We start from the raw sequence: 72089 nt of genomic DNA, 5'->3' as shown, positions 1-72089 counted from the left end.
GGTACTAAGTCATAATTTGGATACATTAGGAGTTAAATAGAACCACAATGGTTAAAGAAATCATATAATTTCTTAGTGTTATATTTGAACTTTTCATCATTTTAAGGCCTCTAGATCATTGTTGATAACAGTAAAGGAATAGTTCTTTGAAAATTTGCTGAAAATGTACTCAACCTCAAGCCATCCAATATATAGATGTTTGTTTTTAGGTTTGGAGTAATTAAGCATTTCATCTCTTGCTCTCCAATGGATGCTCTGCAGTGAATGGGTGCCGTCAGAATGAGAGTCCAAACAGATGATAAAAACATCACAATGATCCGCACCACTCCAGTCCATCAGTTAACGTCTTGTGAAGTCAAACACTGTGTGTTTGTAAGAAAAAATTAAGACGTTTTTAACTTCACACCACTGCTTCTGGCCAAAATACTCGTCCTCTATCCAAATATATTTAAATTTGGTGAACTATTTAACTCTTTAACTATTAAATTGGGAGTCCAATTATATTTTATATTTTCCAATTATATACCTTAATCCTATGTTAAATAAAAAAAACAACATTTAATGAATTTTTTTACAGATATGGTAAGCGTTTGAATCCATATAAATCTTAGAAATTCCTTAGCAAGGTAAATATTATTTTAAAATGCATTACATTTAAGAGGAAGTTGAATTTATTGATATAGGCTTCTTTCACAAATATAATTTCAATTCATATAATTTTTTGGATGATTGAACCACACAATATTTTACAGTATAAACTATCTTTGCCTTGTCAGGAAGAAAAAAAAAATCTTTTAAGAGAGTTTTCTATTTTTATTTTTTAATAAATGACGCCAACACCTTTTGTATTTTTTCGCAAGTGCACAGCAACAGACACTTGGTGAAGAAGTTTCGCAGCCACCTACGGACAAAGATTGAATCAGGGGAGGGTACGCTGCCCGTGAAGTCCACGGGTCCCGTGCAGACGTGGGACGGAGTCCTTCAAGGAGAACGTCTCATCACCATGTCATGCACTGACAAGATTTCCAGGTCAGTGTTTCAAAGTATCACAGCTCAACATTCACTCTTGAACTCCTGTACAAAGAAAAGACCGTAATCAAACACGGGTCTCAGCTTTGTTTCTGGACGTTCCCGCTCTGAGAAGACAGTAAATGTACCATCTGATCCGAAGTGTTTTGAATTAAAGTCCACATTTATGCAAGTTCCTATTTTTACTGATATTTGGATCTGATTTTACCTTGTAGCAAACATGCAGCAAATGTATGTAACGAAGAAAACATTTAAATGCAGATTTTGCATTCATTATATAGTCAAAATTGAATGCAAAATCTGCATTTAAATGTTTTCTACGTTACATACATTTGCATATATATCTGATTTGTGTTTTTTGACCTTTTTTACCCCCTCTGAGAGTAGGTTGACCATCCCTAAAGCGTGATTTGTGAAGTGCTGGACAGTGTATTGATTTAAGGTTTACCTTTATTAGAGGATTAGTTTTTATGAGGAAGAAATAGCTTTGTTTAAATAGGCCGACTTTTATACGCTATTATAATGGCTGAGGGGAAGGTTGGTGTGATATTTGCCTTGAGGAAGGGACTTATCCAAACCGATGGTGTTTGGGACTGGAATGATCACCTTTATTGTTTTATGATGATTCCTGTGCTTTGATAATCCTTCAATAATTAGCTTCTGTATGGGACACGTCACACTGTTAATCTGTGTCCTCATGGGCGTTCTCTATTTTTATATGTACACTGCAGCTTTGTTTTCACTATATATACAGTATATAAATATATATGCTGGAAAATGTCACATTCAGACTAAAACTGGCAGGGATTATTCAACTTTAGAGTAGTTTAATTCTGTCTCTCTCCTGAGACGTTTAGTCATGTTTTAATGAAGTCTCACTCTACATGATTTTAAGGACCTCAGAGCTTTTCTGGACGTCAGAATGACACTGCGGTTAGTGTAACAGGTGATGTGAGCGGATGGATATTTCGCTTCGAGAGTACGATTACTGCAGTGATGCTTTCACACTTCTGTCTTGTTGACACTAAAAGTCCACACCTTCTATAAATTTGTGAATCGCACTGCCCAGAGATCACACACACACACTTACTCGTCTCCAAAACACACACAGCTGTGTTTGAGCTGGCTGCCATATGCTTGCTTTAATTACCACCATCAGTTGACTCGTGTTTGTTTATGTGAGCTTTGACAACCTGAGAAGCGTGATTGTGAACGTTTCTGATTACTAGTACTGTTACACACATTTAAACAGAAGTCAAGGCTGTGATCAGTTAATGTTATGGATTTAGGCTTAATACGGTGTTAATATTCCAAAAATGTAATTTGGACAATGATTAAAACAAGAAATTGGTTTGCATAAAGAAAGTTTTATTTATTTTTTACTTTGTTGCATTATTTGTATGACAATAAGCATTGTCCACTTAAATTTGAATTTATTTTGTAATTTAAGTGGCAATTAATCGTTAAAAAAATACTGTAAAAAAACTGATTTTAGATTTTTCTCCAAACAGCATAACTTAAAGGCAGTTCAACAAAAACATGCTGTCCAGTATCAATTGATTAGAATATAAATGATGCAGCAGTTTTTTTTTCCCGCTATTACAATGAGAATTGTTATAATTGTAAATCAATTTTTGCATTTAATTTATGCTGATTAAAGAAGACAACCACTTTCAGTAAATATATGCCATAAGATGTTAAGAGTAAGAAATATATTGTAAAAAAAAATTAAAAAAAATATATTTTTTAGAATAATAAAATAAGCAGCAAAAATGAGACGACTTGCTATAAATATTCATAAATGTTTGCATCTACGTTGACTAAGGTAGACAACCACCGGTGACATTTTTGGAAAATTGTCATTAAAAATTCACATCGCAAATAAATAAGATCTTCTTTAAAAATCCCTATTTTCTTCCCGCAAAATACAATTTCTTATTGTTTTACTTTGTGACCTGTGCATATTTTCGTGAGATTCACCATACTGAGAAGCGTGCATATAACCGTATCTGAGGGATGGGGCTTAGCAGATGTTCATTTCAATACCCAAAGAGACATTTTGTTTTTTATTTTTAGCAAGCTGTTCTTCATTTGCTTTCAATTGGGAGCCTTTTACACAATTACAACAGACACAATACTCAAATGTATACCAGTTGACAAATTCCTACCAGTATCTTTTAAACCCGTGAATCCCCCAGACCTGCATGTAATGGGTGTATGTTAGACTGGGCACAGGGACACAGAGTCACATTAAGGTGAAGCTCTATCCCCTGGGCCATTCATTTGACCAATCAGATTGCATCGGCCAGGAGCACAAGGGTCTATCTGGCTAGGTCATGGTGCAGGGTAAAAGTAATTACTTTTTTTCTAAACACACAGAATAAGACAAAATAGAGCATCCAGGTCTTTTTTTCAGAGTGCCACTCCTTTTCCATTTTCTATCCCGTTGAGTTATCCCACTCTTTTGTTGAGCCCACAACTCAGAGGGGCCGTTGATCAAGGTCACCATCAAGAGCAGGCTGGAAAAGAGGTTTAGAGTCCTTATAGTCCCTTATAGACCAACTCCATTCATCTCCACTGCCCTCAACCAGCTCACCCTCTTTTTCATCCTTAGTCGCACTCATTTTTTTCATCCCTTCATCATCTTCCCTGACCTCACATCATTATCCTCCATCTCACCCTCCTGCGCTCCTCCACTGCCTCCCCTCCGTTCGGCCACAGAAAAGCTATTATGTGATAATGAAACCCTACTGCAAAAAAAAAAATAATAATAATTTTTCTTAAAAAAATACAGCTGTTCATTGTTAGTTCGAATCCATTAAATAAAATTACCAGATACAGCTTTTGATTTTAATAATATGTTAGTAAATGTTGAAAATGATATTATGTAAGATTATAAATGTTGTAAAATATTATTTGGTAACACTTTATTTGGTAAAAGATTATTTGGTAACAACCAAAGTTAAAATGCATTACAATATTTGAATATTCTACAGGTGTAACAGTGACTAGATTAGTATTATAACTGTGGTTATAATTATTCTTAAGATCATTATAAGGTGCATTACAATGCATAATAAATGCATTAAAACTACTCTTATAATGCATTAGGCATAACGGCTTTAAGTAAAGTGTTACCGTTATTGTTAGTTCATGATAACTAATGTCGTTAATTGTTGTTATGGAACTTTATTATAAAGTATTGCCAATAAAAATAAAAACTCTTTAGCTTGGGAACTAATTCTCACTATGACATTTGCCTTAATAAAATCATAATTTGCTGCTTATTAATAGTTAAGTTTGTATTAGGTAGCATTAAGTGATCTAAAATATGTGGAATTAATATGCGCTGTATAAGTACTAATAAACAGCTAATATGCTAGTAATATGCATGCTAATAAGCAACTAGAATTGTTCCCTAAAGTCGTGTTACAATGGTGTTTCTATAAGATTAGGTGATTCCCCTGATTGATTTCTGAGCCTGGACTTGATACAGAAATCTTTTGCAGAGTTATGATAGGTGTTGTTATTGTTCAGAGGCAGTAAGGTATGCCGAGCTGATTGAGTGGAGTGGATGTTTAATTAAGTTGATGAGTGCTTTAATTGAAGGCATAAATGGCATGCCTGTGAATATGATCCGTCATATTCCATTTGAGTTTTATGCAGATGAACACATTACTCTAATGGCCTGCCGTTTTACAGCACTGGAGGGGGTGCTGTGAGAGAGCGGGACGGGGGGTGAGGGAGGTTAGGAGGAGGGTACGAGGGAGGCTCTCACCGTTACATTTCTACAGCAGCCAGATGGCTTTTCTTGCAAGAGAATTAAAAGATGTTTCTAATTCACAGCGTTGCCTCCTGGGTAAATTAATATTGCAAGGCCGAATCGTTTCTGTTTTGGTAGAATCCGAGACAGAAAGGGAGAGAATAAAAAATAATTTTGTCTGGATAAGCAGGAGATTCCACAAGCAGATTGTTGCTCAGGTAAACGGATCCATATTTGAGATGCTGGGCGGCAGCTCTTGAAGAGCGGCCCATGTTAATTGACTGCTTGGGAAAGCAAAAACTATAATGGCTTAATAGTCATGAACAGAGAGAGAGAGGAGCCTGCAATCATTACCGGCATGATAAAGAGGCATTAATTAAGCAAAAGAACAATGATGTAAAAATTAGCTGCTTAATATTTGTAAATGATTGCGCTTTTCATAAATACATTAGCTTACAGTCTGAGGTTAAAAACAAAATGTTTATTCTGTCTGGTGAGATTGTGCCTTCTGAATTTAGCCTGTTATCAAATGCAATAATATCTATCTTAACTTTTAATGCTGTGTAGATACTAAATTATTTAGTTATTTAAAATGTATTGTCCATTTTAAAACCATGCCATCTGGTGCATATTGCACACAAAACGGGTACAAACTGGCTGAAATCACAGGCTTCAATCTGACTGGCTGTCTTAACATAATTTCCACATTGGTTGGGTTAATACAAAGAGCACTTTTAAAGAATAGTCACAAGCAATCACAAATTTATTTAGGGAAACGTGGGTTACCGCTGTCGATCACAAGGCGTCTTCCTGGTTAAAGTTGCAGTTCACAAATATGTGTGGGCAAAAATTAGTCATTATCATAGCACCATCATTCTTGACACTGACCAACAGAAAGCTGTTTGGGTTGAAAGTGACTTCTGTGTGAGTTGTTCATCGTAACATGATTAAAAATAGGTAATGGAATTATCTTTGCCCACTAAATTTAGCTGAAATTTCGCTAAGGTGTCCGAATCTTAAAGTGCCTCTATTTTGCCATTTTTAAGGTTCCTAATATTGTTTTGGGAGTCTCATGTAATAGGTTTACATGCATGCGAGGCCACAAAATACTTTAGTTTTATCAAAATATGCATTTGATATCACCTAATTTTCCAATGATTCCCTCTCACTAAACCCATCCGTTCCGTGAGCCTACTCTGCTCTGATTGGTCAGATGGCTTAGTCTGCTGTGATTGGTCTACTGCGTAGAGCACGTGTCGGAAAGGATACGCCCATTGCCATATTTTGCCATCCGTATTTTGAATGCTCGATAGAAAATATAAACATCTATAATTTATAATACTTACAGGTTTTGATTCAGTGGAGCCAGCTGGTCCAAATAAACTGGGTACTGAGCCATCTTTCTGGAGCAAGTGTTTTGTGAATCCCACATTGAACTCCGCAAGATTAGAGAAGCAGTCTCACCAGTTGACAGGAGCACAAAAAAGATTGGGGTTGTACTGCTGTGGTACTGTGTAAAAAATGCATTTTAACCACTGGTTCTTTGCAGCCTCATCATTCAGAAGTGAAAATAAAAATTTACTTTCACATTGTAGGACAAAGCGTCTTCTTGACATGAGGTTATCCACATGAACAAGCTGCAGTGTTCAAGTTGTTTGCGGCTAGCCAATGTAGAACATAGGTGGGCATTATGCAAATGTGTTGCCCTGTGTCGTGTAGCCATCACGGAAGTGGGATTCAAATTACTGGTGACTCGTTTAGGCAGAGTTGATTCTTTCTTTTGGGAGACAATAACTTTATCATGCACTTTCGTCTTTACAAATTTTCAGAACGTTTACATTCATATACAGCTACATTACACACTGCATGAAAGGCAATATTCGAAATGGCATAATAGGGGCACTTTAAATGGGCGTTTCATGGTCAGAATCTTGCCATTAACACACATTCTGTGTGAGCTGTGCTTCATACATCGCCACACGACTGAAAAACAGACCATGGACATTTCCTTGTACGTGAAATTCTGCTGAAATATCTCTGTGACCGAACCTTAAATAGGCTGTTCATGGACAGAATATTGCCCATTTTCAAAAGTCTGGGACGAGACTACACCTTTCCTAACCCCTCTGCACTCTCTACAGGTGGAATGTGCTCGGCCTACAGGGGGCGCTACTTAGTCATTTTGTGGAGCCGATGTATCTGTACAGCCTGACGGTGGGCAGCCTGAGACACACAGGTCACTTCTCCAGGATGATGAACCACAGGTTGGAGAGAGTCGGTCCTCTGCCCACCTGCTACCACCGTAACCAGCCTCTACTGAGTGGTATGTCCTTTAAACCTTTTCCTTATTCGTCTTCTAAATGTTAGCTAGACTCTGAACAACAGAGTTAACAGCCGTGCTTTTTTTTTGGTCAGTTGGCATTATAAAGTTTGAAGGTCCCTGCTGAGCTGTAGATCCCTGTAGAGCAGGATACAAGCGTGGTCTCACTCGCACCTCTCCAAGCGGGATTCTAACCATCATCAATCGGCATGGGAAGCTAAAGATGGTGTGAGAGTATTAGAGGCCAAGTAGAAAGAGCTGTGCTTGTAAACCTCACTCCCCTAGCCTTAAGATGCTCACTAGCGAATTGTTGGCACACCATGCTAGTTGACTCCGGTTTGAATCCCACTCTGAGCTGTGCAAGTAAGACTAGTTACACTAACAAACTCAAGGTTGTGGGTTTAATTCCAAGGGAACATGCATATTAATAAAATGTATGGCTTGAATGCACTGTTAAACCTAAGAGCTTGCCAATGCTTTAGCAGATGTGACCTTATGCGCATGGAGGACACTCTGTCTCGCTCTATCACTTTATTAAACTGCTCTCCTGAGCCTCAGTATGGCAAACGGACTGCCTATTGGATCTACCCATCCTCCAAATCAATTTAATCAAACATCTTCTCACTGCCATTGAAGAGGAGAGCGATCCATTCACTCTTCCTCTCACACCCAGTGGGCCGCACGTCTCCGGCAAGGCCCCTTTCACCACCATTGATGAGCTTCTCTTTCTTTGTCTGGATTCTCTTGTTGGAGGAAACGGGCTGGTTATTTTAGGCAGCGCCATCATAAAGGGCGCAGAGTTCCCAAGAAGCAGTCGAGATCTCTTATCGTAAGAGAAGCAAATGACAGTCAGGAAGCTAAAGTGAGGCTGTCCTCAGTGGTCATACCTGCGCTTAACGCTCAAGATGCTTTAGCACAGCAGACATATTATCTTAAATACATCACATTTAGTGTTTTAGCAGCATTCTTGTGTAAAATACTCTGCATGATGTATAGACAACATCATTAGTGACAGTAAATGAAGACAGCTTGAGGGAAAATAAAAATGACTGCTGTTTCCTTCAATCTTTTCTCATTATTTGTATATTATTGACTCGTTATTTAGAGTCACTTATGCACAGGGGAGGTCATTAAATTGTGTTTTACTAAATGCAGGTTGCATTTTATAATGCAAATGTTAGATTAAAGCTCCAGACAAATAAGGTATATTTAATAAATGTGTGAATACGAAGGTTGAGAAATACCATTCAAATTATATACACAGTTCATGAGATGAAAACTATAACAAAAAATGTTATTCTACGTGATGGATGTTGCAATCTACTGGTCCAAACAGAATGAGTATGAGTGAAAAATAAAGTCTGGTGCAAGCTATGCTACAGCCAGCTTCAACAATGCATGTAAATACTTTTAGACTGAATCTATCAATGTATTGTTTATTTACAAGAAAGTAAAAGAATAAAACAAAAGACAAACTGCTTTGTGAAGCAGGAGAGGTTAGTAAACAAACTTAATACATCCAGGCCAGTAGGTGGCAGTAGATAGAGAACTACTCCGCTAGTAAAAGATTACTAAACAACGGAACTTATTGAGCACACCTTTAATTAGCTTAACCAAATTACATAACTATCTTAAGCAGTAAGACTTTAATTATCAACAAGCTTTTACTAGTATAATGCTTTCCTGTAGCTCAAATAGTAGAGCATGGCGCTAGCAACGCCAAAGTCATGGGTTTGATTCCCAGAGAAAGCAAGAGCTGATAAAACTGTAAAAACTGTAACTTGAATGCAATGTAAGTCGCTTTGGATAAAAGCGTCTGCTAAATGCATAAATGTAATCATGCTAGTCAATATGCTTCACCAGCTCAGTTGTGCTGGTTCACCTGCTTCTCCAGCAACAAAGAATTCACCAGTATAAACCAGACTTAACTAGCAATTGGACAAATGTTCCAGACTGGAGACTCATGCAAGTAAAAGTGACGTGTCAAGATGGTAAACGTTGTACTGCGAAACTCTTGCATGATTCTCTCGAACCTGCTCTTTGTTAGCAAACATGAGACTGTGTATGACTTTACGGAGGATGTCCTTTAAATACAGGTCACATACTTTAGCACATCACTTTTAGAAGATATGAAGTGGCACTTAAGAGTAGCCGTATGTCAAACACAGTGATCACATTTAGCAGCATTGTGTAAAATGATGGATAGTCGACAACATTGTGACTGACAGTAAATGATTAAGCCTGCTTGAGGTAAAATACAAATTAAATGCTCTATTACAGGCATGTAGGGATAAACCGAATGCAGAGAGAAAGCAGCTGCGTTACAGCATAAAAGGATATGGACATTATTATAGCAGACAATTTATTCCACCTGTTTAGATGCACTGAATAGAGAATCCGAGATTTGCTGGAGGGTTAAAGGAATAGTTCAACCAAAAATTAAAATGCTGTTACTTAATCAAATGTGTATGACTTTCTTTCTACTGTGGAAAACAAAAAGAGATGTATTACACAATGTCCAGGTTGCTCTTTTTCAGGATATGAACTCTAAACAATATTTCAATATTTATTATTGGGGGGGGGGGGGGGGGGGGGTCACATTCATCATTTTTGGGTAACCTATTCCTTTAAGGCTGCTTAAATGTGAGTCCTCTGCTAGCAAGTTTTGTTAAATTCATTTTGTGAATATTCATTAAGACTTTGCAGTAAACATTAGCAGAGTTGTCTTCCATATCAAATTTCTCTCCTATATCAACACTCTCTGCAGTTTAGCAAATGTGCTACCGCACTAAAACGCCTCTCACATATAGCATATGTGTCTCACATATAGCATTCATAAGTCAGCAGTACAGTACATGGGCATGCTATGATACTCTCCACTTTAAGAAAGAAAGAATGCCATTCTAATAGGTGTAGTGATGCGGCAATGATTGAGGAGCCCGAGAGATCCTTTGTGCCTGGAACCAGTGTTTACCTCAAAGATGGCACAGATGACACACAGACATGCTCGCCTGCTAATGAAACACTCCAGCAATCACATACTAAATAGAACCTCCCTCAAGTGCTCTTTCTTACCCGTCTTGCTTTATTTCGCTCCCTCTCTTTTCTCCTATACACAGGCCTGAGCAACAGCGACTGCAGGCAGCAGGGGAAGTCCGTGTGTTACAGTGTCAATTGGACGGCAGGTGACACCCAACTGGAGGTCCTCAACGCGTCTACTGGGAAGAGAAGAGACTCCGGGGCTCCGTCCAGACTTTGCAAACATGCACTTTTTGCACGTTGGATCAGACTCTATCGCAAGGTGAGCTCATCTTTGCATGCTGCATTACAATTCGAATACTTCCATACAATAAAGCAGGTGAAAAACAGTAAACAAAAATGTCCGAAATATATATATATATATATATATATATATACATAGTATTCAAAAACATATACCTGGATGACCTACCACTTCCGTGCTGAGATTCTGGAATGTGCAGTTGATATTGGACACTTTTCTATCCCATGAGACCAAGGGAATTTATTTATGAAAGGCAGTGAAGTGACACAGCTGACACTGGTACTGAAGGTCACATGACAGTAACGAAATGTGGATGTAGTGTGTCCGAATTTCATTCATGCAACCCATATTTGCACTATATAGAAAAGGGGTTCCCAAACTCGTTCCTGGAGCCTCCCCAACACTCCACATATTGCATGTCTCCTTTATCAATCACACCTGATTCAACTCATCAGCTCATTAGTAGAAACTCCAAGACCTGAAATGGGTGTCAGACAAAGGAGACATTTAAAATGTACAGTGTTGGGGAGGTTCCAGGAACGTGTTTTGGAACCCCTGATATAGAACATACTTTTAATGGTCAAAAAGTTCAAATTCAAATTTAGTAACTAACTATCCGGACAATAACCATTTTCGTACTCACAGATAGTGTTTACATCTTAAATTGTTAAATGACTTGACAGATACATTACACAAACTACATTTCGTGTGAAAATTCATAAAATAAAGTAGGCATTGCATTCTCAGTGTTGCATGCAGGGGCACTATAGCTAACATTAGTGTAAACTGAAGAAATAACCAGATTTATTTCCAAAGGGGCTTTCGCACCGCATAGTTCTAGGAACTAGCCAGGGGTGCATTTCCCAAAAGCATTGTTAGCTAACTATGGTCGTTAGTTCCATTGAACTCTATTTGTAACGACAGAACTTGCGACCATAGTTGCTTTTGGGAAACGCACCCCGGCATGGTGTTTCCTAGAAAACCAATTTCCCCCTCAGGCCGTTTTCCTGGTTGCATTCAAACCGGCAGCAGGAACTCTGAAGCGGCCGACAGAGACATCTTTATTTGTGGCATTTTCAAATGTCAACAACTGGTGAATGGACGCAGTGATCGGAGATGTTTTTGTTTTGTGTCATGGATTTCGTGATAAAGGAGATGGAATGTAAATGCACAAATTACGCGATTGAAAGAGCGTGAAAATCTGACTAAATCTCCGATGGCAACTTGGAGTGTTATAAATCATCAAGGCTGAGAAAAGAACACAACGCTACAGATAACAGGTAGATAAATGTCGTTATCACTGTTTCCCATGCTCGTGGAGCAAATATTTTTACATGGCTTTTTAAAAATGCCGGTTAGCCGGTGTTTCGTATGCGTTTGGCCAATCAGCATACACTTGCGCCACTGGTAGTTCCTAGAGAACCGCTTTAGACCATACTCTGAAGTAGGAGCTAATTTAGTTCCACAAAATGGAGTTCCTAGAACTAAAACCATTACTAGTTCCTGTGGTGCGAACCAGCCACAAAGCAGGTACTTCCACCAATAGTTCTAAGGTTTCTTCGTTACGAAAGCCCTTCAAGATGCTACCTGAATGCCACTAACCAAATTATGTTAACACAATGTACCATACTACAGTCAAACGTTCATCATGTACTGTGTGCCCTCTTAAAAGTATGCAGTGTTCAGTACATACTGTTACGAACATAGCCTTAAATTTGGAAAGAAATGTAAGTTGTGATCTTGTGTCTTTTGGAGTATTTACAAGATCCCCTATTGTGATGTATGAATCGGCTTTACAAATGAAAAAGTCTAGGGTGGGCTTCATTTTGTCCATTGGGAGTTGATTGCGTCTTTATTGTTTGCTAATTGTCGCAATCTTATGTGAGTGACAGGTTGCTGGAGGGCAGGGATTATTGTCCCGTCCTCACCCCAGTGTACACGTCATCAGAGAAGAGTTCATTGCGAGGGGGAAGTGAAGTTAATCATCAATATTAAATTCATGGTGACTAAGATATTCACACTTGATACACAATAAATCAGAAGTCACTGTGCTTTTGATGTACTGCCTGGTCACCAGGGATGCATAACATGGGAAAAATGTATCTTTAGAGTTCACTTACTGCAAGCAGTTTGAAGTTAGGGATCTCGATCAAGGTCACAGTCAATGGACCCTTGCAGAGTTGAAACCTAGGACCTTTCAATTACCAACCCAGTTCCAGTGGCATTTTCTCAGGTCAATATAAAAAACTAGTTGAAGATGAATAATTCTGTTTTTATTAACCACAACAGACAGCTCCCATTTGTTATGAGATGGGAAAAAAAAGCGTAGGGCAGAATTAGGCCCTCATCATGTAAATGTATGGGAGAGATTCCGGCTGCTGTACCAAATGCTGGCAGTTAAAGTCTAATGACTGTGGAAATGGTAATCATCTTGAAAAGCACTTGAGCGGCCTCCCATGGCAAACGCTCAGCGCTCGCAGTCAGGGACGCAAGAGCACACACGCTAATCTCCAAAGAAACTTTTCTTTTCTCCGAGCCCCTCCGTTCACCGCTCCCTCTTTTTGCTCACACAGTTTTTTTCGTGTGTGCGAGTATGCAACAAAGAAATGCACAAAAGCACGGAGAATGTTCAATTGCTTGTGAAATTTAAATGGAGAGATTACACAGCTGCTCAAACGCCACGTTTGTGACGGCTCATTCGTTTTGTTTTGCACTCTCACCATCTCTTCGGTCTGTCCCATCCCTCTCTCCTTCATTTTTCCTTTTGTTTCCTCTCCCTATAGCTGGTGGTCCGTGGGACGAGTGGTACACCGCTGTACTGTGAAGCGAAGCAGGCGGCCGGCACCTACCAGACTGTGAAGCTGCAGTGGTTGAAGGGTCTACAGGAAGCAGGATTAGGCATCTGGGTCAGAAAACCTCCTGAGCAGGAAAACTTCACTCTGACTGTATGAGTGCGGAAGCCTGACCTCGTCACCAAAACCACCTTCACCTTGCAACCAGTCGCCACAGAAGCCCTCTCTCACCCCTAAAGTCAACAACATCCCACTGCCAAAAAAAATCTCCACAGGGAGATGACAGGAGTCACGACTAGGTGGTAAACCTTGTTCTGTCAAACTCTCGCAAAATGTTGCTACCAAGGTAAGGATGAGACATGGAAGAATTTTGTACCTTGCTTTTCATGTCTTCTGTAGGGGAAGGGTACAGTTAGTGTTTTTTACCAGACCAGTAAAGCACAAACCAGTAACAATGCTGAATACTAACCCCTAACCTGAACCTGAGGAACTTAGTAATGCTATCTATTGGGGATGCGCTTCCAAAGCTATTTGTTGTAATTAATTCCCTGCCAAAATTCTGGACTTTTAGTCAGGTTGACTTTGTGATAGGGTTGACCAATGGCATAGACCGAGGGGACGGATGTGTGCTAAAGGGATACTCCACCCTAAAGTGAAAATTTTGTCATTAATCACTTACCACCATGTCGTTCCAATCCTGTAAAAGCTTTGTTTGTCTTCAGAACACAAATTAAGATATTTTAGATGAAAACCAGGAGGCTTGTGACTGTCCCATTGACTGCCAAGTAAATAACACTGTCAAGGTCCAGAAAAGTATGAAAAACATCGTCAGAATACTCCATCTGCCATCAGTGGTTCAACTGTAGTATTCTGACAGTGTTATTTACTTGGCAGTCAGTGGGACAGTCACAAGCCTTTATCATAAGCACAACATCCAGCTAGGGAAGAAAACATGCGGTCTACAGGGCTTTTCACACTGAACGCGAAAATTCGGCGCGATGATGCTTTTGAATCAAAACAATAGATCCCTTTGGAGCTATTAAAACAGGCGCGATCATTCAAAGCATGAAAAAGCGAGGATTTTTTTTTTTTGTCCTGTGTCGATTTTTCCCCCCGTCGCTCCGAAGAAACGGGCTGTCCAATCAGATTTCAGCTAAGATCACATGCCTAGAGCAGCTGCTGTTGCACAAAAAGGCAGGAGTGGTGGCGCTGTTTCGAAAACCAGTGAAAACAAACACAGAAGAGTGGATGCCGAGTTCTTGTTATCTTTGGGTTTATTCTCACATGTTCTTAATATAATTTCTATTAATTCTCCACTGAATTATGTGATCTGGAGTGCCCGTTTTCTCCCACATGTGCACATGTTATGAGTCAGAGCGCGCTTACTCGCTAATGTTAGATCTTCCGTAATAAAAAAATCGAGTGAAGCATTTTTCTACACATGAAATATGAAAGCAAACAGACATTGACACTATATTTTCTGTATGCGTTTTGTATGAAGCTCATGGTATTTTTATAACAATAAAGGATGTTTATGACTATAAGCTGTGTGGCATTATAAAACATACAAAGAGTGCATGTCTGCCTATTATAGAATCAAAATCAACTATAGATCACAATCAGAAGTTATTACAAGCACTCGATGATGGTTTAAGGGGGTTTTTAAGCAAAAACATTAATAATCAAATGCATTTTTAAATGTGGCTCGATGCTAATTGTACTTCTATTTATATTTCAAGATGTTTTATTGTAAAGCATTATAGATAGTTTGTTTTTCAGGTGTAGAACCAAACTTAATTTAGCTATATTAATTTAATGCTATATATATTGAGCAGCAGACGAGGTTAAATCCATATATGAGATACATATCTGAGGAAAAATGCATTGTTGGTCAGCGCCACCCAGCGTGCAGGCATGAATAAGCAGGAGGCGAACATTCGTTTCGCGCTCGTCTGCGATTCGCCTCGCTTTTTCGCATCGCGTCCAGTGTGAAACGGCCTTACCTGAGGGAAGATTTCTTTCATTATTAATATTGTTAAATAGAGCAAAAAATATATATTTTTTTAATCATTTTAACTTCTAGCGTGTCTTAACTTGGACCTCAGTGCACAAATTCAAGCACCAAAAGCAGCCCACACTTTCTAAGTTGAAAATTATTCATTTTCATTCACTCAGGCTACATGGTTGCAATAACATTTTAGTTCAAGATTTTAAGCGCCATTGTTTAAAAAAAAAAATGCTTTGACTAACATTTCATAGATGTTCAGTTGATATGCTTTCAAGTTTTGTATGCATGTAATATCACAGTACACAGTTCAACATAGCATTAAACTATAACATTCTTGTGATGAGTTCCAGAAGCTTCCAGAATACCTTTAGTGTGAAAGATCATATCAAAATTGCTTTGTCCTATTGTGTAACGCTCCCAAGATTTAATTTTCTCTGCATTCTGGAAGTTGCAGTGGCCATTGAGGCCAAATGCAGAAGCGATCGTGCACAGTCTATTATGACATGCCAATTATTGCAAAATAATTTAGATTTGTCCATAAGTATTTAAAAACCAAAAAACATGGAAGGTTAAGGTTACCCTTAGGGGGTGCTTTGTTCTGGGAAGCAATGTATGTAGCTTTCGCGAGACTTCTGGCAGAACAAGGGTTACCAGCTACGGAATCGACAACCAGGGGAAATGTGAGAAACGGGGACTATTTTCTCACAACAAGATGGTCACCTCTCTCTCTCCACTGATGGCTCTCCTGTAGCCGTCATTCAAACGTGTGTATGTGTGTTAACCTTCGCCAAAGTGAAAGGCAGCCGCCGTCTTGTCATTATCTGCCCGTTTCCGGATGGTCTGCCCCTGAAGAGCTCCGACACGCTGTCCAATTAGAGGTCCTGTCAGAGTGATGCGTCCCTCATCTTCCTCTCTCTCCTTTGCCTTTGGTTCATTGGTACAGCTTCAAAATGGGAAAAAAGAGGGACCGAAAAAACAGTAGGGGTTGACATTGCAAAGACAGGTTAATTCAGCTCCATTTCGGGTGTGCAGGTTAGAGGTAATGGTGACAAGCTAATGTAAATGGTGCCATTACGACACCCCGTTTTTTGAGCAGGGACAGCTTGCTGCTTTAATACCTCAATCCTGCTCACCGGTGACGTGTCATTTCTCAGCTGGTTTCTCTTTGTGTGTCAGTGCTGTATCTTTACACAGGGTGTTCCGGGCAGAGACCTGCGTGAAAAGAAAGGGAAACGTCGACGCTTTGATGTAGGCACAAAGGACGAAAAGAAAATGGAGTTAAGGGTGCGAGTAGAGATCCGTGATTATGAAGTAATTTGTAGTTAATGGATTCATTTACAAACCGAGCACATTACAAATTGCTTCGTAAAGCTCAACCCAACCTTTGAAATGCATGCCACTTTAACCGAGGTTTAACCAATGATTCTCATGCATTCGTTTATTTAATTTACAGATGCATCTCATTCATGTCTTTTTGATTTAGATGTACGCTATTCTGTGGTTTAGTATGCGTGCTTCAACCTTGAATTATTTCGTCAAGTTATCACTATTTGTCTGTGAAGATGTTTATTGTTGTATACAAATACAATCATATTACTCCATGATTATTATATTTTAATTGACTCGCAACATTTATAGGTCGATTCCTTTCTTTGCATAGTTCATTATTGCTTTGAGTATATCATCACAGCACGTGTTTTTGTTTTTCATAAACTTTCAGTATGTATTTTCAAATGCCACTTTGTCAACCTATGCCGAGATGTCATGTATCCACCCCTTTACAAACAGCTCAAGATGTTACAGGGACACCTAGTGGTGGCAAATATATTTAAGGTTTTCTCTGCCCTCTGTTTAATGTCTGATGTTATATATATTTTAAATAATGACTCCATCCCATCTTAATGTGATCATTTTTGTCTACTAATAGAAATAGAACATCAATAGAAAGATGACAGATCGAAATATGTAACCCAGCATTACCTACCTTTGGCTTTCCGTTATCTGGATTTTTTTTTTTTCCAAAAAAAATTTCTAAAAGGTTCAACTTGATATTGAACGGAATGATCGGTTTCATAGTTATTTCCACCACACTGACAACCCAGTTTGAAATTGACATAATTGGAAAGACTGTTAATGCACGTGTGTCTTATATGTACTTGTTTCACTTTTTATTGGGCAACATTTGTGTTTGAGTTTAACTTTTTCTTCATTACAACAAAAACATTAAAAGCCCCAGACAAAACTACATTTCAAGTAATTCAGTCGTAAGGCATGATTGAATGGCAATATTGTACTAATGACTGTATATTTTGTAAAAATTTGTAAAAAAAAAAGAAAAAAAAAAAAAATAGGTACCTTACAGATATCTCTCAATAGAGTAAATTTTAGCCTAAAAGCATATGCTGCTAAGGTATGTACATTGCACTTGAGTTAAAAGTGAATGTTTATGTGAATAAAAACAAAAATGTTGTGTTATACTTTGACTTGATTCTGTTTGTTGTTGCTGTAAAAAAAAAAAAAAAAAAAAAGTAACACTTTACTTAAAGCCTGTATGTATAATGCATTATAAAAGTAGTTTTAATGCATCGTAATGCATTGTACAATCTCATGAATAATTGTAACCACAGTTAATACATCATAACACGTAATGTATATTTTATCAGTTCACTGTTACACTATGCATTTTAAATTCGGTTGTAATTATTTACAATATATAATGCATTACAATGCACATAATTATAATGCATTATACCCTCTAAGAACCCTTTAAAATGCATTATACATTTACACTAAGTGTTACCTATATATGTATATACACTATATGGACAAAAGTAGAGCTTTAGAACAGAAGGCGGCACTTCCAAAACTGTGGCAACAAAGATGGAAGCATAATTCACGTATTTAAAAACTGTATTTCCATCTCTGTTGCAACAGTTTTGGACGTGTCTAAAATGACTGTACCCATATACAAGTTACTGGTGTTTGGTGATGCGTTTTCGGCTCAAGGTCTGCATTTAAAGTCACACCAGAGGTGTTCAGCTGAGATCAGGACTTGGCTTTCTGCAGACCAGTCAAGTTCTTCCACACTGACTGAGTCAATCATTTCTTTTTGAACCTTGTCTTATACACAGAGGCACTGTCATGTTAGAATAGAAAAGGGTGCTGTCCAAACTGTTGCTATAAAATTAGAAGCACACAGTTCCCTAGAATAGCATTATATGCTTAAACATTAAGATTTGTACTCATGGAAATTACTAAAGTAGTCAAACATGTTCATTAGAAGGGGGTGCCAATACTTTTGGCAATATAGATTTTGTGTGTGTGCGTGCGTGCACCCTGGACCGCAAAACCAGTCATAAGGGTCAATTTTTGGAAATTGAGATTTATACATATATAAATAATAAATAATCTTTCCATTGATGTATGGTTTGTTATGATCGGACAATATTTGGTCGAGATACAACTATTTGAAAATCTGGAATCTGAGGGTGCGAAAAAATCTAAATATTCAGAAAATTGCCTTTAAAGTTGTCCAAATTAAGTTCTTACCAATGCATATTACCAATCAAAAATTAAGTTTCGATATATTTACAGTAGGAAATTTACAAAATATCTTCATGGAATACGAATTTTGGCATGAAAAAAATATCAATAATTTTGACCCATACAATGTTTTTTTGCCTATTGCTATAAATATACCTACTTAAGACTGCTTTTGTGGTCCAGGGTAACATATAGTAAGTTGGTGTTCACAGAATATTAACTTTGTAGACAACGTGATCGTTGAAAGACATCTTCACTTTATTATATGATGCAATATGCTTCTCCAGTACAGAAAATTATGTTGCTCTCAAATAACAAAGTGAAATGGCTCAATACAGAATACCCCACAGAACATTCTATCAAGTTAAAGACACCTAAAATGTTGGAGATCAGACTCATTTTTAAAGGACGTTCTGATGGGTCATATGTGTTGTTAGACAGCTGGATAAAAGATGAGCGTTTTCTATGCGTCTTTGCGTACATTTCAACTCTAAAGCCAAATACAGTCCATTAAACATGGACATCACACAAATATACATCGCATAATAAACATCTTTTTGTTAGACCTAACAGATTTAACAGACTGTCTACGTGAAAAGAACTGGCACTTTCCACCAAGACTTCTAGCACAGTCCAAAGCAGTTCTGGTTAAAGCCCAGTAATGCAGTAACGATACCAATTGTAACACGATGGAAGAGCTTCCATTTAAGGATTATTGACGAATGTCGCACGTCATTCAAGCGAGGTTTCTGTAGATACAGTTATGCACAGTGGTTCACACATCACAAGAAGTCCAAAGTACATGAGGAAGCCTTTCAAGCATCAGCAGATCACACTGAGACAGGCTTTGACATTTGGTCCGATGATTATTGACGAATATTACAATATCGAAAACTCGCTGCCGCAAACAACTCTTCAATGTAAAAACTACAGCAGCGAGCAACACGCAAACTTATTCTGAATTCAGATGCGTTGATTCAAATATTTACTATCTACATGACTTGAAAGCCCTTGAAATGGAAGTGAACATCAAACGTAGGGCTCCATAAACAGTCAATACGGTTTTTTTTTTTTTTTTCGTTTTCATAGGGTGAACAAGATTACACAGCAATTATACAGCATTTTGCTTCACATATTTGACAAGCGAGGTGGGTTTGTCATGCAAATGGACTGCGGCAATACTGCCAGAAGCTGATTGGCTGCTTGAACGGCAATCAGAACATCACGAAGGTGCGGATCCGTAAATGCGATTGCCGATTTCCGTTCACAAAGGCAGAGTGCTTTAAGTTTCTTTTGCACATCTCATCTCTATAAAAAGCAAAGCAGAACTCTATTCAAAACAAAATAAAAATCTAAAATGCTATCGTAAAATAAAAAGTCATCTGTACAAAGAACATTGCGCAACAAAAATACCACTTAAGTGAAAAATTACTTGAGCGTAACAGCGGCAGGCTGTGAACGGACGTTTCGGCAATGTCCCGGTCTCGCGGGATTCACGAGTCGCAGTTTCATGCAAACATGTAGAATTGGGGTAACAACACTGGGAGGAAGTTCACCACACTATATGACCTCAGGGCAGACAGTGCAGGGCTAGATATGCAGAATATCCAGGAAATTAAGTTTTCCACAGACGTCAGAAGACGTGGCGGGATGATGACCGTGGGACAGTGACAATAGACGCCAACTGGGATGAAAAACGTGAATGTGCTATTTAAAATCTACTGCAGGTGTGGCACTGACGAATGTGTTCAGTCGTGATTGGGCCGTGTTAAGCTTGTGTACGTGTGAAGTGCGTCACTTCTCTTGCAGCAGGGCAGGGATGTTGATGTTCCAGCCGATGGCCTGGCGGTCGAAGCCACAGGTGAACAGATTGCAAGCTTGGTTCTCCTCGTTCCAGGAAGAGCAGCACACCATGCGCCGATGGCCCTGCGTGCCAAATGCAATTTGGTTGTCAGGAGACATAAAAAGGTACAAAACCTGCTAATGCAATAGTTAAAGGGATGTGGCACAAAACCTAGTAAGCTTCCTTTCTGCCTCATGGTTCGATTCTAAAATGGACCCTTGTTAGAGACTGATTTGAGACGCTCGTCATGGGCAGCGACTTTGCTAACAGCCACTCATGTGCTGCAAGGAAATAACACATCTCAAGAGAATCACGTGTGGGACTCGACTAATGTTCTCTGGTGATTCAGCATGTAGCTAAGCTAAAGATTTAAAACATACATTATTACAGGGGGTTTAAACAGGAAATTGTATTAAAGTCATTTGTTTACTGGTTTAAATAGTTTATAAATGTATCTACTTTTAAATGTATAAGAACTGAAATCAATATAGTATTAATGTAAATATGTATTACAAAAATTAACTTTAAATTCTAAAATAAAAATTCTGCTATAACTGTAAATAGGAAAACATATTCCTAAATCTACTACTATTGATTCAAAAGTTTAAGATTTGTACGTTTTTATCGTTTTATTTATTGTTTTTTAAAGAAATTAATAGGGATGCACCGTAATGAAAATTCTTGGCCGAAGCCAACAAAATGAAACATTGGGATGAAGGCCGAATACCTAACAGTTTTTAAAATGACAAAAGATGTCTATTTAAAAAAACAATTGTCCTTGTGAACCTATTAATGTTTTAAAAATATTTACAAAACATAAAAATATGAAGCTGCACAACTGTTTTCAACAATGATAATATGCTGAGATTGATTAGTAAAAATATGGTAAATATGATATGGTAAAAAGTATACAAATATACACCCCAAAGGAAGCAGTCAAGCCTTTTTACTGAATAAATCTACACAAGTTGCGCTTAATATCATTTCTGATGGTGTGTTGAAATATATTAGATGTCTTTTTTCTTATTTAACCATAAACATTATATTGTAACTGTCGTGTCTTGCTCACTTTTCGTGAACAGCTGTGCATAAATCATAACTGGGACTAATGAAATTCAATAATAACGGCAATTGTATTTAACAGTAAAGGCTCATATTTGAATATGTTCTTTTCTTTATTTATGAAGAATTATTAGCATGTGCATGATGTGATATAGCCTGTGCACATTTGATGGATTTGTTGGCAGAGTGATCACATGATGCTAGGCCAAAGTTTTGTAGCCTACTGTTTACAGAAAGGATACGCGTTCTCATCTTTTTTTCTGTTAATTATCATGTTGCTCTGCGTGTCTGTTTTTCTTCATAGCATCAACTTAGAATACCTAATGTTGGTTTGATTGCTTGTGTTACATGAGAAAATAAATAAGTTTGCCTGCCTGATGTTGTAGATTAATGCGTGCGCAGTTCGGGTCGCGACTCGCGGTCTATGTCAAACGGTTCTGGTCTGGTACAGAAATAAATGAGTGCTGCTGTGGGATAATGGGTCGGGTGTTCTGTTAAGTACTGCTGGTGCACGTTAAACAAACAGGACCCGTGCAGGACTCTGCTTTAAACTGCTTTGCGTCTCTCTGTCAGATAACACCATGTGCGTGATGCGCCATTTAAAGGTATTTCCCTAAACTGTCGCACAGCTCATATATTTTTCCGCCAAGGGGAGAGAACATAATAATTACAAAAACAATTATTTATTTGTTAATTTATTTTATTTCAGTTAGTTTTTCAATAACTGTTGTTAGTTTTGTTTCGTTTTAGTTTTTCAAATATTTTGACTTTCCAGTTTATGAAATGTTTTTTTTCATCAATCGCTTTCATCTTAGTTTTCGTTTACCAAAATAACCTTGCTGCCTAGTGGTTAAAGAGTGCAAGACAACCTGAAAGACCAAACAAAACGTAATAAAACCTCGTACCTGTCTGTTGCTCCGTGGGAGACGGGCCAGACGGACTCCATTCATGTCAAATAGCCTGACCTGTCTGTTGTCGTGTGGCAGAGCGATGATTCTTTGGTTCGCTGAGACACTTATCCTGCAGGTTACAGACAGAAAATCAATCAATAAACTCAATTAAATGTAAAGAAATAAGCAGCATCGATTTACACCAAATGCAGAAAGCTTACCTCGTTGATAAAGGCTGCTTTCACTCCCATCGGTTAAACAATTTACAAAATAACACTTTGTGCGAACAGCATCTATTGCACTTGATGTAAACAAGATGTTGCACTTCACTTCATATGTATATACATATATACATATACATACATACATACATATATATATATATATACACAAATCTTCTGTACTATTCCTAGTTCAGAAGCCTGACTTGACTTCATTCGTTCAGAACATCTTGATATAGAAGAATAAAGTTTCTCAATATCCAAGAACTTTCTAAGACGGGCACTGTCTCTGCTTGTTCAGAAACAACAGTCTCAGGAAGCAGTCTTACACCTCACCGACCTGCTGCTCTTACCTATTAACGGCTGAGTCTGTGCGGATGGTGGCAATCGGAGATCTCATGTTCTTCAAGTCCCACACCTTGACGGTGCGATCGTCACTTCCCGACACCACGTTGTCTCCCACGGTGAACACAGCTGACGTCACGGTGCTGCAAGAAACAAACGGCTTGTCAACAAAAACACTCGCATCAAACATGCTCCAATCACTCTTTAACACCTCAAGGCCAAAAATATCATCCTGAACAAACGCTCATGGTTTTCATGAAGTATACGCAAGATACCAGTACATATCGCTCTGTAGAAAGCGGAAGTTGCAGAAGCTCAAGGATCTCGGCTGCTAATGTGAAGGACACCCATTTAATCCTGATCATGAGTAACTGCTGAAACCGGGTTGTGGGACGTTGAATTACAGAGATCACGATCTTGCTGTGTAATAATTGCGTTCTTGAACGAGATTCTTAACTCCAGAAAGCTCCAGCAGGGATTGTCCCTGAATTAAGTGTGGCATAAGGGACTTTGAATGAAATACATCAGCAAAATGGCAAGTCCCCTAAAAGTAACTAGCTCAGCACTCAAGTATTCTTTGAAAGCAAGATAGACTCTCTCAATTACTGGCATGACAAATTACTGTACAGAGTGACTAGAGAGTGCTCAAGGTGATTTGGTTATCTCCACAGTCTTATTCTTTGCAGTACCCAACAGATCAGGAAGCAGATCACGTGATCTCCACTTTCTGCCTTCCCATTGGTAGTCTATTTTATCATCAACAAATAGTTATGACTGACGATCATCAGTGTCACTTCTAAAGGCCAATTCACAATGCACCAGCAGACGCCGTCAAACAGACACGTTCATATAGTTTTGTCTGATCGGTGAGTCAACCCTGTGGTGTCTAGTTGTTGGTCAACACTTGTTTTTGGCGACTGAACATGTTGAATTGGCGTTTGGTCTGCATCTGTCGGTACGAGGTGAACTGGCCTTAAGTACCCGAGTCCAACCCTACTAAGCGAATGTTCAGGAGGATTTGGTGGGTATGCTGAACATTGTTGGCCAGGTAGTATATAGTCTAGGCTTAAGCGGACATGTTCACCGCATGATGTATAGTGTGCACAAAATAGCACGATCTTGCAGAATTCACCAGCTCCAATCTTACTGGTTCACTTCTACGCAAATTTAGGGATTCACAACCTTATCTCATGACGAAAACATACCTGTAGGAACTTTTTCGCAAGATGCAAAATATGTAGCGCCATGTATGTTTGGTGACATATTCGATGTGAAATGTCCACTGGGTGGCGCTGAAAGTGTGTTAGTTTTTTTTTCCCCTGGAACAATTTTGTGTGATGTTGGTTTTGTACGCATCACCGCAGTTCTGACTTGAAATGTCCATTGAGTGGCGCTATACTCTAATGCTCTGTGATGTTTTAATATAACGTACCATCTACACAACACCTAAACCTGCCCGATAGTATAAACAAAAGCAAATGTGACGTAAAAATGCAGTCGCAAGCAATCGGTTTTAGGATTTTTTCAATGTCTCAATTTTCATCTCTTTCATTTCTTTTGAATCTTTTTTTTTTTAAATGCGATTCGTACCCAAGGATTCCGCATACTAAGTCCAATTCCATGCTAGCTGAGCTACCAAGCAAGCTTGTTACGTCTGGAAAGTGAAACATATGGACCTGTAATCATAACTGTATACGGAAACGATTACAAGTGCCTGCTGTTTTACTGCCTTTAGTGTTCACTTCTGTTGGAAACTGCAGTGATGTGTACTTATTGGTACACATTTCACATCTTGCAAAAAAGTTCCCAAAGGTACATTTACTTCATAAAATCATGTAGGGGATTCAAGGTGGACAGATTTGGATTATACTAAGCGACTTCAGATGCATTTACACTGAAAGCAGGTCGCCAAGTAGCTGCGTTGCTGACTGCTAGGAAGCGTTCCTATTTGTTGGATTATTAAGATCAGTGCTTCCCAACCACTCCGTTCCTGGAGAACCCCTAAAACTGCTCATTTTGCATTTCTCCTTAATCAAAGACAATTGATTCAACTCGTCAGCTCATTAGTAGAGACTACAAGATCTGAAATGGGTGTTCCAGACAAAAGAGATCTGCAAAATGTGCAGTGTTGGGGGGGGGGATCCAGAAACATGGTTGGGAACCACTTATCCAGCCAATCATTAGACAGAATATGTGAGCTCCACCGCATTGTGAAGATGTATATTAGCAAGTTAAATTCTGAACTTAGTTGAATTGTAAATGATTGCCGTCTATTATTTCACTTTAAAATGGCATATGTCAAAAAGTTTTAAAAGCGACTGAAGCAGGGATGTCGCCAGTGAAGGGAAAGGTGGAACTTACTACCACATAGGGGGGCCTGAAGGCCTAGCGACCCAAAAGTCAAAATCGTCTATCAGAATTGAGGGCATGGAAAGAGGAAATTGTCACTGGTGAACAGTTTCCTTTATCAACGTATGTTACAACAAGTTAAAATATCTAAACTTTTGGATGCATGAGGTAGTATCACTTTTCCAAAGCCTTGTGCTTTTCCTCTATATCCAGTTTGGAAGTCAATTTGTGGCAGAATTCTCAAAGCACAAGTCCTAGCTTGCAGTCAATTTAAGTGGCCAATTCTTGGCCAGAATAAGACGTGGACCAGACTTTATGCTGGTAGTCGTACGTCTGGTAATGTGGGCCTACATGTGACTTCTGTAATGAGGCTTGAGTTGCTACTGGAATTGAATCTTCCCAACAAATTATATTATTGCGATGATGCAATTAAACTCATCTTTCCCTGGTTGGAAGGACCACCCTCTGCTCCTGTACAGGGCATGAGAGCACCAGCAGCTGGGGTAAAATGAGGCAGAGAGAGTGTGTGTGATACAGTCTGGGTGAACAGCAGGAATGTCAGCAACCCTCAGGGTCACAGCGCACACTTAACTGCTCCGCTCAGCACACACACTTCCATTTAATGGACCTTAATATTTCTAATCTATCACGTCATTCCCTGCTGACATTTCTCTCCTCTTTGTATCCCCTTCTGTCGGGAGAGCGAGGGAGAGAAAAATAAAAAAAAAAAGAAAGAAAAGGGCCGGAGTGGTGCTCCGCTCGCCTCTAGCCGTGCTAATTTGAATTGACATGATATTAAGGTTTAATTAGGGGCTAAATTCCGCTGCATTAAAGATTTGGAGTTGGGTTTGGCTGTATTTAACAGCTTAGCTCGGCTCTCTCCGGCACAGTTCACATCCAAAGAGAAGCGTGGAAATGCTTTCTGACATCGTGGGTTGCCAACGGAAAGCAAGGGTGGGGGCGGTGGTGGGGCCGATAATAGATTAAAAGCTTGATTAAAATCCTATTACAACTCAAATTATATTTTGGGAATGTTCTGATTCCCCTGGGACCACTGACAAGCAAGGTCGAGACTCATTAGAGGAAGACCTGCATGTGCATTTAATAGAGATCCAGTGCTGGAGTATAATAAGCCCTTTAAAACATGGTTGAAGTAGTTGAATGTGGTTAAAACTCTTGCTGAGACTGGGAAATGTGTTGAAGATGGTTTGAGATGTATGAAATTCATAGTTGTGACACTTGTCACTTGGTCACTTGTTCACAGAATTATATTTTCTGTATGATGAATGGGCGAATACTGTATTTTAATGCTGACAAAAAAAAAACAGTTTTCCTTTATATATTTTACTGTTTATGTTGTCAGTCAACGGGATAAATATGAAATAGTGACTGAAACACAGCCCTTTAACAATACATAACCAGCTCTCCCTTCCAAGAAGTTAGTCTGCACAAATCTCCTAATTTATAATTGAGCCGTCGTCTGATGAAATCAAATAATACACACAAGATAAGACAAGACAAAGACAATTCCTGTGCTCGGCTATATTTGCATGTAAAATTAGAGAAGCAATATAATATCTATTTTAACTGAAAGGGCTGCTCCTCTCAGACGCTCGCGAAACAGAGCAAATACAGAGAAAGAGGTGCGTGCGCTGACCTCGCGCTGTTGCGGCAGTACCAGCGATCACTGAGACTCGCTAAGGTTTGTCCAAGTCGCTAGATTTGTCGCTAGTCGCTTTATTGGGAAAAAAAAAGTCGCTAGCGGAGTCTGAAAAGTAACTAAATCTAGCGACAAAGTAGCTAAGTTGGCAACACTGGCTTTAGCCCAAGCTGTGATATAAACAAACGCTATTGGCTATTTTAAAAAGGGGCGGAGCTGCTTGATATGTCCCGCCCTGTCTTCCTGTTTCAGTTAAAATGACGTCAACACATAGAATAACGCTGCATGTTTCAAAGCATTTCAGGGGACCTTTAAAAAGCTTGGAAGAGCCAGGACTTTTTTTTTTATATACCTCGGACTGTATTTGTCTGAAAGAAGAAAGTCATATACACCCAGGATGACTTGAGGGTGTGTAAATCATGGGGTAATTTTCATTGTTGGGTGAACTATCCCTTTAAGATCAAGCAATTAGAAGTAAGAAGTCATTTACCAGTTCACTTATTACAGGATCGGTCCCCATGAATTAACCTTGGGTCGAGTGTTTTGATCAAGGGTTCATAAATAAACCCTTACTAGGTTCAAACCTACAGCCTTTTGGCCTCCAGCCTGAATCTTTAACCGCCTGTCTGAGTCTGAGAAACAGGAATAGGTGGGCTTGTCATCCAGAATTTGCGTGATCTGTCTCAAAGGAGACACCAGCTGTGATTTTTCTTCAGTGAGAAACCCATTCTGACACATTCCCCAAGACAGCAGGTGTGTCTCCCTCTGTCTGTCTGAAATCGAGCACACTGGCAATACTCTCATAAGCATCCTGACAGACAGATAGCAGCTCTGACAGGAAATGCCCTGCAGATCAAAGAGGAATGAGGCAGCGAACACCACGGGCTCTTGTGTACAGCGACACTCCTGTCATGTTTCATTTGTACTGTGCCACTCATTAGCATTTGCACCATCATTAGATGATTAGAAGGCGACATTTCAGGCCCTCCCACTGCCCTTTTGAGTGCCAACACGAACGATTACAAGTTCAAAAGTTCACAAATTCACACTTTTCAATACAAGTTCAGTATCAAGTATCAAATCACAAGATTAAGTTAAGAGTCCAGTCTCAAATCCTCTTTTGGTCCCAAATGCAAAATCGTGGAACCCCAAAAGATAAATGCTGATTCTGAACAATGCACAGAAAGCATACAAGTTCCAAAAATGACTCAAAAGCACCACATGAGTATCATAAAATTTGTCTATATGACTTTTGCACTGTACCAAAATCTTCTGAAGCCATATGATGGCTTTGCATGAGGACCAGATGGAAATTGTGATTGAAAATCTTGATATACACCTTGGCACATTCATCTGAGAGTTCTTAAGAGTTTTTTCATTGACTTGGTTGATTCAGTTTAATCACCAAACAATTTGCATGTCATGGGTATTGTCAGCATGAAATTGAAAATAAAGAATAAACTTCATGTGCACATCAAGATATATTCAGTTGCACAACACTAGAGCTTTCAGACTCAAGTTTACATCTTCGGTCACGCTCCATTGTTTATAAGCACCAATATTCACTAGTTAGCTCTAAAAGTGCCACTCTTTAAAGTTTCAACACTTACGCTGCTAAAATCAGAAAAACAGTGGGCAAAGCTTTGATTGTTTCATCTAAGTGTCCGTATGTCGTAATGCTGTGCTCATGGTGTGTCCTGATGCTCTGGGTTAGTGATGTGAAACAGGCATATGTCAGCTGTACTGCACAACTGAGCTAAACTTCACTCACTATTAGAAACTGTACAGCAGTTTAAGAGCCTCAGTCTGCATAATATTATATTCTCAAGATGCATTATATTCTCAAGATGGAGCCACGCATGGTAGCCATTGTGCTTGGCTCTCCAGTTGTTTTAGTGTTTTTGTTAGTTTTTACTGTTTTTTGTTTGTCAAACACGATCAGTTTCACCAGGGAAGAACCGCTGAACATTCGGCAGAGCACACCGCAAAATCTCCAACCGGTTTTCGATTATTTGGATGTTTTGCTGAACATAGTAGTTGGTGGAGCTGCAGCACTGTTTAGACGCACAGGACGCGCAGACGGGGGAAGTGAGCCGTCGCGCTCGTGAAGCTCAGACAGGTGGATTTCGAATGCCGTTTCCTAGCATCCATCTGGCTGATCTCTGCTCTCTACCCAACAAAACGGACGAACTCCTTCCGCTTTCCCGGTTAAACAAGGACTTTTCAAACTCTGCTGCTCTGTGTTTCACGGAAACCTGGCTGAATGAAGCCATCCCGGACAGTGCGATTCATCTTTCTAACTTCACGCTGATCAGAGCAGATCACGACGGGGAAATCGCGCAGCGGCAGGACGTGCTTTTACATCAATGAGAGCAACTGCCAGACGATCTGAATGAGTTCTACTGCAGGTTTGAAAAAACACCATTCACACCTCCTGCAACCCCCCTCTCCCCCACACCTGAACTGCAGATAAGAGAAGACGACGTGTGCCAGGTCTTCAAAAAGAACAAGAGAAGGAAGGCACCAGGCCCAGACGGTGTGACACCAGCCTGTCTGAAATCCTGTGCTGAGCAGCTGGCCCCCATCTTCACACAGATCTTCAACAGATCACTGGAGGTGTGTGAAGTCCCCTCATGCTTCAAACGCTCCACTATCATCCCCATCCCAAAGAAACCCAAGATAACAGGACTTAACGACTACAGACCTGTGGCTCTAACGTCTGTGGTCATGAAGTCATTTGAAAAACTGGTTTTGGCTCATCTGAAGGACATCACTGGACCCTTACTGGACCCCCTGCAGTTTGCCTACAGAGCAAACAGGTCTGTGGATGATGCAGTCAACATGGGACTGCATTACACACTGCAACACCTGGACAGACCAGGGACGTATGTGAGGATCCTGTTTGTGGACTTCAGCTCGGCCTTTAACACCCCTCACATCCAGCACGCTCCCTCTTTGAACTGTTACCGTCTGGTCGACGCTACAGAGCTCTGAGCACCAGAACGAGCAGACACAGGAACAGTTTCTTCCCTCAGGCAATCCATCTCATGAACATTTGATCTCTTAACAATAAACATAAAAAAAGTATGATAGTGTTGTGCGCTTCATTTTTTTTATTTAACATTTATTAATGTAATATTTATTACATTTCAAATTTGCACCCAACACCTGTACATACTGAATTGTCTATTTTGTATATTGTGTTTGTGCTATTTTTCATATTGTCCATTTTGTATATTTGTACATTATTTTTATTTTTTATTATCTGTGTCCTGTCGCTGTCATTCTGTCGCACTGTGGAGCTACTGTCACTAAAACAAATTCCTCGTATGTGCAAATATACCTGGCAATAAAGCTAATTCTGATTCTGATAAAATGGACATACATCCTGTTGTTACGTATTCTAACAGTAAAACATCTGTTAGGATTGTGTCCATGAAAGACTATTCAGATGGGTTCTGAATCTAGCTACAATGCTGTGAAAAAGTATATACACCCCATGAAAACTATAGGTATATATTCATCATAATAAAACACAGATATTTGAGTTGAAATTCACTGAAGGGTTAGTTCACCTAAAAATGAAAACTCTATCATCATATACACACCATCTTATGGCTTCAAACCTATAAGAATTTTTTCATCTTCAAAACACAAATTAATACATATTAATGAAATCTGACACATTCCAGTCACCCAAAACTTTGACACTTCAAAAAGTTCAGAGATTGAAGAAATCCATATGAACTGCTTTTAATTCACATAAAAAACATGCATGAGAATGAATGAGGTATGCTTTTGTGTGTAACGCAAACAATTCAATATTTTGAGATTCCGTCTACCATATTTGATGTGATCCATGTTTGTACTTGAATCAATGTTGAATAAAAGCCCAAATTAAATGTTTCCATCAAATATAGTAATCATACACCTTTAGAAAATTTAGATTCATAAACTTTTTGAACAGTTTTGGGTGCATCAATTTACGGACAGAAATCTCTCAGGTTTCATTAAAATATCTTCATATGCGTTTATAAAAGAATGAAAGTCTTATGGGTTTGGAATGACATGAGGATCAGTAATTAATTAAACACTGTAAAAAAACAACAACACTATAAGTAACACTATTTTAATGTGTCTTTGTTACACGTTACATGTATTTACCATTATAATAAAAAGTAATTATGCATAATTACATGCAAGTAACCCTAAGCCAAACCCTTATCCTAACCCTAACCTGGTTAGGCTAACCATATAGTAAGTGTGTGTAGTTAACTAATATTACTCATCTTTGTGGTTATCTGAGAAATGTATTGATTTCTGAATGGAAATTGTTTCATGTATATCATCCACCTTTTTTACACTGTATCCCTTAAATAGACAAAGACTAGACAAAAGACGTAATACTTTAACAAATGACATTTTTAGTGATGTGTACAGCTTAAACAGAAATGCCAATTATCTAGAAAATGTTAATAACCAAAAGACTTTTGCATTTATCATTACACCAAATTTACATTTTTATTTGTCATATTTGATCACATTGACCCATTAATACTAATTGCAGCAAGGTTCCAGTTTTATCAATATGCCTAGATGTTGAAAAAAGACCAAACATCCAAAAAAAAAAAAGATTCATCAACAAATGTTTGAAAAACAGCTAAATATTTCATTTTTATTCACTACCAAAAACACAAAAAGTTGAACCTTTTCCTATGTTCAACGTGACAATATTCCAGCATTGTGGCACACCGTACAATCACAGCCAATCTGAACATATTCATTGCTTATTATACAGCTGTGTGTGGAGCTGGATGTTCTGGACCAATGAGATTCCACTGTGGGCAGAGTTACCCTATCTGATATAAATGAGAAGTGTGTGTGTATATGTGCATGGTGTCATGTGGAATCAACACCAGTGGAGGAAATTAAGGAAAGTGCGGGAGACAGGAAATCAGAGCGATAGGAAGTCTGAATGACAGGAAGTCCCGGGTTTGTATGTGAGAGAGAGAGAGGTAGTCTAGCATGACTCCTGTATGCTGGACCCACAGACACGCTCAGCATGAATGAATAAAAAACCCAGCCTGTGTGAAGGTGTGTAAGTGTGTGTGTCTGGTCTTTAGGAGGTCCTCAGCTCCTGCCAGGAGCGCTGCAGAGCTCATTCATCTTACGGTCCCAGTGCAGCAAAGCATTCAGTCCCACTGACAGCACAACCCCCTCTCTCTGTCTCTCATGCATGATTCAATCAACCCACACACACACCGCACTGTACGCCACTCATTACAACCAACAGCTGTCTCTACAGCCCACACACACACATCTGCATGCAGTAACGCTTATACACACTTCTCATTCATTAAGCCTTTCGGTGCATTTCGAAGTCAGACTTTCTGTGTCAGGTGTCTGAAGAAAATGTTGCGTTTGCCAATGCAAAACTCACCGCCATCATTCCAGGGTGTTGTGGGTGGTTATCAGGGTTGCTAAGGTGTTCGGAGTGTTTCATCATGTTGCTATGCAGTTGTTAGAATGGGATATTAGGCAAAAGTCAAAAGAGTGCTTCCTGAAGTCTGATATTCTGGTATTTTAGTGGGATATTTAGGGCCCTGTGAAATCGGTTATATTTTTTTCCCCAGATACAACATTTTATTTTTTTCTGGATTACGTTTTAATAGTTTAATTACATTTTAATAATCAAGAAGGATGGCTAATCAATTGAATTCATAAACTTTAACAATTTAATATTATTGAATGCATGGTGGGTTTGGAATGACCATTTTCATCTTAAGTGAACTATACTGTTATTAACTACATACTTTCTGTATAACTACACAAAAAGCACACAAACATTTTGGAATGTTAAGAATAGGGCCCCACGAAGGGTTAACTTTTTTCCACAAATTTTGTTTTGTCTTATTTTTTTCTGAACTTTACATTTTATGAATTTAAACAGTTTTGTTATGAAAAACGGTGGTCTTTTAAAATGCAAATCAAGCAAAAAAAAAAAAATCAAACAATCCCTGTCATTTCTGTCACAACAGAGGTTTACTGTTTACATTCAAATTTAAAGAGTGTAATATCCTTACATACTTTTTAATAACCTGGAATATTAATGTTATTATTACTTTGAGAAGTACATTACATTTCTGTAATAATTTCTCTAAATTAAACCAAAGACAAAACTGTGTTGCCTATTCTGAGACACGTAGAACATGCAGACTTCATATTTAAATAGCAATAGCATATTATTATATTAATAGCATCCAAATTTTGCCAGATTCTGTGACAATTTACATTATAGAGTAAACTCCTTTATCATGTTCCATTTTTTGATTCTGCAATTTCATTTGTATTTTCAGCTTTGTGTAATGGATTTTTTGGCTTCATCATCCTCCAAGCAAAAGTTGCAAACCTGATCCCTTTGAAAAGTAACAGCACACTTGTCCTCAATAAGCCGCAAGATTTGAGGTATAATCTATGCCTGAAGTACTAAATGATGGAATAAAGATGCTACTAAGCTCAATAATTTCCTAAAGCGACTTTTTCAGACATTTCGTCATTTTGCCTCTCCAACAAGAAAAAGAACCTGGGAAAATCTATTACACAGGTGTCTGGTGTTGAGCGTTGCTCAGGGCTCAGTGACGACTGAATTCAGCAGCTCATCAACTCTGCGTCTCATAACCTGACAGCACTGAAATCAATATGATACTCCACTCACATATACAAGCTCTTCAAATTTACAAGTCTGCAGAAAAGTGTTTGATTTTTGTGTTTAATTGTCAGGTAACACCCATTTCAAGTTCAAAACAGTAAAAAGTAGTCAAAAAATGTCCTTTAAAAAAGTTGAAATGTTTAAATCGTCTTAAATGTTTACAAAAAACAAGAAAAAAAGAGAATGAAATCATGCGCAAGGCTCATTTACATATCAATTATATTAGTTTTTATTTTAAGTTAATAGGTTTAGGTTTTAGTCATTCTTTTATGTATTTTTCTCTTTTTTTTTTTTTTTTTTTTTAAATATTAAAATAGTTTATTGTTCTGTGTTTAGATCTTTTAAGTTTTTAAAATGTATTCATAAAAATAGATGGATTTTTTTAATGCAGATTATAATTATTTGATAAGTAAATAAATAAAAAAATGAAAGTGTTTAGGAGAAATCTATTTGTTTTAATAAATCCATGTGATCTTAAAAAAAAATTATAAATGTTAAAAAAACATTTAATTTAATATCATGTAATAACCATTTTATAAAAGTTAGTTGTTTGGTTGGTGTTTAAAAGCCATGCCAGCTTCCTTATCTTTTTTTTATTATTAATTTAACTTATTACTCGCCATGAAAATAACTCTAAAATGGATTCAGGTATGACACTGTTAAATATTTGGGGGTGTTTGTGGAGTAATATAATTTCTTAATTACGGTACACTATTGCTTATATATGAGCGCTTTGAGTGATTAATGAACTGAATGAATTGTGTGTGGCTGCAGATGATCCGCAGCGATCTTCGCCAGAAATGGGCGAGTGGAGATATCAGAGAGCCTGTGTCAGTCTGAATGAGAGTGAAGGACAGTAATTGACTTTGGGAAGCGTGCGGCAGTACGGCGGCTAATCTCATTACGCTGATTGTCTATTTGAGAGCATTACGCTGGGATCTGACGGAATTATACATGCTGGGCTTGAACATAATGAGCGGCGTGTAATCCCTGGTAATCAAAGACTGCAGCGCCTCCTCGTTCCTGCTTTAACCAGCAATAACCACCACGCGACTGATTTCACACGCCACCAAAACACAGCTCACACTGCAGCCCGTGACACGAGAAAACCCCAGACAGACAGAAGGCTGGAAATACATGAAACACAGCCATACAGCAAAGGCTTCGCTTTAACTTGGCTTGAAGAAATGTATGTGAATGAAATGAAAGCGAGGTGAGAAATAGGCCAAAGTGTTGAGAAATGAGCAGTTTCTGTAACTGCTGTCAATGCACTGCCATCTTGTGGTCAGAGTGAATAAAACAACAACAAGAGAGACGCCAAACAGTTCAAATAATGCCCACGTTATTCATCAACTAAATCAATTTCTAAAATGTATAGTTTTTTGAACACGTTATTTTGGGTATTATTTAGATACAATTATAATATTTATTCATATTCTGCATTAGCTTTTATTATATATTTATATTTTCAGTTTTCATATTCTTTTTCAATTTTAATGTGTTTTTGTCATTTCTGTTTGTTTACATATATATAGCTTTTATTAGATTTTTTTCAGTTTAGTTTTAGTATATTAAAAACTTATTTTATTTTAAGCTGCCAAGGCAACATTTCTAATTTGATTCATTTATGCTTTTAATTCAAGTTTTTTTATCTCATATTTAATTTTATTTCAGCTTTATTCCAACCATTTGTAATCGTTGTAGTAAGAAATACAGTCAGTTTAATAGTTTTTGGTTTATATTTCTATTTAGCTTGCATTTAATATTTCGGTTTTAGTAATAATTTTAGTTCTTCTACTTTTTATTTCAGTTAGCTGTCAAGGCAACATTTAGAACATTTTCATTTATAAGATGATTATTATTATTAATTGTATTTATTTATTTTCAGTTTTTCATCTAATGTTTAATTTTATTTCTGTTTTCTCATTTTTATTAGTTCTAAGTAACAATACCACTGATATTTATCAGCTCTAATTACTACTTCCCAGTCTTGATAAAGGATTTTCATATTTTGCAATATTTGATTAAGAATACATTTTGTTGTCTGTGCTAGATAATTCATATTTAATATGGATTTGTTAAAGTCGCTTTCAAAATCAAAGGCGACAGCCTCTCACTAAAAAATTGCCAGGCATAAAACTGTGCAGATCCTTACAGATTTTGTCCCTTATATTCCTGTCAAAAATGTCTTGCCACACCGAGTTCTGGAGTTATGACATTAAAGTCTTTTGGCTTGCTAGCAAAGTGTCCGGTTGTTGTTAGCAGATGGCCAACAGTCACTGATCTTGACTTTAGAAGAGCTTTTGTATCGCTTAGATTTCATTTTTACTTGGCACCGGTTTTTACTTCCATTTGGCACTAGGCAAGTGTTTTTGTTTCATCATATTTTATGTAGACAGTGGCATGTGTGAGTAGAGATCATGTGACTTACTCAGTGTGGCCCTGGAAGACGTTCACTGAGTGGATGGAGGGATCTCTGAAGTCCCACAGGCGGAAGGTGGTGTCCCTGGATGAGGTGACCACCAGACGCTGGGTGGGATGAGTACAGCAGTGGGTCAGCTCTTGATCGTGACCTGCAAACACGTGTGAAAGAGAGCTACGTGACCCTGGAACCCTGGCAAAGGAGCCCAACAAAGCCACCAAAGCAGTCAGGAAGAGCGGTGGCTTGTTCACCTGTGAGGGTGTGCACCAGCTCAGAGGTTTCTACATCATACAGGTTGGCGGCTCTATCCCAGGATGCAGTGACCACCTGCTTTCCTCCCACCAGCCAATCAGCTGCTATCACCACCCCCTGGTGGCTCTTCAAGGTCGTGGTGGCCACACGGATAGTGGGGCATTCATTGGGCCCATCTGCCTCGCCGTCGGCCTCGTCTTTATCAGAGAAGTCCACGTCATCGTCCAGCGAGGCCTGAATCACAGAGGAAATGAATGTTAAAAAAGATTGGAAAGCTAATTCAGAGTTTAACTAAAATTAATAAATGAATGAATGAATAAATAAAATCATGTTTACAGTCATTTACTGAACATAGCAGTTTACAAAAATAAAAAAAACCTGTACGTGTCTTATGTGTCAGCTCTGCTCCACTCTGCAAATGAATACACATGGATACAGGACATCTTACCAGAGCATATGGACAAAAAAAAATGCATTTATTTTGTTTCTACAACCAGTGATTCCCCAGAGGTTTGCCATTTTGTACGATCCATGCTCTTTTTTTTTTTGGGGGGGGGGGGGGGGGGGGGGGGTTAAATGTTCAGATTTGCACCATTTATAAAACATGTTTGTTACTAATATGTATAAAATATTTTCTCAGCTAGCTGCCAAAGCAACATTTCTCATTTGAATACAGTCTAACTTGTGCTAAAATAACTAAAACTGAAGAGTTATACTACTATAAATCTAAAATAATAAATAAATAAACCATAAAATAAATGCACAACAAAATTACTAAACTTACTATTTGTGTGTGTGTGTGTGTGTGTGGGTGTGTGTAATGTATAATTATTATGTACAGTACGTTGTTGTTTGTTTTATGACCCTTTATGTACAGCACTTTGGTCAACTTCTGTTGTTTTTAAATGTGCTCTAGAAATAAACCAAACTTGAAACTAAACCTTAAAATTAAAAAGGAAAATTCAAAAATATACTAAAACTTAAAAATTCAAACAGATTAAAGGTTTAACAGAATATATTTGGTTAAAGTATTAGTATTTTCTGCACTCGTAACTCTTTTTGATAACAAACAAAAAAAAAGTAACATCTTGCAGCTTTAAGTACACAAAAATGGGAACGCAATGAGGGAAAAAAAGATTATTGAATTATTGAAGATTATAATTACTGAATTGACAATAATTATGGCAATTCTTGAACAAATAAATTCATTTTACTTCCTTAATGTGGCATACTTCAAAGTAAAGCAGAATATTCAGTGTAGGGAAAACTGCAGGATAGATGTTTTCAGAAGTGGAGCAATTATGTTTTCATGAACTATTAAAGCGTTTTTCTTTCAAATAACATGCACTTCTAAATTTTGCACAAAAAATGCAAATAAATTATATTGATTTCAATATTCATGTTGACTTTTTGCATTAGCAAGTCACCTTCAGAGAAGCATCATTACATAAAAAGTTCAGAAATATGAAGGTGTGTGTGTTTTAACACTCACGCTGATGTCTGCTGGGGGCTGGGGAAGCGGCAGCTGTACCATGTAACGCCAGATGTGTGCCGTCTGGTCCCCGGATGCTGTCAGGAAACAGACAAAACAAACACAGATGGAGCATTATATAAAAAAGGACAGTCATCTATCAAATCACATTTAAAAGCATCTGACAGGAGGGGGGAGAGATACAAATAGAGATATGAAAACAATATCTATTTTTCAGTCATATGGAAAAATAAATAATAAAAAGGCAACATAGCGTTCCAGCCACGGGATAAATGAATCATCATTAACAGCTCCATAGTAAGAGATGTGACTGTTGCATTAGCTAATGCTCACATCCATGCAGTCTTTAATTTGAGACAGAAGGTTATAACCACTGGACAGCGCCGACAAGTTATTTAGTGAAAATTACTCTGTTTGCTTTCATAATAAATGTCCCTGAGGTGTATGATTAATTGATGCATAACATTCTCAAAATTAGTGATTAAATGTATTCAATAATCAATTATTTAATCAAATTTAAAACGGAGTTGCAAAAACTGAGTTGCATAAAAACTTTTTTTTACTTTTTTGCAATATTTTATATTATTTAATTGTTTCTACTTGAATTAGAGGTTGGGAAAAAAAAAACATTCACGGTGGCTGTAATACATTTTTCTGTTTATCCATATTGGATTTCTATTGTTATGTTTCACATGGAAATACGTCAAACCCATTGAATGTGCTGTGGTTTACCTGTCAGTGCCATCTGCTCTGTGGGGTGGAACTTAATGGAGTTGACTGCAAGAATACAAAATAACAAATGTGCGTTAGAAACTATGCAAACCACAGCATGTCAAATCTGACGAAACCAAACTCCAAATGAAAGTTCATAAAATTAACACAAACATAATGTGAAAAGAGCTTCGTACCTGATCCAGCGTGGCCGGCATATTTTAGCAGACACTTCCCAGTCTCAATACTCCACAGCATGGAACAGTGATCTAAAGAATAAAGAATGACAGAAAGACTCCTGAAAATTCAGCTTTACCATCACAGGAATAACTGACATCTGTTTTTACAAATACATTCAGCCTTGGAGAGCATAATGAACATGACAGATAACTAAAAGTGAAAATAAAGAGAATTTTGAGCAGCAGTGTATACAGCAGTATATTAGGCTGTCGTTTGCTAAATGAGCAGCCCTGTTAAAATATTATTAATCCATATTAATCCAGCTAGTTTGAATCTATATTCAAAGCACAGCAATTTGCAAAATGTAAAGAAATAAGAGAAGTCTCTTCTGCTCACCAAGCCAAAGTACAGCAACACAGTATAATCTTGAAATATTTTGTACTATTTAAAATAACCGTTTTCAATTTGAATATATTTTAAAATGCAATTTATTCCTATGATTTCAAAGCGGAATTTTTAGCATCATTACTACAGTCACATGATCCTTCAGAAATCATTCTAATATTCTGATTTGCTCAACTGAAAAATAATGGGTAAGGTGAGTGTGGCTGATTTACCGGCTGAAGCTGTGCCTAAAACCAGCGGCTGAACCCGAGTCACAGCCAGGTCCCATATCCCATCCCGGTGTCCCACATACTCCTTGACCAGCTGACACACTGCACGAGAAGTGGTGGCTTTGAAACTGGACACGATCTGAGGAGCGGACAGGAGAGTGAGCATTGGGTCAGAGGTTCACACACACACACACAGATCTAACTACAGAGCGACAGTAAGCAGCGCAGAAGCATGGGGACTCAATACTCAAACCATACATGACTGTAACACCTCTACACTGCTGGACTGTATGAACACAGTCATACAGTCTACGATCAAGGTGTATGAAAGGAGAGCGTAGTCAATACTTCTGAAATGAGAACGATTAAATTAAAACATCCTAACAAACAAAAATAAGCAATAAAACAAAAACAGCATTCAAACACCGTTAAAATATATAAAAGCTGAAAAATCATCATGACCGAATTCACTAAGAAACAAATGAATGACAAAATAGTTTGTAAATCGGAAACATTGTGCATGGATCATCTCTGGAAAAGGAAAGAAGCTGAGCTGAGGGAGCAAGGTGACCAATGGCTGTTATGCAGTCGATGCATAGAGTAGATATGTATTACTATATCATTTAATGGCAGTAAATGACATTCACAAAAGTGCACAATATTTGTTTAAAAATACCACAGATCCATTCTGTAATGCACATTTTCTGTTATATATATCAATGTAACGCAACCTTTCCTGGCAAACTAACTTTACTCCACTGATATGGATGCATGTTAAAAAGCACAAGTTAGAAATTATTAAAAGTTTGGGGTCTGTATATGTTTTTAAAGAAATTCACTAAGGGTGCATTTATTTGATTAAAAATACAGGTCTAAAAGTAGTGTTCTGAAACATAATTTACAATAATACGCTCATTTGCTCCACACGAAACATTTCTGATTATTATCATCAATTTTAAAAAGTTGTGCTGCTTAATATTTTTGTGGAAAGTATGATACTTTTACCAGAATTCTTGAATAGAAAGAACAGCAAGTATTTGAAATAAATGAATACTTTTATGTAACAGCGATGCATTAAATTGATTTAAAAAAGTTACCATAAAAACATTTACAGTATTTCAAAAGAAGAGTACCGTATATCACGTATTTCAATTTTGCAGATCATTTGGCATTTAGATATTTTAATACTTTCAACACTTGACTTAACATTCAACTGCTCCCTCTGAAAACATCAAATCTTAGACAACTGTAAATTATAAAATGCTGTGCATATGATTTGGTAAGTGAAAAAATACTGTACAGTAATTTACACTTACGACCTACAGTGATGACACCAACAAAAGTCGACAAAAAGTATTTAGGGATGCACAATATATCAGTGACCATTTCATAGTTTTGTTTTTATAATGTGAAGCATGTCATGTTCTAAAACTGTAATAGTCTTTAAACAGATCCAAATTATACAGCACAGACTTATAATAGTGGCAGTTAGAATATAATATCATGAAAATTGGCATATCGGCCAACATTTCTATATCTGTGCATCCCTAGCGTCGTCTGTAAAAGCAAATGCTCAGAATAAAGAAGTATTGAGGTACATTGTCCTAACTTCTAAAAGTTTTGGCATCACAGGAAGCAAATGACTTCTATAAAGCAATGGACTGAGGGAGGTGTGCAGGAATGTCAATATGCAGCCTAACCACTACTAAAGCACTGCTGAGCCTGACGTGTCACTGGAGGTAACAGCAAACACAGCAAGCACAATGAGCCCTCATCTCAGCACTCTGAAGATGCTCTGGAATATTAGAACACAATATTATATAGAACTGACACATACTGTAGAGTTCAATCAAACATCCGAAGACAATCATGAAATTCCTTGAACTGTATCCTTCAAAGTTACATAGAACCAAATCCACAAGAAGGCTTTCACTTAGAACTACACTGCCGTTCAAAAGTACGATTTTTAATGTTTTTAAAGAAGTTTCTTACGCTCATCAAGGCATTAAAAATCTTACTGATCCCAAGTTTTTGAATGGCAGTATACATATTTAATACATGCAACTGCAAAATTATTATTTTTTTTAAAAACACCCCACTAAAAGTAGTTCCAGTGTCCGTTACCATAACATTGAATATTCTCTGAACTATGTAAACACAGTACTGTTGTAAGGCTGTGATTTGTTGTTTATTATTAATAGTTAACGATTACAGTTTAATAAATAAAAAACAAAATAACATTTCTAACCGACTATTATTTATTTAAAAACACAAAGTATTACGCTTTATAAATGATTAACAAGTATGTAATAAACATGTAATAACCATGTAGTAAAAATAAATATTGCTACTTCAGATTTTCTTGTTCTTATGCATAGATCTCAGCTCCACCATACAACTGATTCACAAAAGATTTATATTTATAAAAGACAGTACTCATTTTAAGCAAATTATAATATTGAACATTCAACATCTGCAATACTATTTATGGCGTTAAAAAGCAAAATGCAATAGGCCCAATATAGAAAAGGAAAATACATGATTTACAGGCTAAAAACAAGGGAGCATTTTCAACACTGACTACACGAGAAACATCAGCTAATGTTCACTGGAACGGGGGAAAGAGCAATTCGTTTTTTCTCTTCTGTCATATATTGTGTTTTGAAGGGGAGGGTTGTATGAGGGATACCACATTACAGAACTACTCAGCAGGGGGATCAACTTTTTAATGTTGTAAAGTGTGAATTTAATTACAAACAGAGTTTGTTAGAACAAAAATTCCACAAAAAGGGGAAAGATTCATTTGTGTCCAATTGAGCTGTCAATAATCTCTTCTAAACCAGAATACGGTAATATTATAGTTAGATTTCGTAATCTTTCCTGGTTGTCTTCCAGCCTGCACATCTGGCCCTGCTCACCATCAAGATATTTGACCATGGCATATTTTTTGCGCACAAGATTCTTACAGGTTTAGAGTTTGCTGAGTTGAAGAACTAGTATGCTCTGTTTGGCCTTTCATCGTAGAGTTCTTTAGAATCATGAACGTATTCAAATTTTAATTTGCTCTGGCCAAATTGCTTGAATGGGGCAAGATTTGCAGGCAGAAGAAAAATCAATGCCAATTAAACCGGTAAAAAATTCTTGATATTTACAAAACACTGCCTTAACGTCTTTGTTAATGTTGTATAATGCTGAATTAGTTTTAGCGTTAGCCAGATAAGCACAGATTGATGGCTTGTCACCAAGCACATCACTACTGGGTTATGACCCCCAACTGTTGGATAGTTCATGCATTTTGGCACACTGAGGAGTTAATTACCCATGAGTCTCCACCCCATAACTCCCAGTTCCCCACATTGAAGTTGCGAGGTCCACCTACTTTCCCCGGGAAAGAATTTGAGCGCTACATCAGTGAAACCGAGAAAAAAGAACAATTGTAATCCATGAGGACCAAAACATTAAGAAGACTATTTTAATTTAAATTAGCACCATTAGCACCAGGTGTCTGGGTCCAGTAATGGAGAGATGCGGAAAGTTGAGAGAAATTATGACATTTGAAAACATCAGCGTTAGGGATGCACGATATTATCGGAATCGACCGATAATGGCTTTAAATGTAAATATCGGCATCGGCCTGATATGAAAATTATGCCGATACGTCTTGCTGATAAGAGGAATACATTAACTCACATGTGCTCAGGGTGTGCTAGTGATTAGATCACGTCAGCAGTGTGGCTCATTCTCGAAGCCAAGTTTTTTCTAAATCAGTGATTAGATTCACTGATTTAGATCGCTGAACTTAATCTGTGAAAGCACGTACAGAATGACGCGTTCGGTGTGTGATAGAGTAAACTGTAACAGCACGTGCAGCGGCATCAGCAGTGACACCCTCCCCCAGGTCCTAACGCCCGTCCGGTAAGGAGATTTTCAATTAAAAGTAAAATAGCCTACACAAATAACATTTAGACTGTTTCTGATTAAATAAAGCAGTAATTGATGTCATAAAATAATGAGTATGTTTTGATTTAATGGTCAGAAGCTATAGCTTAAATGAAAAAAAAAAAAAACAAAGATGACACTTGTAAATTAAATAATTTTATACTGATTTATTCATTCATGTGTAATGTGTTTTATTTTTTAAATCATGAGCTCTAAGAGATTTTCAGAATTTTTACAACTCTTTTGTTTTAGACTATCTACAAATGTTAAATTCTAAAATAAAATGTTATGGTAAACACTGCATATTTCTGGAGGGGGGGGGGGGGGGGGAGGAAATGCAGCAATTGAGTTTATTTATAGTTATTTTCAAAGCTTCAATGTACTGACAAAAACACCTTCATTATTTATTTAATTGTAATAAATAAGTTATTGTTAACTAACCAAAATTAGAAATGATTTTCTTATAATTTCTGCACAGGAGAGACTTGGTGTTTTTTCCAAACAAAAGGAAACATATCGGTATCGGCCAAAATTAGATGCAAAAAAACAGCATTTCGGATATCGGCAAAAATCCAATATCGTGCATCCCTAATCATCCTTCTAAATGCCTAGCTTTGTTTCATTGGGTAAGGACTAAAAATTAGGGGTGCAAACATGTAATATGGTAGCTACACAGCAAAAATAAAGAAATAAATAAGCTGCTGCTAAGCTGCTAACAGTGTACATAAATACTATTTAATTATTTTTGCAGTGTATTTAACCTGATTATGATTTTGAACTAAATTACATGATGCACTGCTGTGAATATTTGAGTACAATTCAAATATTTTGGTACAATACACAAATATTAAATCATACAAATGTAATGAAGTAAAATAAAAAATGTGTCAGAAGTGGTAGAATATGGATTTGGTGAAAACTGAAAAGTCACAAAATTAATTTTAGGTAATAAAGGAATGTGTAATAAACTGGATATTGCATATAATAATATAATAGACTGTGAAATTCCATAACTGATGCATTGAACTGTCATTGTCAGATCAATGCATGGCATAACACTGACACATTTTACACCCCTACTGATGATAAATCGGTATGTAATTCCATGAAATGTGTATGTGAAACTGGAGATAGTTTGTATAATTGAAAGAAACTGAACAAACAGAGCAGACAACTCAGCACTACGAAACTGAGACAACGCATAGACGCTTACATAACCACCTAAAACAGCTTGCTCTAGAGATGTCACAAGTCAATAACAAAACTGAAAAGATACTATTTTACCAGTTATTCAATAGTGTCAATTCCACATAATTTCCATGCCAGCTGCATGCCATTATAGTACATGCCATTATTTGAATTCAATTTCTTACAGAGATAGTTTAACCAAAAAAATGAAGATTCTGTCATTATTTACTCATTTAATTCCAAACCCAAGTTCACCTTGGTTAATTTCGAAACACAAATTTAGATATTAATGAAACTTGAGAGATGTATGTCCCTCCTTTGAAAGTCTAAGTAGCCAAAATGAGTAATGAAGGTCAGAAAATGATGAAAGCATGATAATTTTAACAAAGGAGTGCCAATAATGGAACTTCATTGGTTTTAATCATCAAATTTCACTGGTATTGGTAACATTTCGGTATTGTGACAACCCTAGCTTATTAATTTCTAAATTATCTACATATGTTAAGCAGCAAAGTCTGTAAGCAGACTACAAAGAACAGGACTTTGCACTGAGATATCACATGCATCATATGTTTTTACTTTTTTTTATAGCGATTAGTGATTCTGAGAGAATTATTCTGAGCTTAAACAACAGTAACAGAGTTTTACTTCGAGTGAAATGCCAGCAAATAACCCATAGATACAATCATACCTTGCTAGTGGAGGCCTTGTATGTCGTCTTCAGCTTTTGGGAAAGTTGGCTTGTGCTGTGACTAGCTGTACACAAGAAATGATACAATTATAAGTGAAAAATACAATAAATTATACATTGTTAAGTTTTCAATTTCATCCACACCAGGTTTTTAAATTCTTCCAAACTAGACCAGATTAGAAAAAAAAAAAAAAAAACATTTTTATGGACATCACTTTTTTTATTTTACAAGAGCACTGTCAAGCTGAAACAAAAAAGGGCCCCATTCTACTGTAAATGTTTGTCTAAGGAGATTATATGGCGATATGATTTTACCTTCCTGTTAGACATAGGTGTAGCTGAAATAGTCAAACCTCTTAATTAAAGAAGTAGTGTCAACAAACATCTGGCCATGCAGAGCTACTGATAAATCAATAGTAAACTGCACTTAAAGGGATAGTTCACCCAAACATGAAAATTCTGTCATCATTTACTCAGCCTCAAGTCATTCCAAACCTGTATGAATGTCTTTGTTCTGCTGAACACAAAGGAAGATATTCTGAAGAATGTGGGAAAGAGGGCAGTACTGGGGCACTACGGAAGTCAATGGTGCCCCAAAACAGCCCGGTTACAAACTTTCTTCAAAATATCTTCCTTTGTGTTCAGCAGAACAAATACATTCATACAGGTTTGGAACTTCTTTAGGGTGAGTAAATGACAGAATTTCAATTTTGGGGTAAACCATCCCTTTAAAACAGCATCATGTCATGCGAGGACATCGCTTTAGGCACAACGTTAACAAATTATTCTCTCTGAATCATCACAAAAACATCATTATTTATTCAAAAGCTTGTTCAATTAAACAAAAGCTAAAATGTCAGTTTTGTTTGCATGTACCTTTTGTTTTCAGGGCTCCTTTGCTCAGATCGCCGCCATCGACAGTCTGTCCTTCTCCAGCCAAACGTTCGTTTAGTGATTCAATCTCTCTCCGCACTGCACAAGAACAAAGCGTATGATATAGCGGTCGCTGATAAACTGATCAAATCACTGATTTTGTCACATCTACAAACTATGAAAGGGATAACGTAAATAAACCCAAGAGTTTGATGAGGACCCACGTCAACCAGAAGGAATTTATACCTCGATACTGACTGTACTTTAATCTGCTTGTTACATCACAACTTACAATTTAAATTATAAACTCATCAATAAATACATAATACTTAATTGTTTTTGGCATTACAATTGATTAAGATCTTGAGAATGCTACTGAAGATGATTGCTCAATTAAAACCAGTTCTTCTTCGTGTGCAAAGGCTTTGTTGTCATCATTTAATTAAATATATTAAGTCATGTAAACAGAGACCAGACGTGCAAAAAGATGTTAAATATGACTGAAGCTAATTGGTACTACTCACATTCTAAGTTTTCAATGTAGAGATTTTCAAACTCCCGTTCAATCTGTCCAAACAGGTCCAGTAAGTTACTCCTTAAGGACATCGGCAACTTGGAGTCCTAGATATTGAACCAAATAATCCATGTTACACATACAACAAATGAGAAACTTTGTTTTACTTTGTACATTCTAACTATTTAAAAAATAATATGAACACATAAAAATAAACTACTAAAACATAAGGAATGCTGAAGTGATCTTGTTAAAATTTTATTTTTTAGAGAAAATATAACAAACACCAGAAATCTACAAATAAAATATATAACTTGTATTTCTGTTGTAAAACAATACATCTAAAAGGTTGCGTAAAATATCTCTCTGTTCTAAAGCTTTACACAAAATATGCAGAAATGTGTCAAATATCTAAATATTTATGTAAAATATATGCTGCTGGTTCTAAAACTTAAGATAAAATATACTTCAATTCTAAAAGTTTACATGAAATATTATGCTGTTCTTAAACTTTACATGGAAACATTCATGTAAAATATCATGCTGCCATAAAACCTTGACAAAAAACAACCTAAAGGTTAGGTTAATATCAATGTTTACCTAAACATTATGTAAAATATCTTGCTGTTCTACCAGCTTTTAAGCCTCAGTACAGATCATTTCTGTCCTAAATGCATAATTTCTTTTTGAGACAGAGAGTAACCAAATATTACTAAGATAGAAAAGAACTGACAGAAGAGAATCACAACAAAATCGGAAAAAGTACAAAAAGTAAAGAGATCTCTATTCAAAACCATAACTAATCTACCAAATCAACTTACCTCCATTATCAAAGATAAGAAGTTCCAAGTAAAGTCTTTCAGCCTGATTAAAACTACACTAAGAAAAGCAATCCACAAACAAACATTGCTGTTGTGTCGTTCAGACTAGATATGCCCATATTAACTACTCCAGGCCAAAAAGACAAGAGTTTACCAATGAGAACAGTGTAAAAGCGAAGTCAACTGCTCTCCATTCTGTCATTACCACATGTACTTATGTGTCAGAGAGAGAGAGAGAGAGAGAGAGAGATGGCAATTAACAAACAACAGCTTGTCGTCTATTCTTATAAACCTGCTCAATCCTAAAACTTGTGGTCACCATAGCAACTGGACATAATGACAGCATTGAGAGGGTGAAAGGCGGTATAGTCTAAATCCAGTGAACGGTTTACAGTAGGGACTGCCAATCAGAAATGACCCTACAGAGGAATAGACAGAACAATCAAACCCCAGCGTGGGCCGCTCTTTAAAAATGGATGAGCCTATAGACCATAGAAGAGTACAAACCATAGATACCCTCCAAGGAGTATCAATAAAACAGATGACCAAATGGCATCATGTCTCAAGTCTGACATGAGTTAAGGTCATTGCACACTGCCTCTGAAACTTTCGTCCGTCATAAAAAAATTCGGATCAGGTTTGATTTTCTGCGTTTTCGCATCCGCATGCATTTTGATAGGAAAGAATGATTAATACGAAAAAAATTGCACGCGAAAATTTCGGACTCTGTGTCCAATGGCCTTTAGTCTACATTAAAGGGGTCATATGGTGCGATTTCATGTTTTCTTTTGTCTTTGGAGTGTTACAAGCTGTTTGTGCATTTATAAGATATTGACTTTTTATAACCGATACCAATTATTTGCATGTTTAGGTACCCGATAATCGATATGCAAAACCGATATGTATTTACTGTTATAAAGTAAATAAATAACTGAGTGAAGTCCATACTACACTTAAGGTTTTCCTCCTTTCAGTCAACAAAAAAAAGGTTGAAAATTAACAGTCTTTCATGTTAAATTTAATTTTCATATTACAATGAGCAAAAGAATGTCTAATGTTTTCAAATGGAGAAAATAAAGGACAGGAGTCATATCAACATTTTAAACTACAGTTTTAGGTTTAGAAGCTGTTTAATAGGCTAAAGAGTGAAGAATAATTCACTGGATAATGTTAATTCACGGAATAATATTCTCTGGAATATTGAAATAGGCTATAACAAACAAAACATCTATTTTATTACATTTCTCAACTGGTACGTTATATCAGAATTATTCAAGTGCTTTTGTCATTCTAGATTATGAAATGTCTGCTGACAAGCGGTTTATCTATGAATTTAATGTTACACAGAACTATACTCAAACTGCGATCGCTCGTGGAGATAATCAATAATTTCCATGTATGTATTTATTTAGATGTTTATTGGCGAAATAATGGTTATATAGTAAGTGTTAATATAATTTAACGTGTTTCAAACAAGTGAATCTTGTTAAAAGTTACATGCGGTGGCCGTGCTGGAGCATTTCCTGAGCATCACCCCGCTGAGTGAACAGCAATATCAAAGCAGCTTCACGAGACTAATGATGAGCAATTATACAACACAGAGATAATTAAATTCAGCGCTTTTATTTCCAACATGCGCTCATTCATGGCTGTATTATTTAATTTATGCAAAGTTACGTCTTTATTGGGAGAGGACTTGACGGATTATCTTACGCGACTCTGTGAGTTCCTCTCTATTTCTTAGAGCCAAGTTGCATAAACTGCATATCAGGCATTTGTGTAATACATCCAATTTGTGATTTAATGCCTGTTACGTTAAATAAAGTTTACTAACTACAGCAAATCAAGTACCCGTGCACGCCGTTGTTGTTGTCTAGTCTCCCATCAGACGCGCTGCAATGGCGTTCCTGCGAGCAATTCTCATAAGAACCACAAGATGGCGGAATTTATCGTTGAATCCGATATTACAAAACCGATATCCGATTATGGTAAAATGCTTAAATATCGGAAAATCGATACATCAGTCGATCTCTATTCTTTATAAAAGTTAAGACTCATCCAAGCCTTCCTAAAACGCCTGATTTAAACACGCCCCAACAAATCTACATCACTGTGTGGGAAGTCTCCAAAATGTATACACGAAGAAAGAAGGTGTAACTTTTATTCTCGCTGTAGTATTGTTGCCGTCACCACCATGTCGTGGAGACGCTGTGTGTTTCCAATTATGGTATAAATATGACGTAACATTTCCGTCATATGCTCGAGGTATTCGGCCAATCACAATGCACTGGATAGCTGGCCAATCAGAGCACACCGTGCTTTTCAGAACGATGAGCTTTGTTCAAATCGAAACGTTTCAGAAAGGCAGGACAGAGAGGAGCAAAAATAATGTACGGTGTGCGGAAAATATGGTTTTTGAACCTTAAACCGCGTAAACACATTGCATTACACAAAATACACAAAATAATGTTCTTTTTAGCAACATCATAGAACCCTTTTAAGACTTTAATTTTAACATTTTGTTCAAAATAATGTATGAAAACTTTAAGAACATGTAAATTTTTTAACTTAAACCGATAAAGAACTTAATTTGAATGGGAAAACTGACAATTGTAATTGACATGAGTACAGGCCGCTCTTATCACTGACGTACTCCAGTAATGTTTGTGTAAGGAATGTGTGTCAATAACAGACTCATTTAAGACAAACATTGTGTGTTAGAGGATGTAAATTCCTGGAATACGTTACAGTACCAAACAATGACAAAACTACTCATTGACAGAAATACTTAACTCGTGTCATTTTTTTCATCGGGTAAAACATGGACTTTGACTGTGACATGACACCAGTATTCAAACCCCTTTCCATTTTTCCAAACCAGAATCAATCTCAAAAAAACATTGATCCAGTGTTATTATTTCTATTTTATTTACAATTTGTCTTTCAATTTAGTTTATATTTTGTTCTTTGTTAGTTTTACTTTTGGATTTCAGTATTCTAGGGACGTCAAATTTAATGGATTTTCTGATATAATTTAAATATGTTTAACTGCTTTTTTATGTTTCCAATGTTATAATACACACAGAATGAAAACTTAAAATTTAAGTTAACTTGCGGTCATTTGAATTTTATGTCAATACTTTCATTTTACGTTTGCTATATATATATATATATATATATATATATATATATATATATATATATATATATATATATTTTTTTTTTTTTTTTTTTTTTTTTTTGTTGCTTCCATAATAACACTTAATCAATCAATCAACATTGGCTTCCTGTAACACTGAACATGTCTGATACACTGTCTCCTGAAACAGTTAAAAATAATACAAATAAAAATATTACTATTTTATTTAAAATTTGTCTTTTCAATTTATATATATTATATATTTATATATGTAATCTAGTGGCATTTTTGCATTTTTAATGTAACTGGGTTGCAGGCATTTCCAACTTTATAAGACACCCAGAAAGAAAACCTAAAATTTCAATGAATTCATGGCCATTTTAATTTTATTTCATTACTTAGTTTTGGAGAAAACAAATGCATTTTATTTTACTTTTGGAATTCCTCTTCTTTTTTTCATATATATATATATAAAATCATTAATCTTTTCCTTTTTTCAGTTTTCATTTCCTTTTTTGATTTTTCCATAACAACACTTAATTAATCAGTCAACTTTGTCTTCCTGGAAATGGAATATGTCAAATAATACATTATGTCCTGAAATATTTTTATTTTTTAAAATTCAACTAAATTCTAAAATAAGAGCAAATTATTCAAAACAACATGACATGTGTTTACATGGATACTTCCATATTCCAGCTGTCATGACGTTCCCATAAAAACATTTTACAAACAATGTCACAGAACTGGCTTTGTGACATTCTTGACCTGGGCATGACAGCACGCTCACACATGAAAACCATGAACTCCAAACCGGGATCTATACATGCTCATGCGAGTTTCAGAAACAAAGACAAAAAACAACGTACCTGTCCCTCCAGCATGTCTCTCTGCATGCCTGGTCTGTCCTGCTCGGTGCTGTTGGTCCTCCTAATGGAGAGACTGTGCGACTTGCGCTTCTGTTTGACTTGACGGGCGGCTGCGCTGTTTCCACTTTCAACAGGCATCACTCCTCAGTGACGTCCCACTACGCACTTCCTACCTGAAACTGAGCAATCAAACGCCAGCAATGGAGGAGTATAATGTATCCTTTGTTGGAGGTGTAGGTTGGTTTAATGCTAGTTAAGTATACATCATAAAATTGAAACGTTCAAAAGAAGCGGTTGTAAAACTCGAATAGACGTTTTGACAGAGCAGGTGAATATGACTCTAAATGTCAAGATGAATCTAATAAAATGTCCAGGAGATTTTTTCACAGTGAAATACGTCCTGGACATTTTTTACAGTATATATAGGCTTCTATATTGTAAAAAAAAAAAAAGTTTATAAATGTTTGAAATTTTTTTTTTTTTTTTTCGCATTTCTGAAACAGATTTTTGCTTCACAGTATTTTTCCTCACACTGCTGTAGCGAAATTTGTTACTATTATTTCCTTACAATATTAAGAATGGGATCTTCTTATACTGCATTTTTTTCTTTTTGGAGTAAAATATGACTCGGACATTCCTCTTGACATCCCATCATGTATGCATTTTCAGCTGAAGCAATGGGTGTTATTTTATTGTAAAATGAAGTGTTAAATTAAAAGTTAAACTCGGGCAAGCAGGCCGTTATCCACAATAACATACAACAGAAATGTTAATGTCAGCCTGAGCATCTTAAGTCATAAAAAATAAATAATTATAAAAACATAATACTAAATAAAAAGGCATGCAAAATAAAAATACAAATACCAGCCATGGAGAGCAGTGAATGATAAACAAAGCAGACACATCCTCAGACGACCGCTTAAAGTGATGAAGAAGATCTCAACAGGAAGCCCAGGGCCGCACTCCAGCACTGAACACAAAACAACACCATCTATCGGTTCACAAACATGACAACGAAGAGAGGAAAAGCTTCAGGCATGGAGTGACAGCATTCTCACAACCTAACATAACAGAGAGGTGGTGGTGGACGGATGGATGGAGCAGGTAAAACAGACAAGTTTGAGCTGATGGGGTTAGTGGGTACGAACAACTGAAAGAAAAAAACATGCATGAAGTATATGCACCTGCAGCATCATGCTCTGGGCTTTATGCAGTTCTATCATGCAAACTGTTGTGTTGGATCATTAGTTGCATCCCAAACGATGCACTATACAGTACAGAGATGGGCACTCGAGTTAGTGACTCGGACTCAAGTCGCATTTTTACAGACTTCAGACTTGACTCAGACTCGAGGAAAAGAAAATCCATCCGGACCGCGAGCCGTAACAGCAGCACTGTTTTAAGTGAGCAGCGCGTCACTGATCACATAACAAGCGCTCAGGGACGTGTAAGGCAAATATCTTTCAGCATTATATCCTCTAGTATTTTCATCTAAAGCCAAACACGCTTAGTTCAAGCCCTTTCAGCTCCGTGCGCTTTCTCTCTCTCTCTGGATGCGCTGTTCAAACCAGATGTTTCTGATTAATCTGTAGGCTAAGAACATTTCAAAAGAATCATGTAATTATAATTAGAAAACTGTTGTTAGATGGCTAGGATAGAACTTAAACTTTGAAACTGAAAATGAGAACGTTTTGATTATTGTAGCTACATTGTTTTTAGTAGATCATGCTTTTAAGTAAAATATTAAAATAGTATAGATTTCAGCAGGAAAACCCTGAACAGTATTTTTTCGGTCACATGGCTTCACGTGTATCTAAATGTATAAATACATGTAAAAATGTACTTTTTTATTTTATTTATTTTTGTCCAGACCTCTGCTTGGAAGAAAATATAGAGGCTGCGCCTCTTGGAAGTTTAATGGAATGCCTCTGACTTCTATCATAGAGAAAAACTGTATTTGTGTGGTTTTGTAATATCTGTGTCACAGGCTATTTCCTTAAGTGTCATGGTAGATCAGACTCTTTTTATAGAATTTGATTACAGAAAAACTGCTTTGAACATGGAAATGGATTAAAACATAAGTAACACATCTTTTTTTTTTTACAAAGCTGATCATATATTTTGTCTATAGCCTATAAAACAGCTTCATAAATGAGAAGATTTCACTATATGAGGATTCTGAATGGGATTTTTTAGCGAGCCATTAAATGACTTGAGACTCGACTCGGACTCAGACTTTTTTTGGTTAAGTGCATCATCTGAGAATTTAAAGTAGGCCTAGATTTTTTCTTTCAGAATTTTTTAATACACTATTTATGCTACAAAATGTCAGAACAGTGCATAAGTATGTGAATTAAAGACACTTAGCGTGGCCCGTTCAATTTTACCTCTGTAACGTTGCAAGTTTATCCACTGGGAATTCACGCAATTGCAGTTTTTGGACTTTGTGATGTCAACGGAAAAATAAAATATTACATATTTAATGAAAGAGAGAATACAAACTTTTTTATGTTGCTGTTATGAAATAAAAACGTTTGTTGTACTACATAGACGAAATCAAATTAATGTGCTATGATAGTACTCTTGTATACACACAAATAAATACAAATTTGTAGAAAAATCCTGATGCAAAAATCAAACTGTAAGACACGTAATGGAACTGAAAGGGGCCAATATTAATTTTATAAAAGCACTTACATTATTCTGTGAGCAGTAATATTTTTTGGGTATGAGTATTTTTATAAAAATTGTGGTGACCCAGATTTGTTTTTAAAAATCACATTACGCTACAAATTTTGTCCACTTCAACTATTGACCCTGGAATAATGATTATACTATAATGTTATGATTATCATACTAACTTCATACAGGCACACACACACACACACACACACATATGCAAAAATTGAGAGACCAGGGTTCTCAGTTTCTCTGGATTTATGATTTGTGGTTGTGTGTTTTGAGTAGAATGTGATTTTTGTTCCACTGGTGTCATTTTTTAGAGCAATTGTTTTTGCACAAAATACCAACTGGTCAAAATGACAAAAAAAAAGATGTCATGTTTTCAGATGTGTTTATATTTATTTATAGACAACACAATACCACTGTTTTAATTTCAGAAGAGTTAAGAAATCAGTATTTGGTGAAATAGCCCTGATGAAATGACCTTTATTGAACAAAACAAATATTATCATTCTAAATAAATCCAGTAGATCCAGAGATACGGAGTTTTCCATAGCTGTACACAACACACACACACAACACACACAACAAACACACACACACACACATAAACACCATTGTAATGTCACGGTATATTGTCCAAAAATGGCAATATGGAAATCTTGTCTCAAAACGTGTCGAATACCTGAGACAGACACACACACACACACACACACACACACACACACACACACACACACACACACACACACACACACACACACACATATATATATATATATATATATATATATATATATATACAAAACGGGTGACATATCACACAGTTGCAGAATCCAGCGAAATGATCCGATCATAAACACAACAAACAGCACTAACTCAGCGTCCAATTCAGTTAATCCTCCATTATGACCAACACTAGCGCCTCTGCTTTCAATAATACTCACATTTATGAAGATCTGAGCGCGTTTGTCAGTCGCTGATGGAGGGAAGGTGTGTGTTTGAGTCCTCCAGCATGATCCACACAAACACACACTGAGTCTCACACTTTGATGTTTGTTTATCAAACGCGACACTGTCAGCAGAGTGTGAAGCGAGAGGAAATGACAACAGATCGGACGGGCCTCCGACCGGATGCAACACTTCAAAATTAAAGTCTCGACTTTAATTTGTTTCCCCCTCACCCGTATGTATTAATACTAAACACGTATAGATTCTCACTACAGATACACATATGCAACTACATTTGTAAATAAATTATTATTATTATATGCAGTGAAATTTTACATTGCCTTTATGTAATAATAACATACACAAACAGACGGAAATTTACAGAATTATTTTGGGTCACATACTAATAAATATATATTTTTTAATATATTAAATAATCAACTAAATGCGAAAACAATTTGATTACATGAGATGTCAGATGAAAATATAATTGCATGTGAAATATTTATCAATTAAATTACTGATTGCGACTGTATCTTTAAATATCGTTTAAATAATATGATTATTAATATTATTCATGTATTTATTTTTATTTATTAATACCATTATAAAACTGTACTTTTCACAATTATTTAATTTTTAAAATTGGTCAAATTTATATGAATTTATTCTTCATTATTGTCTATTCTGTATTATTCCACCCTTGATATTACATATTCTACTTGCTATTATTCAACTATTTATTATGCTATTACACATATATTTGTGCTATTATAAATCTATTACATCATTTATGATAATTTATATAAGTTTTACTGGATCCATAAAGGATTATCGGTTATATTTGTTAATGTTTGTTGTGGAGTTTATATCTGTATAGAGTGCTATGAAAATAAAAAGCAGACTGATTTTATTCCATTTTCTCTATTATGGTAAATTATTATTTATTTAGTAATTTAGCAGACGCTTTTATCCAAAGCGACTTACAAATGAGGACATAAGAAGCAATCAAAACCAACAAAAGATGCTATTACAAGTCATGGTTAGCCTAACACAGTACAGATCATTATTATTATTTATTTTATTTTTTTTAAATAAAAAGACATATAGATAAAATAAAATTAGAATAGAGAGTGCTAGAGTTAGAGGGTCAAGTTTTTTTATTAGTAAAATAAAAAAAATATATATATATATATATCGTATATGTACGTTTTATTAGTATTTAAAGATGTATTATGTATTTTTTTCCCCAGTATTTCAAAGAGAATGAGCTTCTGACCTGAGGCCCAAGAAAAAGAAAAAAAATTTAATGCACATTAAAATTACATTACATGTATATATCACAGTTATACTACATTAATATTATAAATGTTAACAGGAAAAAATCAACACGAGTGTTAGCTTTCACAATTTCTTAATAAAATTAATCATTTTCCAAGCCTAACTAAATAACTGGAGGCGGAGTTATTTTTAACTCCATGTAGATCACACACTACTGAAATCGGTTGATAAATGTAAACGTTATCGTGATTTTATCCCGAAAAGCCCGCAGCTCCGCCGTTTACCTCCAGTTGTTTAAAGGCGGTCTTGCCCTCACAAACATGGCGGACGCAGCAACGACTCAAATCGGAAGACAGCCTGAATGGATATTTAACCAATCAGAAGACTGCTTCACCCACAACAGCCAATCAAAACCTTTGGCGTGAGACGTCATCTGTAGGCGGAAATGGTGTGATCGGCAGAGTTGAGCAGTGATCAGTTCCTTTATCGCTGCGCGTGTGTTTTAAGTGTGTCCCGCGGGTTATAAAGACTCGAGCATCGGCGCGCGTGAAGCGCTGCTTTATCGTTGAGCTGTAGCGCAGCGGCGCGTGGTGTGATGGCGTGTTGGTAGAGCTGGACTGTGATTGGTCAGAGCGGAGTGCGCTCATGGCGCGGCTGTTGCGCAGGTCCGCTGCTGCGCTGCTCGTCAGAGTAAATAAACCCGCTGCACGAGCTCAAGCTCTGCATCTACCTGCTCCACGGCTCCACAGGTGAGTGCTGCACACATCTATAACACAGATACAACATCTATACACTTCACTTGATCAGCTACTGCTCTTACAGGGCCTAAATAACGTGTCCTTATAATTTAGCACTATGCTAAACTATTTGTTTTCTTTTTTGTGATAATTATTGTAAAATATTTAAGTGTCGTTTATTATTATTATTTTATTATTATATTATTGCGTCTATGCTATTTTCCTAATAAATATGTTAAACTTTTTAAGTGTAAATGTGTTTGTGTTATTTATTTATTTCATAGTTGTTGTTTTTTTTATATATTTAACTATAATATTGAGTATATTCATTAGTATATTCTAAATGTTTACCATAATGACTTCAATATATATATTACACAGTATTTATTTTTGTGTCATATTGTGTCGTCTCAGTCTACAGCAAAATTATTTTTGCTGTAGACTGAGACGAGAGATTAACATTTCAGCTTTTATTTACAGGTATTTTCATCTGGATCTGATACACAACTTAGAAGATAGCACCTTTGGTTTGAACCCACCCATTTGTCATGTTACCAAAAGTATTGGAACATGTGACTGACAGGTGTGTTTTGTTGCCTTGGTGTGTCCTATTAACTGATTATTCAAACAATAAATAGCACTGAATGTCTGCGCTCAGTTTCAGATCCGTGCAGACTGCATTTATAGTTAGTTAGACGTATAACCATCATGAAAACCAGAGAGGTGTCTATGGGTGAAAAACGAGCAATTGTGAAGCTGAGAGAAGATGAAAAATCAATCAAACCATTGCACAAACACTGGCAATAGCAAGTACAACCATTTGGAATCTCCTGAGGAAGAAAGAAACCACTGGTGTACTAAGTAACACCTCAAACGGGTAGATCAAGGAAAACATCTGCAGTTGATGACAGAAACATTGTGACAGCTGTAAAGAAAGACCCTAAAACAACTGTTAGTGAGATCAGCAACAACCTCCAGAGGGCAGGAGTGAAGGCATCACAATCTACTGTTCGCAGAAGACTTCATGATCACAAGTACAGAGGCTACACCAGAAGATTCAAACCACTCATTAGCAAGAAGAATAGGAGACGCGCCTCAAAAATTCTGGGACAAGGTTCTATGGACTGATTTTATGGACCAAAGTGATGGAAAGGCTAAAGATTGGAGAAAGAAAGGATCTGCTCATGATCCCAAACATACAAGCTCATCTGAAACACAGTGTACACAGGTGTACATTATAGTACACATTACACAAGTAATGTAACGGCTTGGGCTTTCATCGCTTCTTCTGGGACAGGCTCATTAATCTTCATTAATGATGTAACACATGATGGCAGCAGCAAAATTAACTCACAAGTCTACAGAAATATTTTGTCTGACAATTTACAGAAAGATGCAGCCAAACTGATTGAGAGATCCTTCATCATGCAGCAAAATAATGACCCAAAACATAGTGCCACAACAACAAAGGAGTTCATCAGGGGCAGAAGTGGAAGGTTTACCACAGGTGGCCAAGTTAGACTGGCGAAGTCAATCTCCACTCTTAAACCCTGTAGAGTATGCATTTTACCGGCTAAAGAAGAGACTGAAGGGAGTAACCCCCCAAAACTGAAAGAAGCTGCGGTGAAAGCCTGGAAAAGCATCACAAAAGAAGAATGCAAAAGTTTGGTGATGTCAATGGGTCACAGGATTGATGCAGTTATTAAGGATTTGCAACTAAATATTAAGTCTTTTTCACTTTAATCTATATTAATTATATCTGTTCCAATACTTTTGGTAACATGAAAAATGGGTGGGTTCAAACAAAAGGTGCTATCTTCTATGTTGTGTATCAGATCCAGATGAAAATGCCTGTAAATAAAAGCTGAAATATTAATCTCTCATCTCATATTCATCTTTTGATGTCAAACCCAAATGTTTTCAGTCTATAGCTAAAATAAAGGAATTGGCCTTACTGTTCCAATACTTTTGGAGGGCACTGTATATATATATATATATATATATAGTGGTGTGAAAAAGTGTTGGCCCCCTTCCTGATTTTTTTTTTTTTTTTTTTTTTTGCATGTTTGTCACACTTTAATGTTTCAGATCATCAAAAAAAAAATAATATTAATCAAAGATAAAGTTGGATTTTGTTTTCCCTTCATAATAAAAAAAACTTCATTCAAAAACTGCATGTTGTATTATTATGTGAAATGTGTGTATTATTTGTGCATTATTTTGTGTGAGGTTGAATGTGTCTGTGTGTTTGCAGTGGGGTCAGACGGCTCAGTTCACCTGTAAGGATGCCGGAGATTAACATGGATAATCTGGATGAGAAGCAGGTGCAGTTGCTTGCAGAGATGTGCATCCTCATCGACGACAATGACAGGAAGATTGGAGCTGACAGCAAGAAAAACTGTCATCTTAATTCAAATATTGATAAAGGTGCTTGATATTTTACTGTTGATTATAATGCACGTGTGCTTGTTTACAAACTTTACTATTTGTTGATTTAGTATTGAATATAGCCAGTCATAAATTAATTTACTTGCTTCCTCATTGACAGGATTATTGCACCGAGCATTCAGTGTTTTCCTGTTTAACAGTGAGGAAAAGCTGCTCCTTCAGCAGAGATCCAATGCCAAAATCACTTTTCCAGGTGTGTGTCGCTGTTATTTTAATAATATTTATATACTGTATGTGTGATTACATGGCAAATAGTGACACAAATGGTGAGGAAGACACTGAGGGTCAGATTTAGTAACAGTTTAGACCAGCACAACCCCTCTTTTGGCATTAAAAAAAACTACTGTCAAGATTTACTAAAGACACACAGTAACACTTAGTGATGAAAAGATGTGGCTAGTTTATTTTTGTGGCTGGCTTAATTGCATGTTCATTTGTAGGAGTTTCCACTCCCATCTGTACTTTTATGGGACTACGGTTTAATGCTAAATTGCCCTATTTAGTAAATTTGACGCTAAGTACTCACTCTCTGTTCCATTAAACCATTGGTTTGCACTTCGACATAACACAAAATGGCATAATAGCCTAAGCCTTGGTATATTTCTATTATAAAATGTTGGCGATATGATAAAGACACCAACGCGCAAGCAGAAATGATGGGACGTTTTTTTAAATTTGGATAAAATGAAAACTAAATGATTTTCAAATCACATGAGCCAATATTGTATTCACAACAGAACATAGAGAACAAAACAAATGTTTAAATGGAGAAATTTGACACTTTTATTCACTAAATCAGCTTATTTCAAATTTGATGCCTGCTACAGGTCTCAAAAAAGTTGGCATGGGGGCAACAAAGGGCTGAAAAAGCAAGAAAGTTTGAAAAAATTCAGCTGGGAGAACATCTAGCAACTAATTAAGTTAATTGACATCAGGTCTGTAACATGATTAGCTATAAAAGGGATGTCTTAGAGAGGCAGAGTCTCTCCGAAGATGAGCAGAGACTCTCCAGTCTGTGAAAGAGTGTGTAAAAAAGATTGTGGAATACTTTAAATACAACGTTCCTCAACGTCAAATTGCAAAGGCTTTGCAAATCTCATCATCTACAGTGCATAACATCATCAAAAGATTCAGAGAAATTGGAGAAAGCTCTGTGCGTACAGAGACAAGGCCGAAGACCTTTATTGGATGCCCGTGGTCATCGTTCCCTCAGACGACACTGCATCACTCATCGGCATGATTCTGTTTTTGACATTACTAAATGGGCCCAGGAATACTTCCAGAAAAACACAATCCGCTGTGCCATCTGCAGATGCCAACTAAAGCTCTATCATGCAAAAAGGACGCCATATGTGAACATGGTCCAGAAGTGCCGTCATGTCCTGTGGGCCAAGGCTCATTTAAAATGGACTGTTTCAAAGTGGAAAAGTGTTCTATGGTCAGACGAACCCCCAACTGCTCCCTGGGCGCCGCAACATTGGCTGCCCACTGCTCCGGGTGTCTGTTCACTACTGTGTGTACACTTGCATGGGTTAAATGCAGAGCACAAATTCTGAGTATGGGTCACTATACTTGGCCACACACCACTTATATTATATATTGTGTTTTTGCTGTTATGTACATTGCCTATTTGGATATTTGTATATTATTCTTTATTATCTGCCCTGTCCTGTTGCTGTCTCTGTTGCACTGTGGAGCTTCTGTCACTAAAACAAATCCTCGTATGTGTAAACATACTTGGCCAATAAAGCTCATTCTGATTCTGATTCTAAACATGCCCCCATCCCAAATATTTTGAGACCAGTAGCAGGCATTACATTTGAAATGAGCTCATTTTGTGCATAAAATTGTAAAATTTCCCAGTTTAAACATTTGTTATATTATCTATGTTCTATTGTGAATAAAATATTGGCTCATGTGATTTGAAATTCTTTTAGTTTTCATTTTATTAAATTTAAAAAAACGTCCGAACATTTACGGAATTCGGGTTGTACATTTCTTAACGTATAAATAATTATCACAATAACTAATTTGTCCAACAAGTAATATGTTGTAGGTATTTGGTCTTTAGAATATAGAATACGGTGAGGTGAGCATTAATTCAGTATGGTTCATCCGATCAGATTTTAGAGCTATAGTTGTTCTTTTATCATAAGCTGAAGTTAAGTTTAGGTTGTTTATTATGCTTTTCCAGGCTGTTTCACCAACACTTGCTGCAGTCACCCTCTCCACACCGCCAGTGAACTGGAGGAGCAGGATGCCATCGGGGTCCGTTGCGCCGCACAGAGACGCCTGCAAGCTGAGCTCGGCATTCCCACCGATCAGGTACTGAGACAACACGGCTTCTCCCGGCTCTCTCGATTTCCCTTTTCACAAACTAAGGCCTAAAAAGGTCTTAAATCAAGCATGAAGTCTTCGATTCATAGTCATGGCATTAAATCTTGTATGTATTGCTGAAAAATTTTGTCTCTTCCATCATAAACTCACTCAGAAAACAAGATTTCTGATCTTGTATCACTTTGATTCTCAAGGAAATGTATCTTGACTTAAGAATCTTTAAACATTTGCACTGGAAAATGACAAACCACTGAAGAAGGACTGCAAGTATTTTTGCAGTGTGATCAGAAGTAGAGTAAAAGTTATTTCTGCGTTCCACAGGGTTTCTTAAAAAGTGTCAATTTCCCCTTCCACAAATTAAGGTCTTAAAAAGTCTTACATCAGTGCAGAAAGTCTTAAAATCAAAAAGTCATGGCATTATATCTTGCATGCACTACTAAAAAATAAATATGTTTCTAAGTATTTTTGTCCTGTTTTCCAATACAAATATCTAAACATCTTTAAATAAAGATGTAAAATGTAGATAGTTGTTGTTTTTTGATATACTGAGAAAAAATTATCCAAGTTTGTCTTTATTTATATAGCGCTTTTAACAATACAGATTGTGTCAAAGCACTTAACAGTATCAAATTGGAGGATAGAGTGTCAGTTTTCAGTTAAAGGCATTATTGAATTCAGTGATGTCATTGTCTAGCTCAGTTTAGTTTAAATAGTATCTGTGCAATCAAATTGAGGATAATCGCTAGATGTTTATGTAACGAACAAACATCTACCAATGAGGAAAGAAAACGTGTTTTCCCTTTGAATTAAGTTGATATTTATGACTCTTCTGGCAGATATTAGTTTTTTTTAATCATAAACTCACATCATTTTGATTAATTTCTCAGAAAACAAGACTTAATATCTGAGGTCATTTTGCTGCTCAGTTAAATTTAAGAATCTTTAGACATTTGCAAAACAAAAATACTCTGCAAGAACATCAGTTTTTTTTATAAATGTGATCAGGCATACAGTAATAGTTTTAAAAAGGCAATGAAGATCTGTTAGAAGTGTTGGTAATATTATTGTCTCTTCCCTAGACATTTACATGAAGAGAACATATTGACGTCGTATTGCATTCCCTTCAATTTATTCCTTGCATCTTGGTCTTAAATTTACCTTCGTAAAACTTGCAGAAACCCTGTACAAAAAACGTGTGAATCTGTATTATTAAATCTGGATGTTCGGGGCTAACCTGCTTGTTGTCCCAGGTGCCTCCAGAAGAGATGACCTACCTGACCCGCATCCACTACAAAGCCCAGTCAGACGGCGTCTGGGGCGAGCACGAGATCGACTACATCCTCTTTATGCAGAAAGACGTGGATCTGAACCCAGACCCCAACGAGATCCAGAGCCACTGCTACGTGTCCAAAGAGGAGCTGAAGGAGATCCTGGAGAAGGGCAAGAGGAAAGAGCTGGAGATCACGCCCTGGTTCAGCCTGATCGCAGAAACCTTCCTCTTCAAGTGGTGGGACAACCTCCATAACCTCAAACAGTTCATCGACCACGACAGGATCCACCGCATGTAAGCCACGTCTGGAAAGGACTCGTTAGTTAATAATGGAGACTTAAACGGTTTATAAAAAGACTGCACAGTTTAGCCATGAAGGGCTCGTCTTGTTGTTTGTAAATGTTTGGACAAGCAGAGAGGTTTATTTAGCATTAAGCTTCTGATTAGTAGATTAGAACTTTAATCCTCTTTTCAAACTGCTACATGAGCATTTGCTGTCTTTCTGTCTGAGGATTGAAGGATTGTGTGAAGTGCCTAGTTTCATATGAGAGATTGTTTTGTGTAGATAAAGCATCAGGACTCATTAGGAGGTTTACAGTTATGTAAAGTAATTATTAAAGAAGTAAAATAAAATTTGGTTTCTTCATAGTATTATTCATTTCAACCCATTCGTTTCACATTTTTTTGAAAATGAATATGGAAGATTATGATCTATCCATCCATTCATCCCTAATATGTTCCTATCAATAATACGTTTTAATAAGTGTGTGTGTGTGTGTGTCTGTGTGTGTCTGTGTGTGTGTGTCTGTCTCTGTGTGTGTGTGTGTGTGTGTGTGTGTGTGTGTGTCTGTGTCTGTGTGTGTGTGTGTGAGAGTGTGACCGACCCTGGACCTCAAAACCAGTCATAAGGGTCAATTTATGGTTTGCTAGGATTGGACAATATTTGGCCGAGATGCAACTATTACAAAATCTGGAATCTGAGGGTGCAAAAAAAATCTAACTATTGAGAAAATAGCCTTTAAAGTTGTCCAAATGAAGTTCTTAACAATGCATATTACTAATCAAACATTAAGTTTTAATATATTTACGGTAGGAAATTTACAAAACATCTTCATGGAACATGATCTTTACTTAATATCCTCAAATCGATAATTATGACCCATACAATGTATTTTTGTCTATTGGTACAAATATACCCCAGCGACTTCAGACTGATTTTGGGTCACATATACGCTACTAATGTTTCCACATTTGGGCTCAGTAAGGTTTTTAAAAGAAGCTGATTTGAATAAAAAGGCAGTAAAATCAACAATATTGTGGAATTTTGTTACATTATTACAATTTAAAAGAGCTATCACATGATCCTTCAGATTTCTTTCTAATATGCTGATTTGCGATTTAAGCAACGTTTCTGATTATTATTATTAATGATGAAAACAGTTGTGCTTCACATTTTTGTGGGAACAGGGATATCTTTTCAGGATTAATGGATGAATAGAAAGTTCAAAAGAACACCATTTATTATTTTTATTATTATTTATTATATTTTACTATTATTATTCAATCAGTTTGCTGAATAAAAGTATTAATTGATTTTTTTTTTAATCTTACTGACCCCAGACATTTCATAGTGTATTTATAAAAGCATTATATTTTATTTTATATACCCTCTTTTTTTTGCCCACTTTATCATTTATTAAAAGTAAAAACACGTCAATGCTTATAGCACAAACAGTGCAAGACAAGTTGTAATATTAGTGGTCAAATCAAATTTAAATCTATATATCTCAGTATCAGAAGTAAAATGCAATGCAAACTGCATTAATTCATATTTTTATAATCATACTTGATTTTATCCAGCAGATGGCAATAAACCCCAACAAAAGCCATGCAAACTTCACCACAGAAACAAGGGAACAGACTGTACAAAACTATCATTGGACAAGAACATTATAAGAGCTGAGCATGTTTCATTTTATTTTATATTTTTAAGTGTATATTTGTATTGAGTATGAAAATGGCAGTCATTCAACTCAACAATACACACTGTTGCTCTGCTTCATGTTTGTGATTTGTATATATAGAAAAACCGCGGCTTTGTTTGTCATACAGAAGCCCATCTGAGCTGATATCAAGATACACCTGAGAGCTGTCAATCATCAAAGCTGTTTATAACTGCACTTCATCCATCAAGCTCTGACAGTGTTCATAAAAGACTGATCTGAATGAATCTAGAGTACAAAATTAAAACCCTTAAAATTAATAATCAAGCACATTAATGCCATGATTTCTTTTATTTTAACCACAATGCTTTGGCCATTAAAGACAATCAGCTCTGCACTGAAACATCACAGCTGCCGAGGAAGAAAGAACCCCTTCCATTATGCACATGGATTTTCCACAGACAGAGATGTTCATGGGGGAAGGGTGGATATAAGGGGGGGTTTCTAAGAATGACCACCAGGGGGCCTGCTGGATTCCAAATGGATGAAGAACATAGAGCAGCAAGCACTTCCGCAGCACATGTGTTTTACATGGAGGTGTGATGTTCAAACCAATGTGCCCGACCACAAATAACATCCTGTACCCTGAAATGGACTTTTTATTTACAGTGAGGTCTGAAACCAAGAGTGGAAATGCTTTTAATTAGCCATTTAAAAAATGAGCACAAAATATTTGAATGCAAATTTAGTATCAGGCTCAGCATAACAGTTTAAATCAAAAGTTGAAGTGCTCCCTTAAATGTCCATAGATAGATCGATAGATAACTTGTCCCTAGAAAATGGAAATACTGAGTTTGTATATTTTAACTCATTACCTAGAAAGCTGCTTTATATCTGTCAGAACAGAGCCCCTCTATTAAATATAAATGTCAGGATATCAGATTATGTGAAGAGAAAACCACGAACAGCCTTTCCAGAGCAAAGGAAAAGCTCATCTGAAGAGAGCTAAAGGTGAGGAAATGAGAAATGAGTCTAGCTGACGCAATCCTGAAAAATATGAAGAACCTTTCAAGAGAGGGTGTGTGTGGGGGGGGTGTTTCAAACTCAAAATAATTTATGCATTCAGATTTAAAGAAGCTCAGTAAACCAATGGGGATTACTGTCCATGTGGACATTTCTGTTCTTAAAGGGACAGTTCAGCCAAAAATGTAAAATCTGTCCTCATTTACACACCCTCATGACTTTCTTTCATTTTTTCGCCTATATAGTCAAATGTAGGTATGGAACCATTACCAGTTTAATCAAATTCCCTATGCACGGTTAGTATTATCATTTCATATTTTAATTATCATTAAAACCATTTTCAGTTACCGCGATTTGAACAACTGAGGAAGAATAAATGCTATCCAGAATAAAACACAGTTTTAAGTAACAGTCTCACATGCACACAGCACGCAGAGTAGTTTCGTTTTGTGAAAACATGGCGAAAAACTATGTTTTAAAAGAAATATACAATCGAATGAATGAATTAGTGTCTCTCTGAAGGTTCTGACTGTCTTTAGAAAAGATTTGATGGCATGTTTCCATCTTCGCTCTTTGTAATACCTGATGCTGGAGGTTATGGGAAACAGCTGTAATTCTGCTGTAGCATAAGCGCCACCTGCTGGCAGAGAGAGCATTTTTAATCTTGTGGCTTCCACGTCACCTACTCGCTGCAATCCTTTGAGAAACCAACTAAATTTGACTCGCACATCAGACATAATCAAACAAACATTTCCATTAGTGTGTGATTATTATGCACTGAAGCACTACTAAAGTCAGCAATCAAAGTAAACGACTGTACTGAGCCATAACGCTGTATAACAAGCACGCTGTGTCTCATGGGTAACACACATTACACGGTTGCTGACTGTTCGTGATCTACACTGATTACATAAAGTTATTGGCCTGTTGCTCACTTAATACACTTCTTGTTTTTATCCTTGTGCCTTAGAATATATATGATGATAAAGCAAACCATATGCAGATGATTTCAGTAGGTATTTGACACTAGTTAAAGGCATTAATCATGTATACAGTATTAGCATCTATCTTTTCAATCAGCTCTTCGCACACCTGCTCTCATTAGAAGCCGCCTGTCTATTTCCACAGTTAATTGCTTTTCCCGCCATGATTAGCAGATTAAATTAATATCTGCCGCGACCGGTCAATCAGCATGTCCTAATTTGCTATCTTATTTCTTCTTATGCCTCTATTTCTTCACAAACAACTCTCATCGTACCATGGTAATATGAGCATAGCTCTAGTTTTGCTTTATAAATTTGTCAGAATAAGGTCAAAGATCACTAAGAACTGCTTCAGCTCCCCTGAGAGACAAGATAAAGGAGAATGAAAGAAAAGAAGCGGAAGAAGCTACAGACACCTGATTTTGATCTCTAGAGTAGAAAATGCCTGAACATGCTGTCATGAATTGAATATTTTTAATTTGGCCTATTGACGTGTTTGGACGCCTGCTTCTGCCACTGAATAAAATTGAATAAAGGTAATTGTAACTTTTTACAGTATCTCAAAATTCTGACTTCTTTTCTCGCAATTGTGAATTTAAATCGCTATTCTGAGAAAAACAGTTAAAGTAAACTTGCAATTGCCAGAAAAAAAGATATATTGTAACGTCAAAATTACCTATTTCTTATTCATGGGCTTCCAGAATGTCGATGCTTTCAGCAGTTTGTTGCTTAATTTAGTCATTTCGAAATATATGTTTTTTTTGGCATACACTCACATGTGATGAAGACTGTAATTAGGGTCTTATTTTTCCATGTAGAAGTCACGTGACTCGCAATGTTTCGCTAAACGCCAGAATGAATCTTTGGCTGTAGATCCGCTAGTAGCATAGTGCAGTTTGCTGATTCGAAGAGCGAAAAGCAGACATTTCTCATGGGTCTGGAACGACATGAGGGTATGTAAATAAAGACAGGATTTTTGTAATAAAATAACTGTGGCGGGAGTTTTGGTGAGATTCCCAAAAGAAATAGGAGGAAAGTTGCTGTTTGGATTAAATAAGCGAATGCTGAAGAGTCTAGGATTTAATCAGTAATTAATGTTTCTGGTATCTTATGCTATATGTTTGGCAACCATTCTTTTAACACTAACTGATGCCAAGTTGGAACAGAAGACATACTCATGTCCATATGACAATGCACAGATTCATTGGGCTCAAACTGAGAAAGAGTGATAGAGGGAGCATGAGAAATCATTTTCACACATGAATTGGTCACCACCGAGTAGTGACCTCAACCTTATTGAAAGCCTTTTTGGATGTGCTGGAGTCAACTTTACAGAAGGGTTTTATCAAAATAATCTGGCTACGGGCACGGGCCAGATATTATTGCTGGCGGGCCACCTTGATGCACGTCCACGAAGTTGTGGACGTGCATCACAGGCATTTAATGAATGTATAAATGTTTTTTTTTTTTTTTTTTTAGAAAATGACCAATCGTTTCACTAGATAAGACCCTTATTCCTCAGCTGTGTAGAGCCCTTTGAAGCTGCACTGAAACTGCAATTTACTGTAGTTTTAGACTAAATGTGAATAAATTTACTCAACTCACTTGCACAAAAACAGGTTCAGTATTAATCAAAATTAATAAAAACCATATTGTCATGCCATATTGTAATGCATTACTTTTAAAAGCAGCTTTCCTCAACACCACAACACTGTATTTGTTACAAAAAAAAAAGTTCTGACAACCACATCTGTAATTTTTACCATAAATTGACCAAAGCATATTTACAGTAAAGATCAGATTAGATGTCATTTACCCAATGGCTTAAGAGTCCTCAAAAGCCACTGATAATTGAGATGAACATCATCCTAATATGTTATGACTAGTCGAGTGAGTGCTTCTTCTTTGCCCTTCAGCTCTTCATCCATTCGTCTTTGGACAAGAACAGGAGTGAATGGAAAATGGGACTCGGGGGTGGCCAGCTGTGTGTGCTGTACGCCTGTGACATATTTGCTTTGACACTTCCATCAACGAGCGCTGCCAGGTCTGACCTGCCTAGGAAATGTCTCGTAGCATTACTGTCTGCCACACACACTTACGCTCCAGGCTTCAGGCCTCTGCACAGAAGAAAAAGGTCAAGATAGTGTCAGGAACACAAATGCATTATGCTACATGGTGCTTGGATACAAACAAGCATGGGTACACCTACGTAGGGGAAGCTTGGGCATTTTATTTGTATAAATGTAGCTGTAGACACACACTAAGGCACGATGTCTAACAATTTAGGTCAGCTCCCCCATACTTTGTTTTGAAGCTATTATAAGATGACTCACTCACGCAAACAAAACACAAATGAGCTCCTATTGACGCAAACGGCGGGTGTCTCATCCGAGACTCAAGAGTGGCACACTTCTAATTCTGACGTAGAGATTATTCCCCCTTCTACAAAACAAGCATGACGCAAAAACCTTGCTTTTCACAAATAGGGCATATTCCTCTAAACTGTGAGATGGTTTCTGAGAAACCCCATATACAGAGGTATTATCAAAGCCACGCATACAGTATATAGGGCACATTGCATTTGGTAAACATGGATTCTCAAATGTGCTTATGTGATGTGCAAGTACCAACGGGGTTTGATTGCATCTGTGTTTACTATATGTGATGCACTATGTATACGTATGTGTTGATCATTGTTAAGATACAAAATAAAGGCCTCCTGTAGCAAATCCATGCGCTTTTGTAAGATAAATATACATATTTCAAACGTAATAAACAGTTTTTCTCACTTCCGCTGACTGTGGACACGGAAGCCGTTCCAGCGGATGATGTAGGACCTTGGCAATACTGTGGCTACATACTCAATATTTTCTTGTTTTTGGAACTCTAGTAGAAAATAAATATCTATTGGTAACAACTGGTTAGTCTATTTTCATTGGTTCTCAAGTCGCGTATATTCAAAGAGAGGTTCACAGATGGAAAACAGGCAATGAAGAAAACTGCCACAGAAAGAGGGCAGAGCCGGCCAGATCTTCATGATGACAGAGAGAAATGGCTCAGGCTGTAATTCCCTCCCACAAACCATCCTGACTGACATATAGCCTATCTTTCCTAACTGCTGGTGACAGGGTGTGAAGGCCTGACTACATCCACACGTTCCATCATTAGTTAAGTGCACGCAGTAATTCATGTCAGTGAAAGCAGGAATAGAAAGAAGAGTTTTACAGCTATCCAGAAACTCTTGATTTCTCGTAACTTGTCCTGCACCTTTTCTACTTCAGACATAAAAATGATACAAACTGACATTCAGATCATTTGGCTTGTTGATGAGAAATATGCTCTAACCTTCTAAGCCATGACAAGATTTTCCAAAAAACTTAACATGTAATAATTCAGCTAAGAGGTCATGCCTTTCTAGGATTATGAAATCGTATGTCAGTATTCACAGAATTTGAGCTTTGGAACGCAGTATAAGTTGCTTGCTTTGCCAGTCTCCTGCATACACATGAATGTAAGTCAGTGAAACTAAAAGCGTGGAGTGACGATCCCTTGAGAATGGACTATTTTGACTTATTGGCCAGTAACCATCTAATAACCAATCATAACAGTTTAACAACCACATTTCACGGCCTTGACGTGAGTTTTAAATAAACACTGTTTACATTTTCTTCAAATGAGGTTAAAATGATTCCTTTTTTAGGTCTCTCCATCTGTGCATCATGAGCTGTGCACTACTGATTTCTGCTGAACACAGGATCTCTTTTACTGAGAGGAGAAAAGGAAAGAGAGTGATTGAGAAGCAAATGTAGAGACCTGGGACGAAGTTGAAGAAGGCTCAAGAGATGCAGGGAAACAGCAGGAAGTGGCAGAAAAGTAGTGCTTAGTTGTTATCAGCCTATCCCAGACAGCTGAGCAGCTAGAATATGTGCCTTCACCCACACATCCCACTGTAATTACCTCTGACACAAAGAGACACCCACACACACAGCCGGAGAGAGAAACAGGACCACGCATCCCTGCCCCCAACACCCTCATTGGGTTTTTCCTTGAATCATCTTTAAAAGAACCAGTCCTTCACACTTGGTTCATTTCAGGAGTCTGAGGGGTTCACAACAACAACGGCTTACATGCTAATGCTCCGATGTGAACATGTTGGTAGTTAAAAAACCCAGGTCTGTTCTATTTATATGGAGATGACAGAATGAGAAGTGCATTAATAGCTACTATTGTCAATAACACACAGAAAGAGAATGGTCTTCTATCAGTTTTAAAACATTGTGATGTTGTAATATTAAACCGATAGTCCTCCAAAAATGAAAATTAACTGTTAATTAATTTACCCTCAGGCCATCTAAAATGTAGGTGACTTGATTTTGACGGTTCAAAATGTTTATAAAGAGATTGTAAAAGTAATCTGTATGAATTAAGCTGTTCAATCAAAGTATTCTGAAAATGAATAAATAATGATAAAAATGTAGGCTTTTTTCACATATAAACAATGATGATTGCACATCTGTTTGCCTGACTGTTTCAATTAGCTGTTTTAATTCATTTTAAATCATTAATTGCTTGCTTTTAAGGTTGTGATTATTTTTATGATTATTTTCATTCCTTTTATGCAAAGCGTTTTGAACTACCATTGTGTATGAAATGTGCTGTATAAAAACTTGCCTCAAAATCATCATTGATTCATGTGTATTTTTTATGATTTCTTTGTGAACTTTTCGAAGTATCAACATTTCAAAGGAGGGAGAGAAATATCAGGTTTCATTAAAAATATATATTTTGTTTTGAAGATGAATGCAACTTCTAAGTGTTTGGAATGACATGAGGGTGTGTAATTATGACAGAATATTCATATTTGGGTGAACTATCACCAAAATGGAGTAGTATTAAACATTATAGTCATTTA

The 72089-nt window shown here is 36.9% G+C and overlaps 3 protein-coding genes across 11 annotated transcripts in view; 2 read left to right on the top strand and 1 right to left on the bottom strand.

The window, feature by feature from the left end:
- LOC306863292 (double-stranded RNA-specific editase B2-like) overlaps nt 1–13346 on the top strand; it is a gene marked incomplete at both ends in the record, with an annotated part of 171009 nt that extends 157663 nt beyond the window's left edge. The window contains 4 exons of the mRNA XM_079406545.1: nt 861–1029; nt 6934–7115; nt 10232–10413; nt 13179–13346. Of these exons, the coding sequence (XP_079262671.1) occupies nt 861–1029; nt 6934–7115; nt 10232–10413; nt 13179–13346 (701 nt within the window). The remainder of the gene's footprint in view (nt 1–860; nt 1030–6933; nt 7116–10231; nt 10414–13178) is intronic.
- Nucleotides 13347–18974: 5628 nt separating this feature from the next.
- On the bottom strand, nt 18975–55344 carry LOC306863493 (WD repeat-containing protein 37). Of its 6 annotated transcripts, XM_079406845.1 has the most exons (16): nt 55152–55284; nt 52387–52492; nt 51523–51701; nt 46704–46800; nt 46183–46278; nt 45307–45371; nt 42808–42891; nt 39492–39627; nt 38892–38963; nt 38716–38760; nt 37984–38060; nt 36491–36725; nt 36249–36390; nt 23108–23242; nt 22549–22663; nt 18975–20664 (listed from the first exon to the last, which is right to left on the bottom strand). In XM_079406845.1, exons 3-16 carry the CDS (start codon nt 51658–51660, stop codon nt 20533–20535), a joined length of 1569 nt encoding a protein of 522 aa, XP_079262971.1. In that variant the 5' UTR covers nt 51661–51701; nt 52387–52492; nt 55152–55284; the 3' UTR covers nt 18975–20532. The 6 variants fall into 6 exon arrangements, with proteins under 6 accessions (XP_079262971.1, XP_079262973.1, XP_079262972.1 ...); XM_079406847.1 differs by lacking the exon at nt 42808–42891 and having other exon boundaries at nt 55152–55315; XM_079406846.1 differs by lacking the exon at nt 52387–52492 and having other exon boundaries at nt 55152–55292.
- A 1515-nt stretch (nt 55345–56859) lies between these two features.
- On the top strand, nt 56860–71851 carry LOC306863492 (isopentenyl-diphosphate Delta-isomerase 1-like). Of its 4 annotated transcripts, XR_013783689.1 has the most exons (8): nt 56872–57185; nt 59428–59600; nt 59722–59814; nt 61816–61946; nt 63209–63522; nt 65089–66182; nt 69094–69221; nt 70878–71851. XR_013783689.1 is itself a non-coding variant. In XM_079406842.1 (6 exons), the coding sequence occupies exons 1-6, from the start codon at nt 57082–57084 to the stop codon at nt 65099–65101; spliced, it is 828 nt and encodes a 275-aa protein (XP_079262968.1). In that variant the 5' UTR covers nt 56860–57081; the 3' UTR covers nt 65102–68901. The 4 variants fall into 4 exon arrangements, 3 of the variants coding, with proteins under 3 accessions (XP_079262968.1, XP_079262970.1, XP_079262969.1); XM_079406842.1 differs by lacking the exons at nt 69094–69221; nt 70878–71851 and having other exon boundaries at nt 56860–57185; nt 65089–68901; XM_079406843.1 differs by lacking the exons at nt 69094–69221; nt 70878–71851 and having other exon boundaries at nt 65092–65819.
- Nucleotides 71852–72089: the final 238 nt, after the last annotated feature.

The sequence above is a fragment of the Barbus barbus genome (assembly GCF_936440315.1).
Source record: "Barbus barbus genome assembly, chromosome: 44".
NCBI lineage: Eukaryota > Metazoa > Chordata > Actinopteri > Cypriniformes > Cyprinidae > Barbus > Barbus barbus.
The sequence above is the reverse complement of the archived record's forward strand: the minus strand, read 5'-3'. Positions and strand labels throughout refer to the sequence as shown.

Excerpts from the sequence above, each read along its gene's own strand:
- LOC306863492 (XM_079406842.1), top strand. The coding sequence starts at position 57,082 with ATGGCGCGGCTGTTGCGCAGGTCCGCTGCTGCGCTGCTCGTCAGAGTA. Across the intron at positions 59,601-59,721 it reads TAATTCAAATATTGATAAAG|GATTATTGCACCGAGCATTC; the intron begins GTGCTTGATATT and ends CCTCATTGACAG. Across the intron at positions 61,947-63,208 it reads TCGGCATTCCCACCGATCAG|GTGCCTCCAGAAGAGATGAC; the intron begins GTACTGAGACAA and ends TTGTTGTCCCAG.
- LOC306863493 (XM_079406846.1), bottom strand. The coding sequence starts at position 51,660 with ATGCCTGTTGAAAGTGGAAACAGCGCAGCCGCCCGTCAAGTCAAACAG. Across the intron at positions 38,761-38,891 it reads TGCCGGCCACGCTGGATCAG|TCAACTCCATTAAGTTCCAC; the intron begins GTACGAAGCTCT and ends GTATTCTTGCAG. Across the intron at positions 38,061-38,715 it reads AGAGCAGATGGCACTGACAG|CATCCGGGGACCAGACGGCA; the intron begins GTAAACCACAGC and ends GTTTCCTGACAG.